This window comes from Symphalangus syndactylus, chromosome 13 (genome assembly GCF_028878055.3).
Source record: "Symphalangus syndactylus isolate Jambi chromosome 13, NHGRI_mSymSyn1-v2.1_pri, whole genome shotgun sequence".
Lineage (NCBI taxonomy): Eukaryota > Metazoa > Chordata > Mammalia > Primates > Hylobatidae > Symphalangus > Symphalangus syndactylus.
The window spans coordinates 87,788,137-87,860,225 of NC_072435.2; the positions used below are offsets into that span (position 1 = coordinate 87,788,137).

Here is a 72,089-nt window from a genome sequence, read left to right on the forward strand (position 1 = left end):
ATCTTAGTTTTGTTTCTCTTCCCATTAGTGGTTTCTAAGAATCATCAGCAGAAACCCCTCAAGGAATCAGGTAGCGGCACTAATTAGACTGAGTCATAATACTAAGGTGAAGCCACACAGGGCAGTTTCCGGCCCAGAATAAAAGCATCTCTGAGTTATAAGAATGTGACAAGTGATTCAGTTGTCATTCCTGTGTGCCTACCATGTTCCTAGAGTATAACATACTAATGCATCTTGCACAGGGCCTTGTTATATATCAGGTTCTTAATAAAGGCTGAATGAATGGATGAGTGAGGGAATGAATGAATGTAAAAAAAATCAGTACTACAATGTCTTCTATGTGGTGTCACACCAGCCCAGTGAACTTGCTGAATTAAAGTCTATACCTTAGCAATATTTACCTCAACTTCTGTGCTTTACATCAGCATCAGCATTTTGTGAGGAAAGTATAAATTGTGATGTCTGCTCCGTTCACAGGAATGCTTCCAATGGCTACCTCCAATTCATTTAGTAAATTTCAGTCTTCTTGGTCACAGAGTGGGCAAGACCAATCAGAATATCCCATTTTCCTGTCCACAGTGATGGATCCAAGAGGCAGTCAGATGACCCAAGGAGGGCCAGTAATAGTCTTCCCTGGGATATGTTACATTGAAATTTCTTTTTTCTTCTCTTTCTTTAAAAAAAAAAAAAAAAAAACACAGCAGGGTTTCACTCCTATCACCCAGGCTGGAGTGCAATGGCACAATATTGGCTTGCTGCACCCTCCTAGGCTCAAGCGATCCTCCTGCCGCAGCCTCCTGAGTAGCTGGGACTACAGGCGCCCACCACCACAGCCAGCTAATTTTTGTAATTTTAGTAGAGACAGGGTTTCACCATGTTGGCCAGGCTGGTCTTGAACTCCTGACCTCAAGTGATCCGACTGTCTCAGCTTCCCAAAGTGCTGGGATTACATGCATGAATTGCCGTGCCTGGCCTTACATTGAAATTTTAAAAGAGATATTGCTTTTTCTTTCTTGTCATATTGCTTTTAGGCTGTCACCTGGGCAGATGCCAACTGGGTAAATAGATATGTAAGTCAAGAGTTAAAAAGAGAGAGAAAGGTTGAGGCAAAAAGCAAAAATTTATGAGCATGCTGAGAGACTTATCCCTAAGCCTACTTGCTTCTTTTCGTGGGTTCACATCTAGGTTAAAGTTTCCAGCCACCCTTGCAATTTAAATCTGGTCATATGACCAAATTCTAGCCAGTATTTTTTTTTTTTTTTTTTTTTTTTTTTTTTGAGACGGAGTCTCACTCTGTTGCCCAGGCTGGAGTGCAATGGCGCTATCTCGGCTCACTGCAAGCTCCGCCTCCCGGGTTCACGCCATTCTCCTGCCTCAGCCTCTCCGAGTAGCTGGGACTACAGGCGCCCGCCACCACGCCCGGCTAATTTTTTGTATTTTTAGTAGAGACGGGGTTTCACCATGGTCTCGATCTCCTGACCTCGTGATCCGCCCGCCTCGGCCTCCCAAAGTGCTGGGATTACAAGCGTGAGCCACCGCGCCCGGCCTCTAGCCAGTATTATATGAGCGAAAATGATGGATGCCATTCTCTGGCCCATAAAAATATCTTGTGCCTGATCCTTTCACTTTTCGCTCACTTGTTACAATCAAATATGACAACCTTGAAAGCTATGAGTCGAAGACAGCAGAACTAAAAAATAGAAGGAGCCTACATCTCCCCATTGAGGGTGTTGTTGACTAATCAAGAAGATTCAGTTTGGACTTCATATCAGCTGGAAATGAGTCTATCATGCTTAATCATTATATATTTTTGATTTTGTTTGTTATATCAGGTAGCATTATTTTAACTAGTAAAGGAATTAGGGTATAAATGCCATTTAAAGCATGAGGTTATATGACATCTCCTAGGGAGAGGAGTTAGACAGAGAAGAGAAATGATATGAAGACTGAGCCCTGAGTCACTTCAACATTTAAAAATCAGGAAAAAGAAGGAAATTGGCAAAGGAATCTGAGAAGGACTATCTAAGTGGGTGGGAGAAAATCAAGGGGACTGTGATGTTCTTGTAATAATATGAAGAAAAATGTCAGAGAAGGAAGGGGTGATGTGCTATATTTAGTCCCTGAGATGCTTTGTTTCTGCACGTTTTTTCAATTTTATGAGCTGCTTCAGTATTCTTCCAATATATTTCCTGTTTTTTTGAGAAAGTAATTTGTGTTAGAGTTTTGTCAACCAAAAGTCGTTGACTGTGATAGGCACCCTCTAAGATGGCCCCCAGGAACTTCTGCCTACTGGTATTCATGTCCTTGATAATCTCCTCCTGCCCTTGAGTATGGACTGAACTGACCAACGTACTTCTAATCAATAGATTGTCACAGAAGCGATGGGATGTCACTTTTGAAATTAGGTGATAAGAAAATTGTGACTCCCACCATTGGTGCACTCTCACATGTACTCTCTTGGATCATTTCATCCTGGGGAAAGCCATTGATGGGTGCGAGATTGTTTAGAGGCCCATGTGGCAAGGGACTGAGAACTTCCAATACCATGTGAATGAGCTTGAAATGGATCTCCTATCCCGGCTGAACCTTTGGATGAGACATCCATCCCAGACTACATCTTATGAGTGAAACCTCATAAAAGATCTTGAGCCAAAACCACCAGTGAAGCCACATTCAGGTTTTTTTATCTACAGAAACAGTGAGATAAAGATTATTTTTAGCCATTAAATTTTGAGGGTAATTTGTTATGAAGCAATAGAAAACTAATGCATTCATTAACATGCTTGATGGGTACAGAAATAAACATTTTATTACTTATACTGAAGTAGTGAACAGCCTAAGAATATTTGCCTATTTGCTCTATTTGTTCAACCAATATTTTTAGATATTTACTCTAAACCAGCATTGTTTTAGATATTGGAGATATCAAAGTGAATGATACAGATCAAGTATGAGTAAGAAGATAATTTAAGATAAGGGTAGGTCTTATCAAGAAAATAAAAAGAATGGCATGATATAGAATTAGGCTTCTTTTTTGAGAGGTCAGGGGAAGCAGGGCTTCCTGAGAAAAGGTATTTGTGCTAAGAAGTAAATGAAGGAATGAACAGCCATGAAAACAGCAGTGGACAGAGATTTCCAAGAGAGAAAATGGTTAAGTGTGACACCCTGGGGTAGAAATGAAACTACCATGTTTGAGAAGCAGAAAAAAGCTAGTATTGCTACTGTGTGAGGAGCAAAGGGAAGAGTGATCAGAGATGTGGCTGGAGAGGGTAGACCTTGTAAGACAAGGATATGAAGTTTGGATTTTATTCTAAAAAACTTACTTTCAAATGGTGAACATTAGCACAGAGACAAGACAATTTTGGAGATGGGTTCTTAGAGAGAAATTAACTGAGAGTGTGTGATAGAGTAATGAAGAAGCTAGGGCTGCCAATCTGGATAGATTGGTTGACAGTTGGGGATTGCAGGGGGGGAGGCTATAGGAGAACATGGTCCTGATGGATTTTTTAAAAAACAGAAATATAAAGATCTTGGGGAATGAGGTATTCTTGGGAGGAACACATGCAAAACCTCTGAGGCAGGCATGAGTTTGGATTCTTTAAAAAACTGAAAGATGACCAATAGATCTGGAGCACAGTGAGCAAGACAGAGAGCTATAGGATGAGGCTGAAGAGGAATTCAGCCCACACTCTGCAGGTCTTGTAAAGCATGGTTAAGAGCTTGGATTTGGTTTGAAAAGCATCTGGAGTCTATTGAAGAATTAAAGTACAGAAATGATATTTTATTTTCCTTGTGCTCAAAACACAATGAAATTGAATCAAATACATAGTAATTTATTGAACAGCTCCTAAACTGTGTGCATGGGAATTAAAGAGGTGTGAGATGTGCCCTGGTGTTGAGTGGGCACATAGGCCAAGAGTGGAAATAGACAGGGGCTCAAAAATCCACATATGCGAGAGTCCAGAAGAGAAATGAATCCATTTATTCCATGAGAGTAATGGCAAGACTAGAGAAGAGAAGACTTTCAATCTGGATCTCACAGGATGAGTGGAGCTCCCCAGGTAGACAAAGAAAGAAGAACCTCATAGAGAGTAGAAATATATGTAAGAGCATGGAATATTTGGCAGGGCTTGCACTATCCAGGGAATGGGAAACAAATTAATATTACTGAGTCCATGGAGAAAAAGTGAGAGGAGAGAGATAAAGCTTCAGAGGTAGGTCAAGACTTTCAAATGTTTAGCTTGGAGAGGGTCTTTTAAGACTTAATGTCAAGAATTGCCACTCATTGTTCAATAATAAACTTTAATTGAGAAACTACTATGTTCCATGCATTCTTTATTGTGTGATCACATTTCTGCTTCACCTAAAAACCACATTTTAGATACAAAATTTGAAGCTTCTAAAGGCAAGTTACCATGCCTAAAAATGCACAGCTAGCAGGTGGCAAGCTGTGAAATCAAACTGGCTTAAGCATATGATGATAGGAGTCTAAACTGAGTGGTGACAACAAAAATGGAAAGAAAGAGAGGAATGAGAGTAATTCCTCCAGGAAGGAGTCATTAGGGCTTGGTGACTAGATTAATATAGGCATGGGGAAGGTGAGGTTATGAAGCATAAGTCTAAATAATTATAAGAATGGTGCTACAATATGGCCGGGTACAGTGGCTCATACCTGTAATCCCAGCACTTTGGGAGGCCGAGGTGGGTGGATCACAAGGTCAGGAGTTTGAGACCATCCTGGCCAACATGGTGAAACCCCATCTCTACTAAAAATACAAAAATTAGCTGGGCATGGTGGCGCGTGCCTGTAACCCAGCTACTCAGGAGACTGATGCAGGAGAATCGCTGGAACCTGGGAGGCAGAAGGGGCAGTGAGCTGATATCACGCCATTGCACTCCAGCCTGGCGACAGAGCGAGACTCCATCTCAAAAAAAAAAAAAAAAAAAAAAAAAAAAAAAAAATGGTGCTACTACAATAAACAGAATAGGGAAGTCAGCAGAAGGACCAAGTTTGAGTCAAGTGAGTAAGAAGAAAGAAGACGAATATCAATCATATAAGTTGGATTAGAGGTAACAACATTTAAAGTGAATGTGTAGGTAGAGAGCAGAAGGGGACTTGGCCAAAAATAATGATTTGGGGTTCATCTCCATAGACGCAATGGGCAATTAAAATCCTAAGAGCTGGCTGGGCACCATGGCTCATGCCTGGAATCCCACCATTTTGGGAGACTGAGGCAGGAGGATCACTTGAGCCCAGGAGTTCAAGACCAGCCTGGGCAACATAGTGAAACCCTGACTCTGCAAAAAATGCAAAAAGAAAAATTAGCCAGGTATGGTGGCATGTGCCTATAGTCCCAGCTACTTGGGGGACTAAGGCAGGAGGATTGTTTGAGTCCAGAAGGTCAAGGCTACAACAAGCTGTGATTGCACCACTGCATTCCAGCCTGAGTGACAGAGTAAGATCTTGTCTCAAAAAATAAAGTAAAAAAATTAATTAATTTAAAAAAAAAAATCTTGAGAGTTTGTAAGTTTCTAAAGAAGGACAAAAAAGAGCAGTGTTACAGATGCTACTGGTTTCCAACATCCATTCCCCATCTTGACCTTCCTAACCAAATTCCCATTTGGTTCAGCTATACCCCACCTCCCTTCAGCCATGTGCTTCCCTCAAAGGTGTTTCCAGATACAGAGAGTGGATCCTGAGCAATCTAAGCCAACAGTGGTCCATCCCATCTCTCTCAGGAATGTGCACAGGACACAAAACTAGGTAATGAGACAGAAGTAAAGAGCCTAAGGAGGCAGATGGCTCCCCTGTTCCCCTGGACATTGTCCTATCTCTGTCCTAACTCAAAACCTGGAACTGCTCTGCCATCCTCGGCCTCTGAGAGTCAGGCTTCATTGAGCAAAATCATCCCGTGATACAATCAGGAACCATGCCTCTGAAATTACTCAAGAGCAACCAAACCTCTGAAATCAGTTTCAAACATCTAAAAACCAATGAAACACAGAAAAGCCTTGGTCAGAAGCTAGGAAGACAAAAAAATTAAGTTAGGTTCTAAACTAGGTGTCAGGAAAGTGAAAAGAAGCTGGAGATTTTGACAGGGCTTAGGACAGGCTGGGGTGAAATACTCAAGCAGAGATAAAGTGAACGAGACCTAGGAGGCAACATTTGGAGGCAATAATCTTTTCTGACCAGCAAATTCAAAGAGCTGCTCTTCACGGGATTCCTGAGGTGATTCTAGGGACGGCAAAAGGTTATTTCTGAACTATTAAACACATTCTCTTTTTTAAGAGAAATACATCGACAGGGCAAGTCATTCCAAAACCAGCCTCAATACAGCTATTATTCAGATTCACCTTGTCAGTGTGAAAATATGGGTTGAAATGGACTTTGCTACTTGAAATTAAGTGTGATCACACTCAGTAGCCAAGGGTAGCACTCCAATCCAAACTGCAATTATGAGAGGCTGGGAGCCACAGGGAGTGGGGTGTAGCATTCAGAAAAAGAGAAGGGGTTCGTTCTCTGGGATTTTCCCCGTTTGCAGCCTGAATCCCACGTGAATGTTCTTTCTGTTCCGTCATTCTCTTTTCCTGCGTTCAGCATCCTCTTCTCACTTCTCCCTCACAGTTATCTCTCCCTTGGAGAGAGTAACCTGGACCCTTGGGTGACAGTCATATGTGGCTTTCACGAGCTGCTGGAATTAACTAAAACTCACTCTTTCCCAATAAATCTCCCCCGAGCCAACACACAGCAGCTGCGAATTCCCAGCATGGGCCTGGACAAAATACTAAGAAAAACTGGCTGTGTTCCTGAATCTTGCTCATCATTGGTCCCCAAGAATCCTGGACACTGACACCAACATATTCCAAAAAGAGTTGTGCTTTTCCAAGCTCGACTCTTTACTTAACCTGCCTTGAAGATTTGGCACTATAATTTCCCAGAAGTGCGGGCTGGGCTTGTTTTGAGAAAAGGTGAAATGGACAAGAGACAGAGTTCAGAAAATAGTGATTAAATACAAACAGCGCCAGCTATTAAGCAAGAGTCAAGGCCAGGAAATGCAAATAAAATTGCCGAGGGTTGTTTAGGCAATTTTTTACCACTCAGAAGGAGAGGTAATATTTGGTTGTAAAGTGAGGCCACAGACATCTTTTCTGATTTAATGAATTTGTGATAGTTTACTTCTTTTCCCAGCTTTCATTTCATTTGTGGGGCGATGGCTGGGGGATGGAGGGGATATGGAAAGTTGCGCACAAGTGCATGAAGTATTTACTGGCTAAAGATGCCTATGCTTCTGCCAAGATTGTGTTTATTTGTTAAAAATATACTTCATTTTGTTGTTACAAACTAAATCTGTCCCCAGCCCCCATGGAGACAGGGCGATTTGGTTTCAGGGTGAGGTGCCAGCTAGTGCTTTCAGGGGCATTAATGTGCCAGCTGCTCCTCCAGTATTCATTTTATTTCCAGTCCCTAGGCTGGTTTTACACTTTGTGTTTTTTTGTAAGGAAATCAGGATTAGAGAGCCTTTTGTCACTGATGGGGAGGGGGAGAGAAGTATCCCCTTTGAGCTCCATACACAGGGGCAGCCTAACGGGCAAGGCTCAAAGCTTTGATTTACTTCTCATTCGCTAACATTTTCAAAAAGAAAGGATCCACCGCGTCAAGCTGTTCTGTTGGAAGCTTATAAGGCAATAGATTTGGGGACTGGAGTTTCCAGACTGCAATCTGCCGCCACCAGGCCAGGGTTACCTTTAAGCTCCATGCAGATTAAACATTCCCAGCCTGGGCAAGAAGCACCTGTAGAAAGGAACCCCTCAATATCAAACAGCGAAAGGCATTATTGGGTGGTCCCTGTCTGAGGGCTGAACAGGGCGTGTGGATTCCCATTGATTTTTGTGAAGTTAATTCTTTTTACCCACTTAGAAATGCCAAACTGCTACTAGGGTCCAAAGTCCCTTCACTGGCCAGCTCGTCCCAGTGCAGTGACCAGTGACCTGCTGGAACCACTCCAGCCAGAGTCTCCTCTGCTGAACGAATCACCCAGCCTCCAAAAGAAAGAAGAGGCCGCTTTTAGTGAGCAACTTCTCTTAAAATGGAATTGCTAAACACACACACACGCATACACACACACGTACACACATCATCGTCATGCAATTTTTCGGTGGATGTTTGTGACAGGAAGAAATTACTAACAAAATTTCCCCAATGAACACTTCCCTCTTTATTTTATTTTATTTTATTTATTATTTTTTTTTTTTTGAGACAGAGTTCTGCTCTGTCACCTGGGCTGGAGTGCAGTGGCAGAATCACAGCTCACTGCAACCTCTGCCTCCCAAGCTCAAGTGATCCTGCCACCTCGGCCTCCCACGTAACTGGGACTACAAGCACACATCACCATGCCCAGCTAATTGTTGTGTTTTTTTGTAGAGGTGAGGTTTCAGTGTGTTGTGCAGACCGGTCTTGAACTCCTGCACTCAAGCGATCTGCCCACCTCAGCCTCCCATAGTGCTGGGATTATAGGCATGAGCTACCACACCCGGCCCCTCTCTTTTATTTTTAAGGGCAGAAAAAGACAAAGTGAGAAAGGAGCCTCCCTTATCCTCCTCCTCTTTCCCCTCGCAGCCCAGCATCAAAACACTCATTCTTAGGATGGAGCAGGGGTGGAAAAGTGCAGGAACATTAGGCCTTGTCTATGTATTGGCTCCATTAGGAGCTATTGTTGCTCAGCAGCTGTTCTCTTGCTTCCTAGGAAGCCCTGCCTGCAAGTGGGCTGGGGAACCAGTGTGACACTGGCAGCTGGGGGAAGTGGGGAGGAACATTGAATATTTTTTGCACCACGAGAAAGATGGGCTTTGTTTCTCAAAAGAGAACAGAGATCCTATTTCTGGGTAGCTGTTATCAGAAACTGGTTTTAATAAATACAGTTGGGGAGTGAGAGTAAGAGTGTGTGTGTGTGCGCATGTGTTTCGGAGGGGGGGGGATAGAAGAGAAAGAGAAGATAAAGTCACAATCTACTCAACCTTTAACCCTTTTTTTAAGGTAGAAAAAGCTGAAGAATTTCAGCCAAATGAAAAGCATAAAGTGGTTGAGAAAGGTTTTATGACTAAGAGAGGATTGCAATGGAAAATACGTAAAAAGAGAAGTTAAACCAGCTGGCTTATTTAATTTTGACTCCCCACTCCCCCTTTCACTTTTTTTTTTTTTACCTTCAGCTTAAACTAGGGGAAAATGTACTGTGTAAATATTCAGTGTTTTTCTTAGTTTTTATCCCTAACAAATTTTTTTACAGGACTTTTTAGTGAATCTCCAGAGACTGGGTGTGAACGTGACTTTTCACCCCTGGGTCACGGGTCACTTCCTGCTTCTTCTTGTAAGTAAAAGCTCTTTCTATTCCATGGGTCTGGCTGTACCCAGAAGTGGGGGTAGGGGTGAGGGATGGGAGGGTGGAGTGGGGGATGGGGGAAAACTCAATGCCTATTCATTTCTCACATTATTTTATTGTTAGGGACATTTCTCCTCCCATACTAAAGAGCTAAATGTCAAACTTCTATTCCAAAGTACATGAATAAATTAATACATTCCTAGTGTATGAATTTATTCATGCATTCAATAAACATCATCGAAGCACTGTCAATGTACTAGGCATTGTGTTAAGTGCAGGGAAAACAAAGATAACTAAAATATATTCCCTATCTTGTACATCTTCAAACAAACAGGAGAGACAGATTCTAGAACAGTAATTACAGCAATTACAGTAAGTACTGTGAAAAAAAAAAATGGGCGAGAAACATATAACTCTGCCTAGGAAGGGCAACGAAGACTTCCAGGAGGTGGTGGTATTGGAATTGATTTTTGAGAGCTAAGTAGGAACAACCAGAAGGCCAGGAAGAGGAATGGCATTTCAGACAGAGGGAGTGGCCATGGAAAAACCTTGTTTTCACTTTGGGTAACGAGCAGTCTGCAGTGTTTTACTCTGACTAGGGTTCTGGGAACCTGGGACAAAAAAAAAAAAAAAAAAGGTGGGATAGGATAGAATTGGCCCATGAAGTTTAGAGTTGAAACCAAGGATCCCCAAAAGGCAACATCCAGGGATAAAAATATACTTAATCCCTAGTGGAAAATAAAACCTACACATCATCCGAAGGGCACCAAGTAAAAAGAAAAAAAATGCAGCAACTGGAAGCAGCATAAGTTTGGAGCTGTGAGGAGGGAAGTCTGGAGCTGTTAGGGAGAAGCCCTGGCACAGAGCTTTAAGGGACTTTTAGAGGTAGCGTAAGGCCTGTCTGGGGTGGGGCACTGCCGTGTCAAAGACACAGAACCTGTTCAGGCAAGAGTGGAAGCAAGAGGACGCATACCACAGTCTGGAATTGACAGTCATCCTGACAGATGCCCTGACAATTGAAAAAGATGGTAGAAAAGGGGGAGTCAGGGGTTACATCCTCAGGAGCCTTGAACATCATCTTCCCAGCTGGGATTTCCCAAGGGTAGCATGGGTACCACTGGTAAGAACCAATGTGTCATTACATGGTACACAAACAATGTTTTAAAGACTTGTAGTAGTTATGTACTGATTTTCTAGTTTTATACAAACTAGAAAAAATGTGTAACTAACACGAAATCTGCAATTACACAGATAGGAAGATTGCTTAAGAAGAAACTAATATAAAAGCACCATGGTGAGTTGATCTTTTTTAAAAAAATAAGAATATACCAAAAGAGGTGCTACACAAATATAGCAAAAATTGAGAAGGTGGTCTATAAATGACCGAAATTTGAAAATAGTGGCAGTAGGCAGTGGGGAATCTCTGAAAAGTGTAAGCATTGGACTCTATTTTGTAATGTTGTTCTTTTGGGGAAGGGGAGACTAAAGACACTGATTAAGGGAGGTTGTATTTATTGTCCAGAACCACAATGGACTCTGAATAGTTTTCAGGTTCATATTTCAAGATAAACTCCAATTTCAATCCTGAAGTACTTGGACAAGTCTTTAAGAACCTCTTTTTACTAATTTGAAATGTCCATAGCTTTATTTTCATCTTAAGTAACTTAGTGTGTATATTTACATGAATAATTTTATTAGAAACGCGCAGTGCTCAAAATGACTTTTATGGTGTAGGGTGATAGGGGAAAAAGCTATTGAATGTTGGATAGATCTGTGTCTTTGTAACAATTTGGTCAATCTGATTTACATAGACCCTAGTGTCTCATTTTGTGCTTAGGTCTGGTACACTATCTATTAACCATGTTTTTTTTATTTTCTATAGTTCATGATGCTTTGATATCTTGGGGCATCTTGCAGACCAGGGATGGACTGCCCCTCCCAGGTTTGGCTAATTCCTGGAGATACTAAACAACTTGGCTTAGAACACACCTTTTACATGCAAGACAACACATCCAGGCTCCATACCCTCATCTCATCCTTTTCTCAGGCTCCTCCAGCACAGAACATTATCCTCCTGCTCTAAGTCACCCAGAGCCAGGTACTGGACAATTAGAGACCACTCTTGTAGCTCAGAGCCTGTCCAAAGGGTCCAAACTCTTCAATCCGAAACCTCAGCTCAGCTGCTTACCCTGCCTCCCCCATTCCTTCCCATAAAACCCTAAATAAAGGCTGTTGCCCAAGCTTTCCCCTCAATCTTTCTGCCCTCAAGGCAATCCTGGTGCTTCCCCATGTGCTCCATTCTCTTGGCAACTGTAAATGACAAACTCTTCTTTCAAGGGAGTTGTCTATGTGTCTATCACCTTACCATACCTAGTTCAAACAAAAATCCTAGGTATAGTTTAAAACATATTAAGGGCTGGGCATGGTGGTTCATGCTTGTAATCCCAGCACTTTGGGAGGCTGAGGTGGGTGGATCACGAGGTCAGGAGTTTGAGACCAGCCTGGCCAATATGGCAAAACTCCATCTCTACTAAAAAAAAAAAATTATCTGGGCATGGTAGCAAGCACCTGTAGTCCCAGCTACTCGGGAGGCCGAGGCAGAAGGATCGCTTGAACCCGGGAGGCAGAAGTTGCAGTGAACTGAGATCGTGCCACTGCACTCCAGCCTTGGTGATGGAGCAAGACTCCATCTCAAAAAAAAAAAAAAAAAAAAAAGCACTATACTAAGGAAACTCAATTTTTAAAAATAGGTAGATAAATGAATGAATGAATATCTTCACTCACTTAAAACATGTCTCTCTACGACTTATTAAAAGTGTACTTATGTGATTAAAAGCTGTTTACATTAGCTATCTATGGTCATCATTCTCTCATGCAATCAAGCTCAGAATTTGTGAGAAATTTGGGCTCAGAGTAAATTACACATTGCAAAAACAATACAGAGAAACTATGGCCTGCAAGGCAGTGTTGTTCCTTGGTTTCAGGAAGACATCCAAAGAGGAATTTTCCCTGGCCAATACACCCATTTTGCTGTCTTCCTGTGTGAGGTATTATTTTTGTATGCCAGGGTGGTTAACTGCTCTAACAAATAACCATAAATTTCAAATTTCAATTGCGTAAGAGAATAAAATTTATTTCTTAATCACTAAAATCCAGTGCAGGTGTTCATAGTTGGACAGCTCTCCTGGCTGCCTGCATGACTCACGAATCAATAATTCTTTCATCTTGTGATGCTGCCATTTTTACAACGTGGTCTCCAAGGTCACTAGAGACGGTGGCAAAATTATGGAAAAAGTCATATCAGACACATACCCAACTTTACACGCAAGTGCCAATCAAAATATCTGCATACATTCTATTGGTCAGAAGTGGTCACATGACCTTCCATAGCTGCACAAGGACCAGGAAATACAGTCTGTGGCGGGGCTGCACTTACCAGCAACCACCCTTCCGGAGGAAACAGGAGCCCAAAGCTTTGGAAGTCAGCTATCGTTTTCCACCAATTCAAGAGGTATTACCCAGAACTGCATTCTGGTAATGGAGCAACTATAACCGGTCAAGTGATTATGTAAATTAGTGGTTCTTAACTTTTAAAGGATCATGAATCCGATAAAACTGTACAGATCTGCTTCCTAGAAAAATACATAAACATAAGCACTCACAATCTTCATGGAATTTCAAAGGCTTCAGGGATTCTCTGAAGCCCATCTGTTAGATATTAAAGAGTCACTGACCTATACTTTTGGTGTAGGTGAAATTATTTATTTCAGAAATTTGTTTTGAACAGTCTTATAAATCATAAACCATGGGCCAATTTAAATTTGATTTTTTAAAATCTGCTGCTAGATTGGGGTCTAATTTTTTTAAATTAATTGCTAGAATGAACGAGATCCAGAATATCAGTTGTGTGCCATCCAACTTTCAGATGCCAATTTTGCACTGAGCAGAAATCCTTATTGCTACTACTGCAAAAAAGACTTTTGTTGGTATCCTGCCATCCACTTGCTGCTCTCCAATCCATTTCACATGACAACTAGAGTGACATCTAAAAATTCAAATTTTTTCATGTCATTCTCTTCTAAAAATCTTTCAGAACATGAAGACCCAAACCCTTGACATGGCATACGAGACCTTGAGTACACTAACCCAACCTGCTTCTCACATTGTGTGCGCCTTTGCTTTTTATGCTTCTACCCAATTGGCCTTTCTTTCCCTTCCTCCCACCTAAGGGTCTCTGAACATGCCTTGTACCTCCTTTGAATTGTCTTCCCTTTATTCTTTTATATAGTTAGCTGCCACTCTTCCTTGAGATCTCGGCTCAACTGTCATTTTCCCAGAGAAGTCTTTACAGAGACACAGAAGAAGTCAGATCCCCTATATGGTCTTAGAGCACTGTAAGTTTTTCTCCTGGTGTTGATCATGGTTTGTACCAATATGCTTGTGTGATTATTTAATTTGCATGGGTCACTGTCACTAAAAGGTAAGCTCCATGAGGGCAGAAACTTTCAGCACCTAATGACACAGCTCAGCACCTGGCTTAGTGCATGGAACATAATGGCACTCAACATTTTGTTGAGTGAATGAATGAATGAATGAGTGAATGAATGAATGAATGAATGAGTGAATGAATGAATGAATGAATGAATTGCTTTCCACTATATCTTGGAGAGAGGGAAGATAAGTGATAAAGGGTCTTGAAACCAAATTATCTTCTCCTTCTGAGAAGTGAATAGAATAACCAAGTCAGTGTTTGGCATAATTTTAAAGAACTTCACAGTTAGGCAATGACTTTTACTCTACTCCATTGTAACCCCTGCTCTTAGATATCTTCCAAACCAATTAAAGAAAAAAAAACAGCCAAATCGGCACCAGATGAACAGCTCATTGATGGAGTAAGGGCAGTCGAGGGGAAGTGTCATAAAAAGACAATTCTTTTTATGGTAAGCCATATGCTATTTATTAGTAAGTAGTATACTATTGGGTCAATACAGGGAGGCTTCCTGGAAGAGATAGTCTTTGAGTTATATATAATCTGAAGATCGCTTCATGACACCTCTTTTTTGAACTATATTTGATACCCTGAGTGCCAACAAAATATTTTCCCACAAATCTTGCTCCTCAGCTTTTCTGGTTTGTTGTCACAAAGATAAAGCTATAAATTATGAGAAAGACTGGCAAGACTTGGGTCAAGCTGGCATTGTAGTCCTCCAGCAGAGAACAAGATATTAAACAATTGTGTTTTATATTTCCTCTAATAGATTGTATTATTTTTCAAAATATCCACTGTCTCTCCATTTAGGAGAATTTTACCCTCTTGTCAGTCTTGGCCATGTGATTTCATTTGGCAAATGACATGGGAGTGGAAGTGACATGCCCAGAAGATTTGAGAGCCGTGGTGAGATCCTATTATTTCCCTTCTGACACAAGACACACCACATCCCCAGATGGAGGTATTCTGTCAATCTGCATCCCAAAGTGAAAAGGATGAAGGACAAAGTTACAACTGATGGAGAGCCATCATGGAAGATGACGAAAATATTAGCTTTACTCTTGCAAAGCACTGAGATTTGAGGGTCACTTGTTCTTGCAGCATAGCCCAGCAAAGAATGACTGATACACTTTTCTTCACAAAACCTCTGTCTAATTGAACTGAAACTCTGAACTATACACTGAATGAAAGAATGGTCTGTTCCCATTTCGATAGGTCAACCCTCATTTTTATAAGTGTACAGCTTCAGGAAGTCACACATGCAGTCATGAAGGGAGAAAGTGGAGTTCTCAACTATTGAAGCCAGTGGGCTAACTTCTGCATTCACTGACATGAAACATGCTGAAGTCTGTTTGCCTTGCAGTTCTCTGCTGGATGTGCCAAGAGGGCTCTATTTTAGAGAAGGAAAACTAACAATAGATTCCCGCCAACTAAAAGGGGATTTCTTTTCCTGGGAAGGAAAAAATAAATGGAAAAAAAAGATCTTTATCTGGTGATTTGTACTGAAACAAGAATAGTCAGAGCTCATCATCATATCATTTTTAATAGTAATGTCTCACAGAGAAACATAAAAGAAACTTATTAAAGACAAAAATAGTTTATATGAACTTTTTGCTAAGCATATGAAGTTGAATTCATAACATTCCTTCCACCTCCAGTCTACCTTCTCCATTCCTGTTTCCTTTTTTTGTCTTTTTTCCTTGTCCTTACCCAAAATCTACTCAAGGCCATTTTGGAAGATGTAAGGATGATAGATATGGGTATAATAAATAAATATATCCTTTTATGTATATTTATAAATATATTTTTACATTTTCAAAGCAAAATACAAATTAAACGTACACGTGTTTCTAGGAGTTCATTCCATACCTCTACAATAGTAAAAGAACTTGCTTAACTGAAAATCTCTAAAGCTTTAAAAATTCTTTGAAAGCCCCTTGAAATTTGAGGGGCTTTGACGCTTACTTTTAAGAATACCAAAGTGCATTTCCATTTCCCCCAGGGTTAGCTGGCCATGAACAACTGCAATTCAGTTTCATAAGCTTTCCTTGATGCTTGCTAGGACCATAAATTCCACCTTCAAGTACAATTTGCAGTTTAAAGGTATGAATTATCTTACTAAAGAGCCTTTTTGTTATGAGTTTTCTATTCCAAGGTGAATCCCAGTTAAACGCCCCTTCCCGCCCTAACATTCTTGAATTTGAATTGTGGTGCACATTACCAAGGATTACTCCATATTTTCAGGCAATATTGCCATCCTCCTAAATGTGCTCAGTCTAAAATATTCAATGAAAAGTGTATATGCAAAGCTAGCTTTACTATTTAATCACTAAAGTTACCTTTGGGAAGCTGAGTATTGATACACAATGCAGAAACATCAGTGCTCAGTCCCTGAAACATATTTAAACTAGAAGTAGGAGCAGTTAGATTTATGTACCATGATGTCTGAATTTGCAAAGGTTTTCTGGTAATCTGAAGAGTTGTATTGAGTTACTCCCAGCAACTATTTTACTTTATTTTGTAGCTTTGTAATATAGTAAAAGAGCCCTGGGTGAGGAGTTAGGAACTTAGGGATTGCTAAAAGGGTTTTATATACAATATTTTTGAAATCTAACAAAAAATATAAACAGTTAACAATGTCATGACCATGAATCTAATGAACGACTCTTTGTTCTGAATTGCTCTAGTCCAGTATAAAATGTTTATAATTAGGTTGATCTGCACAGAAATTCAAAGTCAATTATGTGTACATACAGAAGAGAGCTGACTTTCCATAATGGCTCTGTAGTTTAAAATCATCAAAAAAGGGAGTATTGCAAAATGTACCACTCCATAAATACTACAGTTCATCAATTAAGCACTACACTAAGCATGTAATGATGATAATTTTCCTGTGTATGTCAACCAGGAAACACACAAGCTGGTTGTTAAGTTGCTTCATCATAAGAATAATGATTGTGTAAGTGCTTGGCTAGGTCATTCTCTCTCCCAGCTTAAACATTAATGGGAAAATAATGGAATTATGGAGCTGGCTCTTTTCTTGAAAGCTACATGTCAATGTCTTAGGATACCTGTGCTATTAAAAACCTCAAATACCCAATTTGTAACTTTAGATGACCAAGTCACTGAAGGTTAGAACTAAGTGGAATTTTAGACATCTTGTAGTTCATTACTTTCATTTTAATGATGTGAACACTGAGGACCAGATAGACAGAGGAACTTGTTCAACATCACAAATCTAGCAATAACAAACATATAGAAAGGACTTTGCCCTCATCTGTTAGTTCCTAGTCCAGAGCTTTCCTTTCTGCCATGTCACTTGGAAAATAAACACCATTTTCCAAAACCAAACACAGGAGTAACAAGCATAAAATGTGAAACTTTCAGTTAGGATTCAAAACTATAGAATAAACCTTTGAAGTTTCCAATCTAGTAGCAATTTAAAAAATGAAATCTTACTAGAAATACCTAAAATATGCTCTTTTTCCCCCCGTGCTATGGGGATAAAAGACTTGCTACTCATATAGTAAGCTTAATATTAAGAGAACTCCATAGTTTATTTCCTACTCAAAGTAACCTTGTATTACTCTCACTCATTCGAAATATCCTTAAAGCCAAAGGATTATACATGAGGTACAAAATAGAAAGACAGAACTTTATAGTAAAATTTTCTCTAAACCAGAGTTGCTGACTTCGTTTGACTTTTCTTTTATCAATTTTAATACATTCATTTTCCTATTACAAAATCTACATTATGCTGGAACTATTGCATATGTGTATATGATATATACACAAAACTGAGTCTTATAAACACCCTTGAAATAATTCAGACACATGAAAAATTGCTTTTTGGTCAAGCGACCACCTCAAGGAGCCACAGACTCAGTGCTGCCACAGTTCCACACAACGTTTGTTGTTCATGTATTATTCACTTTTTGGAAACTGCCTTTTGAGCAATGAGTTTACACAATTAAATTTGATTTAATTATAGCCACACCCAGTGTTTCACCAAAAGTCTTATCACTTTTGTCACCCATATTTTTGTTTAATCTCAACTCCTGATTATTTCTTCCTATTAAAGAAATAAAATTTATCTTAAAAGGGCAATGATCTGTTACCAATGAAGATCACTTGGAAATAATATTAATCAGGCTCTATAAAATATTTCAAAGAAGGCCAGGTGCACCTGTAATCCCAGCACTTTGGGAGGCTGAGGCGGGCAGATCACAAGATCAAGAGATCAAGACCATCCTGGCCAACATGGTGAAACCTCATCTCTACGAAAAATACAAAACTTAGCTGGGTGTGGTGGTGCACACCTGTAGTCCCAGCTACTTGGGAGGCTGAGGCAGGAGAATTAATTGAACCTGGGAGGCGGATATTGCAGTGAGCCAAGATTGCACCACTGCACTCCAGCCTGGCGACCTAGCAAGAGTCTCAAAAAAAAAAAAAGAAAATAAATAAAGTTTTTTTTAGATTTTTAAAATTGATACACAGTAATTGTACATATTTATGGAGCACGTGTGATGTTTTGATACATGCACACAATGTGTAATGATCAAATTAGGGTAATTAAGATATCCATCAGCTCAAACATTTATCATTTTTTTCTCTTATTTCAAAGAAAATTTGATTAGCTATGGGCAAAAACACTGGAAAAAGCACATGAACATTGGAAAAAGCCTTCCAATCTTTACTACAGGAAGAGACTATTTTCATCAGTATGAACACATCTGGCACACTTCTTACACATCAGTCTTTTTGACTTGAATAATCTACAACATACAACTTATGTTTCCACAGGTGTGTTTCTAAACATTTCTTATAGGGTGGTTTGACACCAAAGGTGAAAGAAGTCCTGCTACATGTCCTAGACTATTACTTCTCTTATTTCTTGTGCAAAAAGGGCAGAAATAATCAAGCTGTGTATTAGTCTGTTCTTGCACTGCTATAAAGAAATGCCTAAGACTGGGTAATTTATAAAGAAAAGAGGTTTAATTGGCTCACAGTTTCACAGGCTTCACTACAGGAAGCTTAGGGCTTCTGCTTCTGGGGAAGTTCAGGTTCGCTCCAGGAAACATAGCGGCTTCTGCTTCTGGAAATCCTCAGGGAGCTTTTACTCATGGCAGAAGGCAAAGTGGGGGTAGGCATCTTACATGGCAGGAGCAGGACCGAGAGAGAGAGGCAGAGAGGTGCCACACACTTTTAAATGACTAGACCTCACGAGAACTTACTCACTATCACCAAAGGTGAAATCCACCCCCGTGATCCAATCACCTCCAACCAGGCCCCACCTCCAACACTGGGGGGTTACCATTCGACACGAGATTTGGGTGGGGACACAGATCCAAACCATATCAAGCTGGAATAATTTTCATTTGCTCCATGCAACCACAATGCTAGCAAGTATCAATTTATTAATGCTGAAATATGAACATTCAAACACATATGACTATCATGTACTCTGTGTGTGTATGTGTGTGTGTGTGTGAGAGAGAGAGAGAGAGAGAGAGAGAGAACAGGGGGTGGACAGTAGTTATCTCTGTTTAATTATCCTCAATAAAAATGTTTCTTCAAGCTGCTCCAAGGCAATCATCCCAGCTAACCTGCCCTGAAGTCCTTTGGGGACATTTGAAGAGGAGAGAAGGCCCTTTGTTTCCCCTTCTGACACTGGGCTAGAGTCTCCTTACCTCTCTCAGACACTCTGACTCAGTGCAGGCTGCAGACACTGTAACCCCCTTGATAAGTAAGCTGTCGTTTCCACCTGGAGCTGGGGCTGCTATCTGAATAGGAGAGGAAAAGCTGTGAGTATTACATGAAAAAGGATAGTCCTTTCTTTTCTTAGATCTACACCCCCCAAAAAAATCAGGAAAATGAAAAGGGACCCAGGGAAGGGGACCCATATGCCAAGCTGGTGACAACAGAGTGTAAGAGAGGTTATCCAGAGTGGCATCCTGGAGCCATTCTGGATGGGTTTGAATTCTGGCTCTGAGCTTATTTTACAAACTTAGACAAAATCCATAAATCTCCTGTGCCTCAGTCTTCTCATCTATAAAATGGGGAGCATAGTGCCTATACTATAGGTATCATGTCATAGGGTTATTAAAACAGTGCCCAGGACATGGTGAACACTCAGTCATTACCAATGACTATCATTTACTGGGAGGCTATTGTGTTTCCAAGTGCCCAGTTCATGTAGCACCCACTTTCCTGGGAATTCTCCGGTGAATTTCTACTTTCCAAACCAAAATCAAATCTCAACTAGCTATTTAATGATGGTGTTCTCTTTCTTTGGTTAGCACAATCATTCTTTAATAGTACACATACATAATTTTCATTTTTTGTAATGGTTAATTTTACATTCTTAGATATACAAATTCCTTAAACATAAAGAAAACGAAAACTCGACAATGATAAAAACAAATTTACAGCCCTCACTAATTCTCACTACACCTGCATTCTATTCATTTTTTAGTGTCAGCCAAGATAACTCACGTCTTAAGAGAAAAGACAGGACAGAAACCAGAAGTCATAACAATTTCTAAGCCTGGTTATTGAGCTAAATATATACGTGCTCTATGGTATGGCAATAGGGAGGATCGTATACCCTCTAGGGAACCGGAGTTGTAACAGCAGTTCTGAAATGCTGATGACTTTGCTGGAGATTGAGTGGGACCAGCGCTAGATACTTCTGGAGCAGTCACGGAAGAAGTGGAGGGCCTATTTAAGGAATGTGGCTTGGGTTAAGATGTTTCATTCTTCTGAAGTGAAAGGGTAGTGTTGTTTTTTGTTTGTTTGTTTGTTTGTTTGTTTGTTTCCAGCCTTCTTTCTGGCTTTCTTCAAGTTGTCTCAGCCCAGGAGCCTAACTCTAATTCCAGATACTGAAATTTACACCACAAACCACCACAGGGACAACAGGAATTAATGCCCAGGAACGAATGCTAAATTGCATCAATCCCCAAATTATCTACTCTACTGGAAAGCCCACTTAAAACTAGACTTTTAAAGTAAGTAGAATTTTGGAAGGAACCCACAATCCCTTTTTGCATCACCAGGAAAACAGCTTGCCTATAATCCCTTAATAAAGAAAAAGTCTCGTAGATTAATCTCCCTTAGGCAAGCACCATTACTGGTATTTTAACTCCGTAAGCAAGTCAACTGCAACAAATAAACTAAAAGAATGATAATAAGAATATTATAATTACCACATGCTATTGCCTTATCAATGTCTTTCTTTCATGAAGTACTTTAAAACTGCTTTAATATATATAAGATCTTTACCTTCTCATCCTTACCCCTACTTCCCAGCAACTCTGATAAGAAATTACTCTCAATAACTCTGAGAAATGTCCAGTGGGATTATTTTGAAGGACATAATTGCAGCTACTGAGAAACAGACTCAGTGTAATTGAAACTAAATTAGGATAAAATTGTTTTGAGGAGATTGATAATTGTACCTTGGGCTTTAAAATAACTAAACACGCCAGTAACCTCACCCAGACCGAAGGCGGATGCATTCCCATACATCTGCTGTAGTGTTTTGATGTATCTTGGAGTATGGCCAATCAGTATTTTTCCTCCCACATTAGCATACACCTGTATTTATCTAAGACAGTTTATTATCTGCACACGACAACACTTACGAGTGCTGCAAAGTTCTATGGAGAAAATTAACCAGTAGGCCATTGTTGAAAGTCCTGCTTCCTCCCCCTGAGAAGCAAATAATTTGGTATGGCTTTCTCATACAGACTGCTTTAACCCTTCATTGCCTTCTTTTAAAGCAGCGCAAACTAAACTGCTAGTGCTTACCAATAGCCATATTCCCCTCTTCTTCCCAGGCACAAGCCAGAATATATTTTTCAGCCTTCCTTATGGTTGGGTGGTAACTGTGGCTGAGATCTTACCAACAGAATGTGAGCAAAAGTAATGGGTACCATATCCAGTCCTCGGCCATAAAAACCTTGCACCTGTGAACCTAGTTCTCTTTCCCTAGCTGAATGGAGAGGACTGAGGATTTAGAGTATGTGGTGAAGCCATTAGATGGAAGGCCCTGGGTTCCTGAATGACTGTGTGGAACAGACTCTATCATTTCACCTTGTCATTCACCATTGAACTATGATATGAGCAAAAAATAAATCTTTGTTGTGTTAAGACATGGAGGTTTGGGCTTTTATCTGTTATAGTCATTAGCATTATTTATTTTATCAAATACAGTAACTTTCTCACTTGCTTCTGTCTCTCCATTTCTACAGTTATCTTATATTTTCTTCCTTTCGTTTTTTTCTGCAAAGAATTATTGCATGCCCAATACATGTGCTAGAAACAGAGCAAAATGCACTGTAACTACGTTCAAAGTAGCCCAAATGAACAACCATATACCTAACAATGTCAAAAGCACAATAATTTAGGTCTACTAATTCTTTTGAAGAGAGATCAGCAAACTACAATCTGATCTGTTTTTCTAAATTAAGTGTTTATGGGAACATAGCCATGCTAATTAATTTACATCTTATATATGGCAGCGTTCACACTACACTGGCTCACAAAGCCTAAATTATTTACTATTTGGCCCTTTAAAGAAAAAGTTTGTTGACTCCTCTCTAAAAGGTGTTGGAAAGGATTCTCAAAGGAGATGATACATAAGGTAGGTTTTGGTGGTGTTCACTGTGGTAGAAAAAGAAGAAGGCGACATGCTGGAGAGGAAGAATAATAGCCAAGCAAAAATCATGTAATGTTAAAGGTTACTCAAGCAGTACTGAGAAAACATAGAGGGGACAGTGATTCTCTCTCTCTCAGATCACCAAGAATTACTGGGAATGAGCAACTGGAAGAACCAAAGAGAGATGTTTTGAAACGAGCAAACTTGTTGACCTCAGACCTTTAATTCTGTCTGGGTGACAAATTTTAATGAATAATAGTCTATTAACACTAAATAGCATCAAGTTCAACTATAGATAAATGTACAGTACAAACTCATCCATCATTTCATAGCATAGAGCAATAAGATTTCCTGCTGAATGAGGAGATGCATCAGCAGGTGCAGCTCTGAGATGGACTTCACTCATCAATTCTCTGAAAATCCCTTGAAAAATTAAAAGAGTAAGCTGTATCTTACAAAACAGAAGGAAGGAAGGAAAAGAAAGAAAGAAAGAAAGAAAGAAAGAAAGAAAGAAAGAAAGAAAGAAAGAAAGAAAGGGAAAGAAAGGGAGGAGAAAGAAGAAAAAGAAAAGAAAGAGAAAGAAAGAAAGAAAGAAAGAAAGAAAGAAAGAAAGAAAGAAAGAAAGGAAAGAAAGAAAGAAAGAGAAAGAGAGAAAGAAAGAGAGAAAAATCCCAAGAGCAAATGTGGAAAATGTATGTGCTTATATACTCCTTGTCTTAGTCTTCTTGGGCTGCCATAACAAAATATTACACACTGGGTGGCTTAAACAACAGACATTGATTTTCTCGCAGTCTTGGAGGCTGGAAGCCTGAGATCAGGGTCCCAACATGAAAAGTTTCTGGTGAGGGCTCTCATTTTGGCTTGTAGATGGCCGCCTTCTCATTATATCCTCACCTGGCAGGGAGAAAGAGAGCTCTGGTGTCTCTTTCTCTTCTTATGCGGGAACTAATCCCGTCATGAGGCCCACCCTTATGATCTTATCTAACATAATCATCTCCTAAAGGCCCCACCAAAAAATACGATCACACTGGGGGCTAGGGATTTAACCTATACATTTAGGAGACAAACAATTCAGTCCAAAGTGCTCCTCAAAGTATAAATACAAACTTTCAGTGAACATAAAAACACTTATTCATTCAACGTATTTTTTGAGTATCTCTTATGTGACAGGCACTCCTCTAAATTTGGGGGTGTAACAGTGGACAAAACACACAAGGTTCCTTCTCTCACTCGGCTTAATTCTCAGTGATAGGAGACAGAAAATTAACAGATAAATTATGGAGCAGTATACTATCAAATTTTGATCAATGGCATGAAGAAAGAGACCAGGCTTCTTTAGAACAGAAACTCAGGGAAAACCTCAGGAAGTGACATATGCAGTCATGCTAGAATCATAACAAGGATCTGGCTATGCAAAGGTTTTGGGATGGAGTGTTCTAGGCAGAGGGAAGAGCACAGGTAAAATTTTCAAAAAAGGGAAAGAGTTTGGCCGATTTGAGCACTGAAATAAGGCCCATGTGGCTGCAACTTTGAAAAGTCAGGGAAGAGTGGAGGATAAAGTTAAAGAAGTAGTGAGGGAAAAATCCTTTCACAGAAGGACTTGTGGACATCACGTTGATGCTCAGCCTCACTAGTTATAAAAAGAAATGTTCAAAGGAAGAAGTTTTTTAAACTATCAAACTTACCTTAAAAAGATTTTTTAATTGGGTGTGATTAGAGGAAAACACATCTGTGCCAGCACTGGTTAAGGTGAATATTGGTACAAATCTTCCAGAAGGTATGTTGGTCATGTATTTATCAAGGCTTTGAAATGCCTACAACCTTGACCCAGCAATCTCTGTTCTAAGAAATTATTCTGAGAAAATCATGACTTTCTTCATGTGATGATGTTCTTTGTAATGTTACCTACTGTAGATTTTGCAATAATATTTTTACAAATACAAAATAAATTTCCTAAAGAGTAGACTCTTGTCATCCTTTGAAGGCTTGCAACCTACTGAAAGTTTCATATGAACTAAAAAAAAAGTAGCCAAAGTTGAAGATGTAACACTGTTATAGACAATGTTTGTGTCACTCCAAAATTCTTATGTTGAAACCCTAATCCTCACTATGATGGTATCAGAAGGTGGAGTGTTTGGTAGGTAATTAGGTTATGAGAGGAGAACCCTCATGAGTGGGATTAGCACCCCTATAAAAGAAAATACACTCGGCAGAACTCCTTTACCCCTTCTGCCATGGGAGAAAACAGCAAAAAGACAGCCAACTATGATCCAAAAAGTGGACCTCATCAGACACTGAATCTGCTGGCAACTTGATTGTGGATGTCCCAGCCTCTAGAACTGTGAGAAACAAATTTCTGTTGTTTATAAGCCACCCAGTTTATGATCATCTGTTATAGCAGCCTGAACAAACAAAGATTATAACATAATGCTTTCCGTTGAGATTTGACAATAGGTATCAAACAGTAATAAATTTCTGCTTTTGAGTAAGAGATATAAAGATACAAAAGATCTTTACATCTATGGTACTAGTAAGAAAAGCCTGCATAAAATAAAAATTATATGTTTCTGTGAGAATAGCAAGGAGTGGCAGATGCAAGTAAGCCTTGATTAACTGAATTTCAGAGCCAAGCAATCAATCCCTTTTTAAATGAGGAAAGAGTACATAAGTACCCATTCCTAGCACCTAGTCTCTATCTAGATGGATGGAGAAACCAGCTTCTTGTAGTTCAGGAGATTTTCAGTGAAGGAGGTGATATTGTTTGGCTCTGTGTCCCCACCCAAATATCATCTTGAATTTTAGTTCCCATAATCCCCACATGTCATGGGAGGGACCCAGTAGGAAGTAATTGAATCATGGAGGCTGGTTTTCCTCATGCTGTTTTCATGATAGTAAATAAGTCTCATGAGATCTGAGGGTTTATAAAAGGCAGTTCCCCTAGACACACCCTCTTTGCCTGCCACCACATAAGACATGACTTTGCGGTGGAGCCAACATGGCCGAATAGGAACAGCTCCGGTCTACAGCTCCCAGCGTGAGCGGCACAGAAGACAGGTGATTTCTGCATTTCCGTTTGAGGTACCGGGTTCATCTCACTAGGGAGTGCCAAACAGCAGGTGCAGGATAGTCAGTGCAGCGCACTGTGCGTGAGCCGAAGCAGGGCGAGACATTGCCTCACTTGGGAAGCGCAAGGGGTCAGGGAGTTCCCTTTCCTAGTCAAAGAAAGGGGTAACAGACGGCACCTGGAAAATCGGGTCAGTCCCACCCTAATACTGTGCTTTTCCAGCGGGCTTGGAAAATGGCACACCAGGAGATTGTGTCCCACACCTGGCTCGGAGGGTTCTATGCCCACGGAATCTCGCTGATTGCTAGCACAGCAGTCTGAGATCAAACTGCAAGGTGGCAGCAAGGCTGGCGGAGGGGTGCCCGCCATTGCCCAGGCTTGCTTAGGTAAACAAAGCAGCCAGGAAGCTCGAACTGGGTGGAGCCCACCACAGCTCAAGGATGCCTGCCTGCCTCTGTAGGCTCCACCTCTGGGGGCAGGGCACAGACAAACAAAAATTCAGCAGGAACCTCCACCAACTTAAATGTCCCTGTCTGACTGACAGCTTTGAAGAGAGTAGTGGTTCTCCCAGCACGCAGCTGGAGATCTGAGAACAGACAGACTGCCTCCTAAAGTGGGTCCCTGACCGCCGAGCAGCCTAACTGGGAGGCACCCCCCAGTAGGGACAGACTGACACCTCACTTGGCCAGGTACTCCTCTGAGACAAAACTTCCAGAGGAACTATCAGACAGCTGAATTTGTGGTCTCACGAAAATCCACTGTTCTGCAGCCACCGCTGCTGACACTCAGCCAAACAGGGTCTGGAGTGGACCTCTAGCAAACTCCAACAGACCTGCAGCTGAGGGTCCTGTCTGGTACAAGGAAAACTAACAAACAGAAAGGACATCCACACCAAAAACCCATCTGTACATCACCATCATCAAAGACCAAAAGTAGATAAAACCACAACAATGGGGAAAAAACAGAGCAGAAAAACTGGAAACTCTAAAAAGCAGAGCACCTATCCTCCGCCAAAGGAATGCAGTTCCTCACCAGCAACGGAACAAAGCTGGATGGAGAATGACTTTGACGAGTTGAGAGAAGAAGGCTTCAGACGATCAAACTACTCCGAGCTACAGGAGGAAATTCAAAACGATAGCAAAGAAGTTAAAAACTTTGAAAAAAAATTAGACGAATGGAAAACTAGAATAACCAATGGAGAGAAGGGCTTAAAGGAGCTGATGGAGCTGAAAGCCAAATTTCGAGAACTACGCGAAGATTGCAGAAGCCTCGTGAGCCGATGCGATCAACTGGAAGAAAGGGTATCAGTGATGGAAGATGAAATGAATGAAATGAAGCGAGAAGGGAAGTTTAGAGAAAAAAGAATAAAAAGAAATGAACAAAGCCTCCAAGAAATTGGGGACTATGTGAAAAGACCAAACCTACGTCTGATTGGTGTACCTGAAAATGACAGGGAGAATGGAACCAAGTTGGAAAACACTCTGCAAGATATTATCCAGGAGAACTTCCCCAATCTAGCAAGGCAGGCCAACATTCAGATTCAGGAAATACAGAGAACGCCACAAAGATAATCCTCGAGAAGAGCAACTCCAAGACACATAATTGTCAGATTCACCAAAGTTGAAATGAAGGAAAAAATGTTAAGCGCGGCCAGAGAGAAAGGTCGGGTTACCCACAAAGGGAAGCCGATCAGACTAACAGCTGATCTCTCAGCAGAAACTCTACAAGCCAGAAGAGAGTGGGGGCCGATATTCAACATTCTTAAAGAAAAGAATTTTCAACCCAGAATTTCATATCCAGCCAAACTAAGCTTCATAAGTGAAGGAGAAATAAAATACTTTACAGACAAGCAAACGCTGAGTGATTTTGTCACCACCAGGCCTGCCCTAAAAGAGCTCCTGAAGGGAGCACTAAACATGGAAAGGAACAACCAGTACCAGCCACTGCAAAAACATGCCAAATTGTAAAGACCATCGAGGCTAGGAAGAAACTGCATCAACTAATGAGCGAAACAACCAACTAACATCATAATGACAGGATCAAATTCACACATAACGATATTAACTTTAAACGTAAATGGGGTAAATGCTCCAATTAAAAGACACAGACTGGCAAACTGGATAGAGTCAAGACCCATCAGTGTGCTGTATTCAGGAAACCCATCTCACGTGCAGAGACACACACAGACTCAAAATAAAGGGATGGAGGAAGATCTATCAAGCAAATGGAAAACAAAAAAAGGCAGGGGTTGCAATCCTAGTCTCTGAAAAAATAGACTTTAAACCAACAAAGATCAAAAGAGACAAAAAAGGCCATTACATAATGGTAAAGGGATCAATTCAACAAGAAGAGCTAACTATCCTAAATATATATGCACCCAACACAGGAACACCCAGATTCATAACGCAAGTCCTGAGTGACCTACAAAGGGACTTAAACTCCCACACAATAATAAGGGGAGATTTTAACACCCCACTGTCAACATTAGACAGATCAATGAGACAGAAAGTTAACAAGGATATCCAGGAATTGAACTCAGCTCTGCACAAAGTGGACCTAATAGACATCTACAGAACTCTCCACCCAAAATCAACAGAATATACATTTTTTTTCAGCACCACACCACACCTATTCCAAATTGACCACATAGTTGGAAGTAAAGCTCTCCTCAGCAAATGTAAAAGAACAGAAACTATAACAAACTGTCTCTCAGACCACAGTGCAATCAAACTAGAACTCAGGATTAAGAAACTCACTCAAAACCGCTCAACTACATGGAAACTGAACAACCTGCTCCTGAATGACTATTGGGTACATAATGAAATGAAGGCAGAAATAAAGATGTTCTTTGAAACCAACGAGAACAAAGACACAACATACCGGAATCTCTGGGACACATTCAAAGCAGTGTGTAGAGGGAAATTTATAGCACTAAATGCCCACAAGAGAAAGCAGGAAAGATCCAAAATTGACACCCTAACATCACAATTAAAAGAACTAGAAAAGCAAGAGCAAACACATTCAAAAGCTAGCAGAAGGCTAGAAATAACTAAAATCAGAGCAGAACTGAAGGAAATAGAGACACAAAAAACCCTTCAAAAAATTAATGAATCCAGGAGCTGGTTTTTTGAAAAGATCAACAAAATTGATAGACCGCTAGCAAGACTAATAAAGAAGAAAAGAGAGAAGAATCAAATAGATGCAATAAAAAATGAAAAAGGGGATATCACCACCAATCCCACAGAAATACAATCTACCATCAGAGAATACTAGAAACATCTCTACGCAAATAAACTAGAAAATCTAGAAGAAATGGATAAATTCCTCGACAAATACACCCTCCCAAGACTAAACCAGGAAGAAGTTGAATCTCTGAATAGACCAATAGCAGGCTCTGAAATTGTGGAATAATCAATAGCCTACCAACCAAAAAGAGTCCAGGACCTGATGGATTCACAGCCGAATTCTACCAGAGGTACAAGGAGGAACTGGTACCATTCCTTCTGAAACTATTCCAATCGATAGAAAAAGAGGGAATCCCCCTAACACATTTTATGAGGCCAGCATCGTCCTGATACCAAAGCCTGGCAGAGACATAACCAAAAAAGAGAATTTCAGACCAATATCCTTGATGAACATTGATGCAAAAATCCTCAATAAAACACTGGCAAACCGAATCCAGCAGCACATCAAAAAGCTTATCCACCATGATCAAGTGGGCTTCATCCCTGGGATGCAAGGCTGGTTCAACATACGCAAATCAATAAATGTAATCCAGCATATAAACAGACCCAAAGACAAAAACCACATGATTATCTCAATAGATGCAGAAAAGGCCTTTGACAAAATTCAACAACCCTTCATGCTAAAAACTCTCAATAAATTAGGTATTGACGGGACGTATCTCGAAATAATAAGAGCTATCCATGACAAACCCACAGCCAATATCATACTGAATGGGCAAAAACTGGAAGCATTCCCTTTGAAAACTGGCACAAGACAGGGATGCCCTCTCTCACCACTCCTATTCAACATAGTGCTGGAAGTTCTGGCCAGGGCAATCAGGCAGGAGAAGGAAATAAAGGGTATTCAATTAGGAAGAGAGGAAGTCAAAATGTCCCTGTTTGCAGATGACATGATTGTATATCTAGAAAACCCCATGGTCTCAGCCCAAAATCTCCTTAAGCTGATTAGCAACTTCAGCAAAGTCTCAGGATACAAAATCAATGTACAAAAATCACAAGCATTCTTGTACACCAATCACAGACAAACAGAGAGCCAAATCATGAGTGAACTCCCATTCACAATTGCTTCAAAAAGAATAAAATACCTAGGAATCCAACTTACAAGGGATGTGAAGGACCTCTTCAAGGAGAACTACAAACCACTGCTCCATGAAATAAAAGAGGATACAAACAAATGGAAGAACATTCCATGCTCATGGGTTGGAAGAATCAATATCGTGAAAATGGCCATACTGCCCAAGGTAATTTATAGATTCAATGCCATCCCCATCAAGCTACCAATTACTTTCTTCACAGAATTGGAAAAAACTACTTTCAAGTTCATATGGAACCAAAAAAGAGCCCGCATCGCCAAGTCAATCCTAAGCCAAAAGAACAAAGCTGGAGGCATCATGCTACCTGACTTCAAACTATACTACAAGGCTACAGTAACCAAAACAGCATGGTACTGGTACCACAACAGAGACATAGATCAATGGAACAGAACAGAGCCTTCAGAAATAATGCCGCATATCTACAACTATCTGATCTTTGACAAACCTGACAAAAACAAGCAATGGGGAAAGGATTCCCTATTTAATAAATGGTGCTGGGAAAACTGGCTAGCCATATGTAGAAAGCTGAAACTGGATCCCTTCCTTACACCTTATACAAAAATTAATTCAAGATGGATTAAAGGCTTACATGTTAGACCTAAAACCATAAAAACCCTAGAAGAAAGCCTAGGCAATACCATTCAGGACATAGGCATGGGCAAGGACTTCATGTCTAAAACACCAAAAGCAATGGCAACAAAAGCCAAAATTGACAAATGGGATCTAATTAAACTAAAGGGCTTCTGCACAGAAAAAGAAACTACCAGCAGAGTGAACAGGCAATCTACAGAATGGGAGAAAATTTTTGCAACCTACTCATCTGACAAAGGGCTAATATCCAGAATCTACAATGAACTCAAACAAATTTACAAGAAAAAAACAAACAACCCCATCAAAAAGTGGGCGAAGGACATGAACAGATGCTTCTCAAAAGAAGACATTTATGCAGCCAAAAAACACATGAAAAAATGCTCATCATCACTGGCCAAAAGAGAAATGCAAATCAAAACCGCAATGAGATACCATCTCACACCAGTTAGAATGGCTATCATTAAAAAGTCAGGAAACAACAGGTGCTGGAGAGGATGTGGAGAAATAGGAACACTTTTACACTGTTGGTCAGACTGTAAACTAGTTCAACCATTGTGGAAGTCAGTGTGGTGATTCCTCAGGGATCTAGAACTAGAAATACCATTTGACCCAGCCATCCCATTACTGGGTATATACCCAAAGGTCTGTAAATCATGCTGTTATAAAGACACATGCCCACGTATGTTTATTGTGGCACTATTCACAATAGCAAAGACTTGGAACCAACCCAATTGTCCAACAACGATAGACTGGATTAAGAAAATGTGGCACATATATACCATGGAATACTATGCAGCCATAAAAAATGATGAGTTCATGTCCTTTGTAGGGACATGGATGAAACTGGAAAACATCATTCTCAGTAAACTATCACAAGGACAAAAAACCAAACACCACATGTTCTCACTCATAGGTGGGAATTGAACAATGAGTACTCATGGACACAGGAAGGGGAACATCACACTCCGGGGACTGTTGTGGGTTGGGGGGAGGGGGGAGGGACAGCATTAGGAGATATACCTAATGCTAAATGACGAGTTAATGGGTGCAGCAAACCAACACGGCACATGGATACATATGTAACAAACCTGCACATTGTGCACATGTACCCTAAAACCTAAAGTATAATAACAAAATTAAAAAACTAAAAATAAAAAAATAAAAATAAATAAATAAATAAAGACATGACTTTGCTCCTCATTTACCTTCCATCATAATTGTGAAGCCTCCCTATCCATGTGGAACTGTGAGTCAATTAAACCTCTTCCCTTTATAAATCACCCAGTGTTGGGTATGTCTTTATTAGCAACATTAGAACAGACTGATACAGGAGGAGAAATAAACCAGCCCTTATTCAACAGTGAATCCTGGCAGAGAAGACTAGAGTCTGATAGAGTCCCAGATGAGAAGCAAATTGCTCAGCCCAACAGTACTCTCCTTTTCCCCAACCTCCAAATTATAGTGAGAAGGAGATAGTAGAGGACCGGCTGGAAAAATAACATAATCACATCATCTCTCACATTCTCATGATACTTGGATTCCAGATGTATGTCAGATTGAATTCTGAGGTGAAGCTACAGCCCAGCCTCCTTCCAGTTTAAATATTGACATGGTTAAAAAGTCTGCAAAGGAGGTTGGGAGTGTGGTTAATCACAGGTGAATTCAATTTAATTAAAGCTATAATTTAGTACCAGCTCAACCCCCTTCTAGGAGATAGCTAAACAATTAGTTCCTTCAGCAGAAGTTACACTTTCTGGATAATAAACAAAACAAAAAATAATGTACTTCAGTCTCTGTTGTTCTTTTATATACAATATCCAGAATACCATTAAATTAGTATAAGACATGCAAAGAAACAGGAAAATGTGATCTTATATTTAAGAGAAAATATAGTCAATAGAATCAAACCAATAGATAATCCAACTGTTGGAATTAGAAGAGGAAGATGTTAAAACAATTTTTATAAATATCTTTTTAAAATGTATAGGAAAAGTAGATGCAATGAATGAAGACGTAGAGTTTTCTTAGGGGGAAAAAATAGAAACACTAAAAAAGAGCCAAATGGAAAATTATAGGACTACAGGAATACAATATCTAATAAATTATTTATTAAAGAAACTTAAGAACAGTAGGTTAGCCATAAATATGTACTGTTCAGATCTCCTACTCTGGGAAGAAAAATTGACTGACAGCTCAGCTATTATTTCTATATATCTACTGTAGCATTCACGCCAAGACAAGCCTCTATAGGCTGATCCAGACAGTAGCTAAGAATGATAGAGCGATTAACGCAAGCCCATTCCTGTGAGCTGTTGGATGTCTCCAGTGGGTGACTTTGATTAAGAAATTCCCATCAGTCTGGCAAAACTGTTTTTAGATCTTTGCAGCATTCCTAGACTTTATCAACACAATCCTCCTTCCTTTCCCTTCTCTCCCATAGGTATGAAACTTTAATCATGGCCTGAAGGTTCTCTCTACTTTCTTCTGTTTCCTCATCTTTATCCTTCACTGACATTTCCCAAATATATCTTTTGGAAGTCTAACCCCATCTTTGCATCTGATTCTCAGTGGATCCACACTAATAGAAGAAGATTGTACACTTCAGAAGGCAGTAAAATGAACTTGAAAATAGATTAGTAGAGACTTTATAGCCTGAATCTCAGAGATGAAGATGATTGAAAGGAAAAAAGGGGCCAGGTGCAGTGGCTCATTCCCATAATCCCAACACATTTGTAGGCCAAGGTGGGAGGATCACTTGAGGCCAGGAGTTCAAGACCTGCCTGGGCAACATAGCAAGACCACATTTCTACCAAAAAAAAAAAAAAAAAGTTTGAAAATTAGCCAGGCTTGGTGGTGCACACCTGTAGTCATAGCTACTCAAGAGACTGAGGCAGGAGGATCGCTTGAATCCTGGAGTTTAGGGCTGAAGTGGGCTATAAACATGCCACTGCACTCCAGCCTGGGCAACAGAGCAAGACCCTGTCTGGAAGGAAGGAAGGAAAGAAGAAAGGAAGGAGGGAGGGAGGACCAATGTCCCGAGGGATCAAATTAACTAGTCTAGTGCATTTGAAGTGTTAGAAGGAAAGGAGAAAGAGAAATGTTTGAAGAGGTAATGGCTGAGCAACTTTCAAATTTGATTAGAAATAGCCACCCCAGGATGGAAAAACCTCAATAAAAATCAAGCAGAATGAACACAAGCCAAACAACAATGAAGTATATTATGGTCAAACTGCTGAAAACCCAGTATAAAGATAAAATCTTAGGTTCAACAAGAGAAGAGGCAATGTTACATAGAGGGAACAACGATGGGGAGGTTCACTGACTTTTCATCAAAAGCAAAGTAAGCCAGACTGCAATGGAGCAACAGCTTTGATGGGCTGAAGAAGGGAAATTGTCAATCTGGAGTTTTATAACCAGAAAAGCTGCCCTTTGTTTTTGGGGATGAGACAGAGATGTTCTCTGATTATCAAGGCTGAGATAGTTTATTGCCAGAAGACCCATACTACAGAGGATGTTGAAGGGGGACTTTAGATTGTGTAAAGATGGTGGAAGATAAAGGATCAGATCTAGAAGAAATACTGATGAACACCAGAGATCGTAAATGTGAATGTTTTCTTTTTCTTTTTTCTCAACTTATTTGGTGCAAGTGAACTGTTAAAAGCAAAAGTGATGACAAAATTTGGTAGAAACAGGAAAATGTATGCAGAAGTGAAATGTATGCAGAAGTAAAACGTATGCAGATCATGGCACCCAAGGCCAGAGAAGATGGTTGGAGACATATTGTTGTAGGATTGTTGCCTTTTTTGTGAGGTACTGTTATGTTATTTCAGACTAGACAGTGGAGGGGTGGAATGTATATTATGATCCTACAGCAACCACTAGGGAAATAAAACAAAGGGTTAGGACAAAAAACACAAAAATAATAAACTGTAATAACTATAAGCTTTTTTTACCATGATCCTCAAGAAATATTTTATTTAGTTAGTTATTGTTTGATTGATTGATTGGAGAGGAAGTCTTGCTCTGTCACCCAGGCTGGACTTAGGTGATGTGATCATAGATCACTGTAGCCTTGGACTCCAGGGCTCAAGCAATCCTCCCACCACAACCTCTCCTGAGTAGCTGGCACTACAGGCACAAGCCATCATGCTTGCTCAGCTGATTTTTAATTGTTCTGTAGGGACAGGGGTCTCATTACACTGCCCAGGCTGGTCTTGAACTCCTGGCCTCAAGCAATTATCCCGCCTTGGCCTCCCAAAGTGTTGGCATTATACACACGACCCATTATGCCCAGCCAGAAATATTTTATATTGCTTCCAAGTACACAAGTGTTCCACAACTCTCTCATACAAACAAACATATCATACAGAATACATTATTCCAAGCAATATTTATGATTACTAAGTGCAATGAATATTTTCTATTCTATTTCAGTTTTTAACATCAATTATGACCTATTGAATCAATTTTTACTACCAAACTCCTGCACGGGATCACAACTTGCAATTGGAAAAAACACTTTTGTGTAGCCTCTGCTATGTGTCAGGTCATTTACTTCTTAATTTCTTTAAATTTTTATCTTGTCACTTGATTTTCACCAAGAAAAATCTCATGCATAAGATAAGCTATCCCCATTTTAGAAATGAGTAAACAGACTTGGAGAATTTAACTAACATTCTTAAGACCACAGGCTAGTAAGTAGAAAAGGGAGGATTTCAGTGTAGATCTATATATAAGAAATCCAATTGCAGAGCTCTTAAGAACTCTACCACGCTGACTCCACCTTGATCACTAAATTTGGGCATCTAGGTATCATGAATGGTTGCACGTACTCATACACATTTTTCTTGGGATAAAAGATTAGTTTTCATCTGTAACCTGAAAAAAGCAACTGAAGAACAACAATACTACACTGTTCTGCCCTAGTTTACTGCCCTAGTTTGTTTTTTCATGCCATACAACTAAGATCTGTTCACATTATTTGAGCAGACACTTTTAAAAGCTCCAGTCACTTAACTATGATAGAACTCTAACCTGCAAAGCTTCACATCTTATACTTTCCTTTGTATATGCTATTGGTGGGTGGGTGGCAACGGAAATCTACAAACATATAAAAGAGAAACTTTAATCTACTGAGGCTATTTTTCAGCTCTAAGATTCTGTAAACCTATAATTGTAATCAAGGGCCCAGACACCTGCTATTCTATAATGAAGCCACAAGATAGGCAGTTGTCTAAATTGCTCACAAAGATACACAAAGACAGGGATTCCTTTGTTTCTTTGTTAGTCTTCCCTGGAGTTTTGCAAGACCTAATGTTAATTAGAGTCCCTTAGTGCAATTTAACCATATTCCTCTTAGTTTATTGTCTATCATAGAGACAGAATAATTTAGCTTTCCTTAGGATAATCTTTTTTCACATACTTATATACTTAAAGGTAACTTTATTTATTCATGATTTAGCTTTTTCCTGTCTAGACTAAATAAATATAATCTCTTTAATTTTCCCCCACTGGTTTGATTTTCTTCGTAATTATTTTTGTAGTGCTCCTTAGGAAACCCTCTTTAATTTCTACATGTGCATTTTAAAGGGTGGATTCCCATATTGATCACATTACTCTACTAAGGGCCTGACCAGTACCAAGTATGTCTGGATGTTCTGCAGCTCTTGCCAGCTGCGCTTTCTAACAGAAAGGTGAGTGCAGGTTGAGCATCCCTAATCTGAAAATTCGAAATCTGAAATGCTCCAAAATCTGAAGCTTTTTGAGGGTCAACATGATGCCACAAGTAGAAAATTCCACATCTAACCTCATGTCAAAACTTTGTTTCGTGCATAATATTATCAAAAAATATTGTATGAAGTTACCTTCAGGTTATGTGTATAAGGTGTGTAATAAATTTCATGTTTAGACTTGGGTCCCATCCCCAAGATATCTCATTATGCATATGCAAATATTCCCAAAACCTGAAAAAATATCCAGTGTCTGAAACAATTCTGGTCCCACGCATTTTGGATGAGGGCTACTGATCTGTATTATGTTAACATTTCCGAAAGCATTATTGCCAGTTTTCTGGACTGTCAACAGCTAAGATTGAATCTCACTCACACAAACTGCCATGAGCCAGCTGAACTAATACCCTATATTCTCTTTTTAAAGGTATCTGCTCACATGCTTTTAAGACATTTAGATTTCTTCTTTCATTACTGAATTGTCTTCCTTGTGGTTTGGGGGTTTTATTTTAATATTTCTGTATTGTGACATTATTATTTTTATTGATTTCAAGAGTTCCCTTTATAATAAGGATTTTAACTCTTTGATGGTTATGTATTTTTTTAAGTTTGTATGCAATCAAATATATTGCCAATTTTTTCTTTGCTTTTTCTTCCATTGTTTTTTTACAAAGTCCTGATTTCAAGCCCAAGATCAATGAATAATTATCTAATTTGTTTTAACTTTTTCAGGATTTCACACTTATTTGCAATCAACATTTTAATCATATAGCATTAACTTTGGTATTTATCTTAGTGTGCGATATGGTAAAAAAAAAAAAAAACTCACATATTTGTGTGTGAAAGAGAATTTGCCAGATTTTCCAATTCATCCCTTTTCCATTGGTTTGCATGCTTTCTTTATCATATTTGAAATTCTTACATAAAGATACATGCTTCAGGGTTACCTGTTGATCAATCGAAGTATGAGTATACTTTATATATATATATATATGGCTCTTAAGAAATAAACCCTCCAGTTGAAACATAGGCAAAGACTTCACAAAAGAAGAAAGAAAATTCCCAACAAATGTGAAAAGATTCAATTTCATAAGAAATCAAAAAATTATGTACAACTTTTTCTATTAAATCAGCAAAAGTTTTTTTAAAATTATTACAATGTTAGTGTTGTTGAGATTGTTTAAAATTGTACAACTTCAAACACTGCTGTTGATGTTCTTTTTACTAAGATTTTCTTTTGATAATTTTTAAACCAGTAGAAAATCTAAAAATACAGGAAAATGAACACCCACATATCCCTCACCTATTCTGTGTCAACTTCCCTGGGCCAAGTGGAGCCCAGATTAAACAGTATTTCTGAGTTTGTCCGTGAGCAGGCTTCCAGATGAGATTGATATTTGAATCAGTGACCTCAGTAAAGAAGACCTGCCCCCGTCCTAGTGGCGGTGGGCCTCATCCAGTCAGTTGAGGACCTTTGCCTTTCTTCTGAATAGAACCAAGAGTGAAGGAGGATTTCATTCTTTTTGCTTCCTACCTGCCTGCTTGATTTGCACACTGATCTTCTGCCCTTGGGCTTATATTGACACCATCAGCTCTTCTGGTTCTCAAGCCTTCAGGCTTGGATTGGAATTACACCGTGGGCTTTCCTGGGTCTCCAGGTTGTAGATGGCAGATTATGAGACCTCTTAGCCCCCATAATTGCATGAGCCAATTCCTCATAATAAATATAAATATAAATAAATATAAATACACACACATATAAACGCACACACATATATATACGTATTCTATTGGTTCTATTTCTCTGACAAATCCTAATATGTCTATACTGTAAATATTTGTCATATTTGCTTTCTCTTTCTTTCTGTCTCTTTTCTTTCTCTTTCTCTCTCTTACTCCATGTGTGCATGTGTGTGTATCTGTGGGTTTATGTATATACAAATATGTGTGTTTATATGTATAATCTATATAACATTTTTGCTGTACCACCTGAAAGTTAGTTGCAGACATCATGATACTTCACCTTCAAAGATTTTAACCTGCAGTGGTTGGTGTTTTAAACAAGAACCATATCTTTTAAAACAATTTGGAAACATGCATCACAACCTTCAAGATGTAAAACTGGCATAATAATTTCACTTGTAAGCATTTGTTTAAAATATATTTTATTTTCATTTCTCAATTTTGAGCCTACTTCTCATGACATCCAGTATAACATTAGTTTCTTATTTATGATTCAATAGAAAAGTACTCACATAATTATAAAGGAGACATATAAAATTAATTTTAGCTTTTGACACTAAGGAAATACATGTATGTGATAGCTTTTTCTCCAGAAATTTGTTCTTTCATTTATTTATGTATCCCACTAATATGTACTGAGCACTGTACTATAGCAAAATAAATAAGATGTGGACTAACTCTCCACAGGTTGTCATCATGAATGGCTTTTTAGGCCACATCTAGAAATTTTGCCTTTTCTTAGACAAGGAAAAAGACTGAAGGATTTTAGATATAGATCTAACTTGATTTGCATTTTGGAAAGATCATTATAAATACAACTTATAAGATAGATTGAATGGGAAAAAGATTTGTTAAGAAAAGTAGTTGGGAGGCTGCCGTAGTAATACAGGTGGTTGGATTGAGAACAGAGATAAGCAGGTAGATTTAAGAGAAATGAACAAGAAAGAAATAACAGGATATGAAGATTTGTTGAACATCTGATTAAATTGAAAGGAAGACTGAAGAGTCCCCACCAGGTTTCTGGATGTGGGCTGCTGGGTTGGTGGTCGTGCCATCCCTGGCTAGGGAAATAGAAACACATAGTTTAGGGAGGAAGGGCAGTCCACTCATGAGTTCAGTTTGGCATATGTGAGATGTTCAATAGGCAGGAGATTGTGTGAGTTTTGATATGGACTTAGAAGACATCAATGTATATTCAGAAGTTAATGTCATAGGAGTAAACAAAATCATCTAAGAACAGTTTGGAAGGTAAGAAGAAAATTGAGGCTGGATCTCTAAAAAAACAGTTATATTCAAAATTTAGACAAATAAGGATGATGAACAGGAACAGTCAGAGAAGTAAGAGGGTACCCAGAAAAAATCGGTGATAGAGAAGCCAGAGGAGAATATGGTTTTAAGAAGGCAGAGTCACAATGGTGCCCCACACTTCACAGAGGTCAAGAAGATAAGAGCTGGAACAGTCCTTTGGCTTTAGCCACGAGGAATTCCATGGTGACTTTTTGTCTAGAGCAAGTTTCTCAACCTTGGCACCATTGACACATAAGGCTGAATAACTTTATGATGGGGGGCTGTCCTGTGCATGATGGAATGATTAGCAAAATCCTTAGCCTCTACACATTAGATGACAGGACCAACCCCATTTCCCCTGTCCATCCCCCATTTGTGCCAACCTAAAATATCTCCAGACATTGCCAAATGTCCCTTGGGATGCAAATCACCCCAAGTTGAGAACCACCGGCCAGAGTAATTTCAGTAGAAAGATTAAAAATAAAGCCAGACTGCAGCAGGTGCCATCATGGCAGACACAACCAGTCAAGTCCTCCTTGGTTCTGGTCTCACCATCCTGTCCCAGCTGCTCATGCAGGATATAAGCCTCTTCCTCCAAAAATAGGATGCAATATTTTTGGATGGCAAGTATTTCTGCTTCCTGGTCTCTTTTGTTACACTCAACACATTGCCAGTACTGATGAGAAGTATGGGTTGTTCAGAGGCTTAACTCCAAGACTGTGTTCAGGAGGCCTTCAAACTGTGGCCCGTGGAAAAGTTTTACAGCATTCCCAGGAGTGTGATGAGGACCTGGAAATGTACATAAAGAAGTCTCATCTTCCTTTGACTGAGTTATCAAGGAGACAGCTTGAGAGATGATGGCTCGTTCTGCTGCTATCCTCATCACATATCCCTTCCATGTGATCACTCTGAGACCTGTGATACAATTCACTGGCAGAGGACCTAAGTACTGTGGACTTTGCAACTTCATAACCGTCTATCAGAAAGAGGGCATCCTGGGGTTTTTCCCAGGACTGGTTCCTCACCTCCTAGGTGACATCATTTCTTTGCGGCTGTGTAGCTCACTGGCCTACCTCATCAATACCTATGCACTGGACAGCAGGGTTTCTACCATGAATGAAGTAGAGTTATTCTCAAGCTGTCACAAGATTTTTGCTGGCATGTTGACCTGTCCCTTTGTGCTTGTCTCTAATCTTATGGCTGTCAACAACTATGGTTTTGCTGGTGGATGCCCTCCTTACTCCCCAATATATACTGCATGGATAGGTTGTTGATGCATGCTACAAAAGCAGGGAAATATAAGCCCAGGAAATAGCTTGTTTTTCCAGAAGGTCCTCTTAAGGAAGACTTATTCATGTGATTTGAAGATGTGGGGCAGAGACAGTGACATTTCTATAGTCCTAGATGCACAAAATTATGGCAGAAAATGTTGATTTCCATACAGTGTGATGCACTTTTATAATAATCATTTAATCTTGGGGAAAAACACAGACCGCAAAGGGTTATGAGTAAGCAGGTAGTGCGAAGTGAAGTCAGCAGCTTAGCTGGAAAAATAGAGAGAGAGAGAGAGAGAGAGAGAGAGTAACTAGAAGAGAATGTATGATTAATGGAGGATCTGGGTTTGTTTTTTTTTTTTTTTTAAAGATGAAAGAGGCTAGAACATGCTTAAATGATGACAAGAAGATCCAACAAAGAACCGATATTTGAAAGTGGCTAACAGATGGAGCAAAGTCTCTAGGGAAACAGGAGAGAATGGGGTGCAGAGAATCTCCTGAAAAGGTTTTCCTTAGGGATAGCTTTATAATGTTGGGAGGGACTCAGGACTTTCAAAGATTTTCCCTCTGTTTGCCTTTATTGTTTCTGTGAAATAGAGAACAATCTGGAGAGTGAGAAGAAAGTAGAAAGGCAAAGGCCCTATGACAGTGAAAGTTTTTAAGTGTCCCTGATTGGAGCCCAGATAATTCTTTTCAGGAGACATAGACAACATGGTTGAAGTTGGAGATCACGAATGGTGAGTGATAAAAATGCTCTTATGCCATTTTTCCCCCCAGCAGTTTTCAGCAACCCAGGAACAGATATGCAGGAGACTAATAGTCAGATTGATCAAGACATTGGTTTTTGCCAGGTGAGTGTGATGGGCAGTCAATGTAGCAGGAAAGTTAAGGATTTGGGAAAGTTGGATCTTTTTTTTTTCTTGTTTTTTTTTTTTTTGTTGTTGTTGTTTTGTTTTTTTCTTTTGAGACAGGATCTCACTCTGTTGCCCGGGCTGGAGTGCAGTGGCACAATCATAGCTTACTGCAGCCTTGACCTCCCAGACTCAAGCAATCCTCCTACCTCAGCCTCCCAAGTAACTGGTACGACAACCTTGTACCACCAAGAAAAGCTGAATCTTTAGGAAATGGATTGCTCCAAATGCTCATCTGGAAGAACAAACCTGCAATATGACCTCATATCACATATAAAATGTATATAACATATTATATTACATGCATTATGTTATTATTCCACAGTTTAAAGACTTAAGACAAAAAAAATTGAAAATGTATAAAATAATTTACATAGAGAAGAAAGGTCTTCCTAAAAGTAAAACAGGATGCCCAGAAGTCATACATAAAAAGAGTTATATTTAACTATGTGCATTTTGAAAAAATTTTCAAAGCAAATAAATGACACCATTAAACAAAGTTAAAAGGTAAAACACAGGCTGCAGTGCATATGATAAAGAGTTCCCACAAATCAATAAGCAAAGTGTTAACATCCCAGTGGAAAATGGGCAAATATATAAACAATGTTATCACAAAGGGAAATTCAAAGGATAATAAATATATGAAAATATACACAACCTAACAAGTAGCTAGAGAAATGCCAGTTAAAATATTGATGAGATTCCATTTTTTGCCTATCAAATTGGCAAAAATTAAAGGATATGTTCAATTTCAGTGACAAGGTGAGGAACACATGGCTGATGGGGTTGAAAATTGCTATTCTCTTTTGGGTAATCAATAGCAACATATACTAAAGGGTAAAACACATATGGGGAAACATTGCCAATATCATACTTGAGAGAAACAAAAGCACCAACATTTATGTGTGTATGTGTAAATATAAGTGTGTATGTATACACTTATAAATGCACATATATAAGAATCTTTATTGTAGCATTCTTAAAGAAATCACAAAAATAGGCTGATTGTCCAAAAATGGGAAATAATTGAATTAGCTGCAAGACAGTTATACAACAGAATATTATTATGACCACCCAATGGATTCACCTTGCCCACTGCCTAGACAGAGCCAATTTATCAAGGCAGAAAAATTGCAATAGAGAAAGCATTTAATCAACGCAGAGCCACTGAACAGGAGACCAGAGTTTTACTGTTACTCAAATCAGTCTCCCTGAAAATTCGGGGATCAAAGTTTTTAAGGATAGTTTGGCGAGTAGGGTGCCAGGGGGTGGGAGTACTGATTAGTTGGGTCAGAGATGAAATCATAGGGAGTCAAAGCTGTCCTCTTGCTCTGAGTCAGTTTCTGGGTGGGAGCCACACTTAACGATCTGGGTGGTGCCAGCTGACCCATCGAGTGCAGGGTCTGCAAAATATCTCAAGCACAGATTTTAGGTTTTACAATAGTGATGTTTTCCCGAGGAGCCATTTGGAGGAGTTTAGAATCTTGCAGCCTCCAGCTGCATAACTCCTAAACCATAATTTCTCATCTTGTGGCTAATTCATTAGTCCTGCAAAGGCAGTCTAGTCCCCAGGGAGGAAGGAGGTTTGTTTTGGCAAAGGGTTGTTATTATCTTTGTCTCAAAGTTGAACTATAAACTAAGTTCCTCCCAAAGTTAGTTCAGCCTATGCCCAAGAATGAACAAGGATAGCTTGGAGGTTAGAAGCAAGATGGGGACGGTTAAGTCAAATTTCTTTTACCATCATAATTTTCTCAGTTACAGTTTTTGCAAAGGCAGTTTCATTATGCTACTATAAGTATAATTGGTAGGCTCTATATTAGGTGACCTGGAGAGACATCCAGATGAAATATTAAGTGAAAGAAAACAAGTTTCAAATTTTTGTATGTTGGGTGATTTCATCAACATACATATATGGAGCATGCATTTATGTTTCTTTGTATGAGCATGAAGAAAAATAGACATAGGACCATAGATCAAACCATGGCTGATGGGACTGTATATTGCCATCTTCTTTCAGGAAATTTGTTTTTGAAAGGAGTAAAAATGGATTGGATGGGATAAGAGAAGATTGTCAACTTTTTCTCTATAAATTTTAGGTTGGTTTCAAAGCATGCTTCATGTTAATAACTTTTAAAAATTGAATTAAAAAATACAAGACTAAAGCATGAAATGATAACTCACAAACTGTCAAGAAAGCAGCAGATATTGGCGATGATCCATTCTCATTTTTCTATACAAGTATAATATGTAGAAACATTGTTAAAATGAAAGCACATATCACATCTCACCACTTAACGAAAGAATTACTTTCATGTCAGAGGTCTCAATTTGCGCCTGAGTAGTTTCTGCCACCATAGGATTCAGACATGTCTGGGCACGTGTAGAGGCTAAGGGTTCAGGCCCACTGGGGGTTGATTTGCATGAGGGAAGACTAAGGAGCCTCCTAAGAAAATCTCATCTTAAACTAGAGTTGGACATATGTTTTTGGTCAAACAGTATTGAAAGGGGTGGCATGATTTCAAGCACAGCATAAAGACAAAAGATAAACATCCTTACTATTTAATGTTTTCCCACCCAATCCCTATGCCTGAGTTCTAGGACCAGGCACAGTTGTATTAATTGAATTGATAGACTCCACACAAAAACATCTCTGAGATGTTCAGGAGGCAAGAAAGCAATTCAGGGACCTGCGTAGTGTGGCACTAAAGAGGCTGCCAGCGTGGTGGGATTTCAGGGGCATTCAGCGGGGGAATGGGCCTCAGCAAAGCATGTTGGAGGCAGAGGGAAGCCCCTCTACATTCTGCTTTATTCACTTGACATTAAAACTACACATTTCTCTCCATTTCTATGGTCTTACCTGTCATTTTTAATGAATAAATACTATTTTATTGATATATGTATAGATATTTATTAACCTCTTATCTGCTTTTTTTTAAATTGAGTTAATTTGGACTGCTATAACAGAATACCGTACACTGAGTGGTTTATAAACAGCAGAAATTTATCTCTCATAGTTCTGGAGACTGGGAGAGCCAACATCAAGGTACTGGCAGATTCAGTGTCTGGTGAGGGCATCCTTCTCGGTTCATAGACAGCTGTCTTCTCTCTGTGTCCTCACATGGTGGAAGAGGCAAGGAACCCTCTGAGACTTCTCTTCTGAGAGCACTAATCCCATTCATGAGGATTCCTCCCTCATCACCTAATCACCTCCCAAAGACCTCACTTCCTAATATCATCACCTTGGGGGTTAGGATCTCAACAGATGAATTTCAGAGGGCAGGGCCTAAACATTCAGGCCATAGCATCTACTATTATAGAACTTCATATGTATGGCTTTGTTTTGATGCTCAATTATTTTCTTAAATTCCCAAGAGCATACACTGACAAGCTCAAAAGATTTGAACATTTGCTTGTGTATAGTGATACACTAGACACAGTCATGTTATTTTTCCAAAGCATTGAAGCAATTTAGCATGCCATCAGCAAAGCTAAAGTTATCAAGATTTTGTCACAGATTGGACAGCTAGGTTTTATCTTTTGCATTTAAAAAATATTTATTGAGTATCTACTATCTACTACGACCAGACACTCCTCTGCATATTTCCCTCAAGTTCCCATGTGGCTTCCTGAGTCCTAGGATGATGGTCCTAGGCACCATGTTCTGTAAGCACCATACAAAAAATGTACTCACAGCCAAGAAAAATCCACCTGCTGTGGGATCCTGTTTTCCCTATGAGGAGAACTTCTCTTTTCCAATGGCTCTTTGGGAGACACGGTCTCCATCTTCTCTATTACCTGCAGAAGCAGTTTCCCTCCTTGCCACTAAGGTTGATTTTCTAGGACAACTCTTCCAATTCTTTCTATATCCAGAGGTGTTTCCTCCCTCAGTGTTTCCTTCCTTTCTACCTCCTGGAGTAGAGGACCTTCCTAGAGAGAGACGGAAGTCCTGGGTAACCACATCCTGCCATATCCTAGGATCAACGTGATTCTCCAGTCCCCAGAGACCCACCCAACCTTGGTGGGAGTGAAGTCAGCCCCGCCTTTCCCTGTGCCCAAGCAGGTCCCCAAGACGCCAGCCCTGTTACCTCCTAGAAGCTGGTCTTCTTCTGTCTTTCCGACAGCCTGCCCTTTGGGAAGAACTGGTCCACTACTTTCAGCTCTCCAGTGGGAGCTTTCACCATAGATGATAGCCTCTGTTTGTCATGTTTGATGTCATTCTTTCCCATCTGCTGACCTAAGTTATTTTGTTCTTTTTGTTGTTGCTCATATGTTTGCAATCCTTTATGTAGCTACATTTGTCAGTCTTTTTCTTTGTGATTTCTTCTGGCACTTCAAAGTACAATTTTTGTAAAGAAAAGACAGTGTTTTCTCCAAAGATCTAACAATCAATAACTCATATTTCCTGCAATATTTTCTATTATCTAATACTTTAGCCATATAAAATTTATTTTAATCATAAGGTATTAAATTGCTGTATTAAGTTGATTTTTTCAGAGATCTAGATGAGAATACTAAACAATGTGTATTAAATAATTCTTTATTGTTTTGTGAAGATGCCTCTTGTTATCTGTTATATTCTTATATACAATACGTTTACTTCTGAACTGTGCTGTTCCACTTAACTATATGCTTATTGGGGGAAGATATACCTCCATTTACTGTTCTCTTTACAAAATACTAGTTAATGCTCTTAGGTGAGCATGGGGGTGGTAAGTGCTAAATAAATGATATCTATTATTGCAAATAAAAATTACAAGTATGTTAAGTTCAAATATCCTATGGAGATTTTTGAGGTGGACTATAGTCAACCTATAAATTTGTTGAATGAGATAGAAGGCTTTCTGATTGATCATTATTTTCAAGGACAATAGTACACCTTTCCATTCATCTTCTCTAATATTATTCAGTGAAGTTTTATACTTTTGTTTCTATTAGATAAGACATGCAACTGTTTCATAAGAATTCTTATTGTTAAATAATTTAGATAATATTATATTATTCTGGTATAAATAAAAGGACTCCTGGTATATATTTTTATATATATTGCATTCATCTGTCTATTTTATTGATGTCTATAGTTATTTTATTTTTTAGATTATTTCTTTTAGTTTTTAAAAGTATACAATCATAACATCTAAAAATGATATTTTTAATTTTGTTTTCCAGTATTAATTCTTCCGAGTTTTTTAAATATTTTCTTGCATTGACCACAACTTCCAAAGTTGTGGTCATATATATAGGCACTGATCAAACCCATATGAGAATGGTTGCCTTGGTTTTCTTACTGATTTGAAAGGGAAACTTTCTAACAGGAAGAAGAAAAGGAGGCTTTGGATTAAGACTTGAAGGTTGCTTAATGCTGATGGTGTCTCTTACAAGCTAGAAATCCAGAACAAATTCCACAACCTCCCTGAATCCCAGTTTCTTCACCAGGAAGATGAGGATATGAATACACCTCACAGTGTCATAGGAATAACTGAGATATTATTTGCAAAGGGCCTGGCACTCAAGGCAGACACAATACATTTTACTTTTATCTAGTAAAAGAGTTGAGATTTAAAGCCCACACACATAACCCTGTGCTCTGCAGCCTCTTCAGGAGGAATTCCATTTATGCGTAGGCCATGCCCACGTATGGAAACAAACACAACCACAGATGTCTAGGTCTATTAGCCACAACAAAATAAACCCTGAAAACTAAGCTACCTCTCTGTGTATATACCAGCTTCCCTTCATGCACAGCATCATGTGCAGATTTGAAATCCGTACATGTCTAGCCAGCCTGGCCAACACAGTGAAATCCTGTCTCTACTAAAAATACAAAAAAAAAAAAAAAAAAAAAAACATAGCCAGGCATACTGGTGGGCGCCTGTAATCCCAGCTGCTCAGGAGGCTGAGGCAGGAGAATCACTTGAACCTGGGAGGCGGAGGTTGCAGTGAGCCGAGATCACACCATTGCACCCTAGCCTGGGTGACACAGCGAGACTCAAAAAAAAAAAAAAAAAAAAAAAAGAAATGTCTAAACTCTATCCAACAATAAGTGCAAATTCTAAGGTAGTGGCTATCTTTAAGGAGGGGAGGCCAGAGATGGGGTGGGAGGACAGAGGAAGAATATGAAAAGAAATGCAAGTCATTGATACCATTATGGTACTTAGGTTGGGTGGTGGTTTCACAGGTGATCATTATATTATCAGACTTTATAATGTACATGTATTTTAGTGTCATGTTTAGTATGCATCAAGTTTTATACAAAATATTAAACAAAGCCAAAAAAAGAATCCTCTGGCCAAGGTTAAAAGACCATGAGTATTTAATTAACAATTCCTGACCAGGCACAGTGGCTCACACCTGTAATCTCAGCACTTTGGGAGACCGAGGTGGGTGGATCATGAGATCAGGAGTTCAAGACCAGCCTGGCCAAGATGGTGAAACCCCGTCTCTACTAAAAGTACAAAAATTAGCCAGGCATGGTGGTGGGCGCCTGTAATCCCAGCTACTCAGGAGGCTGAGGCAGAGAATTGCCTGAACCTGAGAAAGAGAGGTTGCAGTGAGCCGAGATCACACCACCGCACTCCATCCTGGGCGACAGAGCAAGACTCCATCTCCAAAAAAAAAATTCCTATTCCCTCTACCCTGTATTCACTGTTCACTGTACTCTACCCTACAGTGAACAAAAGGTGCCTAAGCCAGGACATGCCCCTGAATCTTTTATCCTGATAATCATATTTTCCTAAGTACAAGGCCTGAGAGTTACCAAACCTGATTTTTTGATAGTATTTGTCCTGGAAAATAAAACAAAATGTCTCTCTTTAAGGGATAGTCTTCCTTTTGCCAAAGTGTCAAGGGGAGAAAAAAGGGAAATTTAAAAAGCAGCCTATTTCATTGTCACCAGTTCATAAACACTGCATTAAAGGGCAAAAGCCATGCTTTATTCCTCTTGCAAAATCCCAAAGCACCCAGTGCAAGGCCCTGCACTTAGTAGGCGGACAATTGACGTTTGTTAATCAAATGTATGAATGATGAGCCAAGTCTCATAGCTTCCATGGAGAATCTTAAATGTCACTCCTTTTGAAATGCGACCATGCTTCTCAACCTACTAAAAATTTCATAATGAACCACCCACAGACACAGGCTTGTATGAATATCTCCTGTGTTCCCCAAATCCTTTGTGACCTATGGACACAATTGCTAAACGTGAGTCATGCTTCTATCACTCCCACACAACGGGTATTTTTAATGCTACAGCATTTCCTGAAGTCAAGCGCTCAGGAAATGGTTTTTGCAATAATGACCTCAGCCTCCCCATATTCCCCCCACCCCCACCACAGAATCCAAGAATAACTGAACAGGTGTCCAAATACCCAGAATTACCCAAGAAACCTCACAACCTGTCTTCTGTTTCCTATCAAAGTCTTGAGGTTAACCCCTCGTCCTTTGGAGTTCGAAAGGAATGTGTCCAAGAACTGAATACAACCATATCTGTGCTTTATTTATATTGAGACACAGTTTATTTCCAAGACTGTCAATGGTCTCCAGACCCCAGAACTAAATCTGTATACCATCGTGGCTAAAAGCATGAGTTCTGGAATTCAAAAGCCTTAGAGACTGAATTCTGAGTCTGCCACTAAGTATGTGGCTTCAGCCAAGTCACTTAGCCTTTCAGAGCCTCAATATTCTCACCTGTAAAATGGAAATAATGAAAGAAACTATTTCTTGGAATGTGTGAAAATCGCTCATGTAAACTGCTGATCTCCAGGCCTGATACATAGCAAAATGCCTAGTACTTGCTAATAGTTATTGCGTCAAGTTTCCCCAGACTGAACCTTGGGTCTGGTCAGTTTCTCCTGGACAGCAGTCATTTTGACAACTTAGGATCTTTAGGTGCCCACATACCTTCAGAACCTCCACCCATTCTTGGGAGCACTGTCTGATCACCCTCTGAGGACCAGAAGCAGGAAGAGAGATCAGATGGTGAGAGGATAAAGACTGTTGATACCCAAGGGAGGTTGTAAAACCACTTGGGCACACCCAGGTTCAAAACAAAGAAGCCATCACATGAGGGTGAGAGAAGAGGTGTTTACTCAGTGGGGCCCCTTCCAGCCCTCATGGTAAAAGTCTACACTTGTTTAGAAAAGAGTATGTCTGTTTAATGATTTTATTTTTTAAAAAGGGAAACTCAACAACAAAAATGATGATGAAAATGACAATCTGACTATGGAAAACAGGCTCCTGCTATTCTCATCAGACCATCTGACAAACTTCCCAAGGGAGTTTCCGAGGCCTCCCAAACAGTAACAGCAGAGCAGCCGCTCAAGAGGATGCCCTGGGGAGCCGCCAAACTGCAATTGCCCTGGAAATCAGATTCGAACAGCTGAGGCATGAGGGCAAAGGGCGGGATGCATGCATCCCTAAGCACCAGCCCTTCAGCCCAGCAGAGGAGCACAGACAAAGCTGCCCCGGAAGCATTGCTTGGGAGGTGCAGATACGAAGAATAAGATCCCGCTGGCAGCGCTGGGAAACACAGCAGCAGTCGGCACACGCTGGCCCTGGCAGTCAGCAACCGCCTGGCTCAGGCTGAGCAAAACCTTTCTGTGAATATGGCATGAAAGCAGATCTCTCAGAGGCTCATGCTCCCTGAAGGTGAAAGATCAACAACAAAAAAGGCATTAACCCCTCTCCTAAATGATATTTCATGGCCATCAAATGGCCATCAAAGTCCCATCAAAGGAGCAGCTCATGTTCATAGGCCTGGGGGAGATGCTCCCAGCAATTTAGACACATTGGCAGCCCCAGGGAGGAGGACATAGCCTATGGGGCCTCTCTATGTGTGAAGGGCAGCAGTTTGCATAACAAATGTTCCATGCACAATCTTGGAATATTGGCATAATTCTTTCTGGACCCAATAATGATAATTACTCTCTGTCCTAATTAAGGAGAAAATAAAGTAGCTAATACTTTTATAAATCAACAAGTAGGATTAGTATGATGTACAAAGCGCCCTTGAATTTGCTTCAGGAGACTTCCTCCTCTGTGTGACCATGAGTATATCATGTCGGCCACCTGGGCTTTTGTTTCCTCACCCATAAATCCTTTCTTTAGGGGGACATCTTATGGGTTCCTTTGAATGCTCCTAATTTATTCTTCTTTTCCTTTAAAAACGTTTGGTAAAGGCTTAGCATGCATGCAGTAAAATACACAGCGTGATATGTAGTATTCTTACTTAGAATTTTATGCCTTTCAAAGGGCGAAAGATGGTGGTCAGGTGATATTGATTCTCTCCTTGTATAGCTTCAAAGATCGTGTTATAGATGAGAAACTAGATATTCAAAGGCACAGAGAACATGTCATCCATATCACTCAGATTAGAACTTCCAAGTGTACACTCATGATATGTAGTCTGGTGAGCCAGGCCTCAGAGTGTCCCACTGTGGGCTCATGGAGCAGTTCTTCAGGATGTGGACAACATTGCTTGGACCAGGGACAGGAGAGAAAAAAAAGTGGTAGGCTGAGAAGAAATTTTCATGTGACATGCAAATACTAAGAAAAGGTGAATGCTAATACATTGGGAAATTTATAATTTCTTTTGACATTCAGGATTTGCCATAATTTAACAGTTCTTACCTATTGGATGCTTACTATGTGCCAAGCATTACACATTAACATGGATTATCTTGTTTAATCTTCAAAATAACCTATGAGGTGGACAATTTTATTACCCCATCTTATAGAAGAGGAACCAGAGTTTCAGGGAAATTAAGCTAATTTTCCCAAGTTACTGATAGAGCGCGGCAGAGCTAGGTCTTGAACCCAAGCCCACAAAATTGACCGTGCCATTATTCAGTTTCTCACAAGCACTTCCACCTTACTCTGCAATGAAGGCACCACCATGCCCCAGGAAAGGCACTACCCCAGCCAGATGGTACACTCGATTCCCGCTTCTGCTATTCAGGCTTGAACTTGGCATGGTCTTCACCTTTCACTCTGCCATCCAAGTCCATCCCTCAAGACCTAAGTCAAATACTGTCTTCTCCTCACCATTGCCTTCTACCCTGAAAGTTCCGTCCTCTGAATCAGTTTAAAAGGTGTTATCTGTTCCATCCATCTAGTGTCTTCATCATTTCCTTAAATATGTACGTTATCCGTTCCTTCAATAACATACATATTCATTGTCCTTTCTCCTCAAATAATTGCCAAATACTAGAAGGCAGAAACCACGTTGTCTATTTCTTTTGTATCTCTGAAAGAATCGTAGTACAAAATTTATAAATGAAATCATGTAGCTCTGTGCTATATGAAAATTATATCATATGACATTATAGCCACCCTGTATTTGTTGACTAAATTGTCCTTTCTGTTTATTTCCCAAGCATTTGAGCTACTCTCCCCAAGACTGAATTGCCTTGCCTTTTTTTTTTTTTTTTTTTGAGACAGAGTCTCACTGTGTCACCCAGGCTGGTGTGCTTACTGCAACCTCTGCCTCCTGGGTTCAAGTGATTCTTCTGAGACTTAGCCTCCCAAGTAGCTGGGACTACAGGCAAGCACCACCACACCCGGCTAATTTTTTGTATTTTTAGTAGAGGTGGGGTTTCACCATGTTAGCCAGGATGGTCTCGATCTCCTGACCTTGTGATCTGCCCACCTCAGCCTCCCAAAGTGCTGGGATTACAGGCATGAGCCACCGTGCTCGGCCTGAATTTCTGTTTATTTACTTATTTTGAGACGGAGTCTCACTCTGTTGCCCAGGCTGGAGTGCACTGGCACAGTCTCTGCTCACTGCAAGCTCCGCCTCCTGGGTTCACGCTGTTCGCCTGCCTCAGCATCCTGAGTAGCTGGGACTACAGGCGCCCGCCACCACGCCCGGCTAATTCTGCCAACACGCCCAGCTAATTTTCGTATTTTTAGTAGAGACAGGGTTTCACGGTGTTAGCCAGGATGGTCTCAATCTCCTGACCTTGTGATCCGCCGGCCTCAGCCTCCCAAAGTGCTGGGATTACAGGCATGAGCCACCGCGCCCAGCCCTGAATTGCCCTTTAAAAGCTCTTTTTTCCCCTTGTAAGATCACAATATTCCACCTTCCACTATATCCAGACTGAGACAATAGCAACTGTGTATGTTTATAATGTGAATATGGAAGATGTGTGTGTGTGTGCGTGTGTGTGTGTGAGTGAGAGAGAGAGACAGAGACAGAGACACAGAGAGAAATGTGTGTTCTGATAAAGCAAGGTACATTAGATAATAGCCCATTGCACCTTGCATTAAACAAGCCTGCCTGAGAAATGAGCAACTTTCTCAGGCCACTGCTCAACCTACAGTGTTGACAACCTTGGGAGAGAAGACTTTAATTGCAGTCATTCCCTTATTCCCTCTGGATTGCTTGTTTATAGTCTGAAATTGCTGAACGAGTTCTGCAGGTTTTTCTTGTCCATTTGCTGAGCTTGAAGCAAGAAGGGAGAGACCCAGGTTCACTGAATTGTAAACAGTACTTCTCAAGGTCAAACTGGAGAGACTGCACAGAAGAGGGGGTTGGGGGGCAGGTTTCTGAATGTGACAGACAAGAGTAACATATTGATTGCCTATATATTTTCCTGCAAGCCTGCACAGAAGAAAAGTGAAGAGAAAATAATATTGCAAAGAATCCTGTTCAAACTCGATTTCTTACAGTTCTTTTTTTTTTTTTTTTGGCCAAACTTGAAGGTCAACTTTTTAAAAGTAATTAGACATCTAATCTGTGCTTTATCCCACTGCCACAATCCCCAAACTTTTTTTGTCATTATATAAACATTATTTGAAGTTATAAAGAACACAAGCAAGTGGGCTAGATATTAACAAAAGATACTTCCGGAAATCGATGACCCAGTCAGCCCTGTTGTCTTGAAATAAACTCATGAAACTGAGCTCCACATGCTCAGGCTGCAATATATTCAGCACACTAACAGGTACGGCACTGCTTTGCCCTAGACTGGTGGGAATGTGGCACTGAAGAAAGCCCAGGCTCTACTATGGAAGAGCTTACAATCTGGAAAAAGTGGAAACGTGTACACAGCATATCATAGCACCATAAAGCCAAGGAAACACAAAAGGCAGAGATGAGAAGACCTTCCTTTTAATGGTTTAATTTTTAAGAACACTATTCACCAATTGTAGATTTAGGGGAGGAGAGGTTGTTTGTTTATTTAAGTCGAAATACCTGAACTTCAAGCCCATGTTTGCCCTTTCCTAGCCTTGAGATCTGAGTCAAATCACATCGCCCAGTGGACAGCAGTTTCCTCATGGATGAGATCAGAGTGCTGGTGTAGACCATGGGTTAGCAAGTAACAACAGCTAGGGGTAAAAATCCAGCTCACAACCGGTTTTGTAAATAACATTGCTGGAACACACCACACTCATTCATCTACATATTGTCTATGGCTGCTCTCACTCTACGGCCGCCGGGTAGTTATGACATATGGTCCACAAAGCCTAAAATATTTACTATCTAGCCCTTTCCAGGGTTCCTGACTCCTGGTGTAGCCAGTCTCTAAGGTCTCTTCCAGGGGCTTGCAAGATGTTATGTAGACACATAACAGCACTTTGAAAATTTGAAATAACCACACAAATGGAAGAAATGGTCAAAAAGCACATGCTGGGTCCCAGAAGACAGCAGCTCCCCTTGCTTTATGTCATCAACAGCAAACACTTGCTCCAAGGGGGTCTCAACTCAACTCATATTAGAATCACCTCGGGAGAATTTTATTTGTCATAACAAGGTTTGAGGGAGGCACATTTCACACATTAGCATGAAAACCCAATCATCATGCTTTGGAGAATTTTTTTTTTTTTAATGTCAATGCCCAGGACCGAACGTCTACAGTTTCTGATTTAATTTCTATGGAGTGGAGACCTGGCATCAGCTATTTTTAAATACTGGCCAGAGGCTGGGCATGATGGCTTACACCTGTAATCCCAGCACTTTAGGAGGCCAAGGCAGGTGGATCACTTGAGGCCAGGAGTTCAAGACCAGCCTGGTCAACATGGTGAAACCCCATCTCTATCAAAAATACAAAAACAATTAGCCAGGCATGGTGGTAGATGCCTGTAGTCCCAGCTACTCAGGAGGCTGAGGCCGGAGAATCACTTGAACCCAGGAGGCGGACGTTGCAATGAGCTGAGATCTGCACTCCAGCCTGGGCAAAAGAGTGGGACTATGTCCCAAAAAGAAAAAAAAAAATTAGCCAGGGGTGGTGGCACACGCCTGCAGTCCCAGCTACTCAGGAGGCTGAAGCAGGAGAATTGCTTGAACCTGGGAGGCAGAGGTTGCAGTGAGCCAAGATCGCGCCACTGCACTCCAGCCTAGGTGATAGAGTGAGAGTCTGTCTTAGGAAAAAAAAAAACTGTCCAAAGAATTCTACCTTGCATTCAGCATTAATTTAGCAAAAGCCTACACATAATATCAAGATATGGAATCAACCTAAGTGTCCATCAGCAGATGAATGGATAAAGAAATGTGATCAAAATGCACAATGGAATACTGTTCAGCCTTTAAAAATAAGAAAATCCTGTCACTTACAACAACATGGATGAGCCTGAAGGACATTACGTTAAGTGAAATAAGCTAGGCACAAAAAGACAAATACCGTATGTTCTCACTTATATGTGGAATCTAAAAAAGTTGAGCTCATAGAAGTAGAGAGTAAAATGTTGATTACCAAAGGCTCGGGAAAGTGGGGATGGGGTTGTGGAGATGTTGGTCAAAAGATACAAATTTTTATCTACACAGAGTACGTTCAAGATATCTATTTTATGTCATGGTAACTATATTTAATAATAGTATATTATATACTTGAAAATTGCAAAAAAATATTAAAAATACATGTGAAGCAAAAGCTATTTAAAAAATAAGGAAATTGAACAAAACTATAATATTAGAAGAGTATTTAAGTACAACTCTTATGACCTTGGATAGTTCAAGCTGACCAAGGAGATGAAATAAAGATGCAAATAAATACATTTTTAAAAAATACCACTAAACCTTTCTTTAAAAAACATATTGATGCCTCCAGGTATGTTACACCAGAATATTTGGGATTGTGGCTCCCAAACCTGTATATTTAATGAGTTGTTAAGATAATTCTTATGCAGACAACTCTGCAATAGCCTGCATTGAGTAGCCAGGTATGTGAATCATGCTCACAGCCAACTACAATGCAGGAATTCAGAATCCGATAGAGAAGTGTTAAGGTCCATTTCATACCTCTTTATCTTTGACTCTCAAAAGTGTAACGCAACACCTGGAACTTAGCAGATATTTGGTAAATGTTTAATAAAGAAAACTTAATTTAACCTGACCATTGAGTGTTTTGGTGGAGAGAGACACACACAGGAGGTTTATGCTTAATCTTGAAAGAGATAAGGCTAAGACTCATGTTCCATACACTTAATTAAATAGCCATCAACTGCAACCTTCCTCCACCTATCTACACTCAAACATTAACTACAAAACCTAATCAAAGAATCATTCTTTTAAAATCACCAACCCACTGAAGCTCCTTTAGTTAGACTGAAGTTCACGTGATTGCTTAAACCTTTTTTCTGGGAATGGATCTTTTATGCCAAGTAGGCAGGGTTACTGCCCCATAAACCTACCTTCTGTCATTAGCTTTGACTGTTGACACTTGCAATGATTAGACAGGATTGAGCAAAGGGTATTTTTGCAGTCTGTGGGGAAGAGTACAGAAAATAAACATTGCATCTCATTACAAAGCCCTGAATGTGCAAAATATACTGGTCCAAATGCCATGATTAGATAAGCACCTGCAACACTCATTAACTTTGAAGGGAAATTGAAGCCAAATTTGGGCCCATATGCCACCTGTTCTTACACTTCAGCAATCAGGTGACCTCTATTCTCACATTAAGTTAATTTCTGAAACACCCTATGTGATAGCTATTGCTCCAGACTTTTAATAATTACCCCAGGGTGGCCTCTCTCAAACATCCTGTGAGATAGTCTCCACCTACAATTTCTAGGGTTTCAGACGAGCCTTTGCCCATAACCTGAACGTGTCCTTTTTAAAGACAGGTCATTGTAAATGACTCTGAATGACAGCCTAATGCTACCCCACAAAATAGAATGAAGTGTAATATTGATTCACTCATCCACAAACACAAAAATGCATGTGTTTGGTATGAGGGCAAATAATTACTAAAGTAGCCAGAATAAAAACTAAGGTTGACACAGGAGGACTGAGATGATGGGCAAGGGATCTCTAAAGAAGAGTGCACCAAAGGCCTCTCTGTCTCACTCCGTAATAGTCTATTTGCAAACTGCCCTACATGCTGTATCACATGTAGCTCTGAAGGTCTGTGGCTCCAGGTGAGAGCCTCTAAGTAACCTGAGGAAAAACTACATTTGGCAATGTTGTTTCTACATGAGGCTACTCTGACAAAGTAGCTCCCAAAGTTATGATTCATTCAATCAGATGGCCTCATCTGGTCTGGGTGCAACTTAGGCATAGGTGTAGGGAACACTTGGCCACATGGAGTAAGCTGAAGAGCCTGGGAAGACTCCTCCTCTGTTCAAATATATCTTTACTGCTTAAGTGTTAAGATCCCAGAATCCCATCATGAGAGTCCAGTTCCTTCGTATCTTTAGACTGTAACAGAGCCATGTGCCACAGAGAGGAGTACAGGCTGGAGAGCTGAGTGGTCAGAAAGATAATTGGATGAAAGAGGTCCCCAATGTGCCAGAAAGATCTCTCCAGCAAGCCTTAGTTCAGATGATAAAGAAAATTAAAATCGGTGACCTTCTGTGGAAAGTGAACTGATTCATCCCTCTCTTCCCAGCAATATCAGAATTAACTGACATAGAGCCACGGATAGAGAGCTGGTTGTGCAATGACTACAAGGTCTCAAAAGCAGCAACTGCAGCAGAACACAGCACAAGCCTCATGAGAAGCACAGAGAGGACAGAGATGGCAATTCCACCAAGAAGGATTAGGAAGGATTTTTTTTTCCCCTTTCCAAGACTGAACACATCATGTGATGCTATGTGCAACATGGAGATGATTAAAATCAGCATGCCCACTGAAGTTCCAGGACAAGCAGGAAATTGTGAAGCCTGTACTGCAAAGTAATACCACCTCCAGGTTACCAGATGGGGTGAGGGGTTACTCAGAAGCCAAGGCAGCTAAAGAATTATAAATCTCTATATAATTCTGATATCCAGATAGTAAAGAATTTTTAGTCTATGAGACTTCTAAACAGCACTCTGTGGCAGGAGCACATCTCCCCTGGCTCAGATACACCCAGGAGAGCTATGCCTCTCAGCAAGATGCTATGAAATTAATTACCTAGGGGAACAAGAGAAGCATTGCAAAGACTGTGGTGTATCATATGTGTGAATACTGACTTCTCAGGTGATCTTTTTTTCTATGCAAATATTATTGATACGGGAAACGCTTCAAATCATTAACATTTTAATCTGAAGGAGAATCCTAGTGACAGATGGGGTCCAGGGTTGAGGTGAGAGGTAAGGGAAAAGACAAGTTCTGTCTATAAGCCCACTCTGATACGAAACAGAACGTTTAAGCATTTATTGCAAATTCCTCAAATATTTACTGAGCACCAGCAATATGGGAGAAGATGTGCCAGGCATTTGGGAGGATATAAACATGTATATATGTACTAATGCCACCATCAACTAGCTCAAGACATAATTGGAGAAATGGCATAGGGATAACTGTGATATAGGATCAATTTAGGAAAGTCGTGGGATCGGCACAAGGACCCATAGCATCAACACCAGCTGGGAGTGATACAAAAGGTAGATTGTCGGGCCCTATACAGGACCCCCAGAATCGTAATGTGTATTTGACCATGATTCCGTAGGTGATTTGTGTGCACATTTGAGAAACACTGGTCTAAACAACAACAAAAATGGCATGTTCATGGAGGCCCTCTAACATATTACGAAAAAGCTTCAGAGATAGTTAAGGTCTCACTATGAGATATGTGAGAGCAGAGGAAGAGGAATGGCCAAAAGTTCAGGAGAGAAACATTCCACGGTTTTCTTTTTTTTTTTTTTTGAGATCGAGTCTTGCTGTCACCCAGGCTGGAGTGCAGTGGCGCGATCTCGGCTCACTGCAAGCTCCGCCTCCCAGGTTCACGCCATTCTCCTGCCTCAGCCTCCCAAGTAGCTGGGACTACAGGCGCCTGCCACCACGCCTGGCTAATTTTTTGTATTTTTAGTACAGACGGGGTTTCACCGTGTTAGCCATGATTGTCTCGATCTCCTGACCTCGTGATCCGCCTGCGTGAGCCACCATGCCCAGCCCACAGTTTTCTTAAGTATGCTTGGGGGATGGCAAATAGACTGGTTTTAGACACATTTAAGGTACTGGTAGAATGGTCATGGGAAAAAAATTCTAGAAAGGTAGGTTTGGGCTGAGTTCCAGAATAACCCTAATTTCTGATTTCCTAATTACACAAAGATGTGCAATCAAAAGGACATGAGAAAATTTTAAATGGCAAAAAAAAATGTTTAACTTCCCCATAGAATTGTTCAGACTTCAGTCCCAACTCAAGTTCCTTCGTTACCCTGTCAAAGCCCTTAGGAGGCTCATGTGTTATCCTTATGTGTATGATCTGGATGAAAAAAGATGTAGACAGCCAACGGGATGAGGAATCCAACAAGGGCTCCAACCCTGAGGGAGAATGAAAGAGAATGCACATCAGAAACGAGGTGGAGGCTGGGCACAGTGGCTCACGCCTGTAAACCTAACACTTTGAGAGGCCGAGGCGGGCAGATCACTTGAGGTCAGGAGTTTGAAACCAGCCTGACCAACATGCTGAAACACTATCTCTGCTTTAAAAAAAAAAACAAAAACAAAACAAAATTGGCCGGGTGTGGTGGCGGGCACCTGCAATTCCAGCTACTCAGGAGGCTGAGACAGGAGAATGGCTTGAACCCAGGAGGCAGAGGTTGCAGAGAGCCAAGATTGTGCCACTGCAGTCCAGCCTGGGTAAAAGAGCAAGACTCTCTCTCAAAAAAAAAAGAAGAAGAAGAAGAAGAAGAAACTAAGTGGAAACTCATGAATACACCCAGGGAATGCAAGCAAAGATTAGTGGGAACCTTAGCTCTAAGAATATACATATGTTCAGGGCCTTGACCCTGTACTCCAGACAACTAGCTCTGGGTGTGTCAATTTCAGACACTCTTCTTCACAGAGCCCCAGTCTCCTGCCCCATGTGCAACACTATCTGGAGCTCAGAGCCTTTGTACCCAGTTTCACTTTTGCCAGTCCTCTGCTTTATGATTGGACTCTGCCTCCATAACTAACAGATCAGTTATGATAGCACTTACAATCTGCCAGGGACATATCTACATGCTTTGTATCCTAAATCATTAAGAACAACAACCACCCTATTATTTAAGTACGATTATTACCACCAGTTCACAGACAAGAAAACTAAGCTACGGAGAGATCAAATGCCTTAATTGAGGTCACTCCACTCATTCCACTAGTATGGGGTGATATTGGGATTTGAATCCAAGCAGTTGGCTCCAGAGTCCACACTATTAAGCAGATGTTTCTCTAGGAAGCTTTTTTATCCGCTTACTGAGAGGCTGGGAGAAAGAGTCCCGGAAAGCAACCACCTGACTCATGAGCAGTGACCATTCTCTGCGATATGACCCACCCACTTCACTGATACCTAGTGCTCATCACTTCGACAAATACAACTAAGATTGTTTCCTGCCTTGGGTTTCATGATTGCAATTTTCAGAGCTGGCCTCTGGATAAGGTCCTTTTTCTAGACTTTATTATGCGCCATATTTGTGTTTGTCAGGAAACTGGAGAGTTTATTCCAGGAACTAATTTGAAATTATAAGAATTTTTTTCATCCGTCAGAATAACCATTCATGAAGAGATAATACATGCATCAGTGAAGGAAGGTTCTTAAAATGGGTCAGCCAGAAAAAGGAAGAATTAAATTGGATGGCGTGATTACATAGGACAACCAAGGACACCAGAGGGGCCCAAAGGAAAGAGAGCCCATGAAGAAACAGAACTGACCAGCATGAAGGTTGTACTTGGGTGTTTAATGTGAAGCTGTGTTAGGTTGTCTTTTTCAGATGGAAAGAAGACGATCCCAGTCTTCTAGGTCTGGGAAGCCAGGTCGACTATGGAGGCCTTAGATACTGTGTGGAAAAGGCTGAGGTAGCACATTTCACTGTAGGAGGAAGAAGAGACACCAGTGAAGGATACACAGCAACAAGATATATGGGAAAAGAACAAGGGTAATGAATGGTAATGAATTCATTTATTTGCCCATTCACTCATTCTACAATTATATATGGAGCACCTAGTGTGTGCTACCCTCTGGGGCAGATTTTGGCTTCAGGGAGCTTACATGACAGTTGGGACCCAGAAAATGAGCAAAGCAATTGCCTCTTTCTTCCTGTTTACATATCAGAGGGGTAGACGGGTTGAATGCTGTGAGAACATAGGACAGGAATGAACCTTCTGTTAGGGTCTCGTGAAAGCCTGGGTTGGTGACTTTTAAAATGAGACCTGCAAAATGAGAAGGAATCTGTCACACAAAATGTAGGGAGAGAGGGTAAGGAAGAAGAACATTTCAAAAAGAAGCGTTGTTGTTTATTCCCCAGAGATGGCCAGAAAAGCAACTAAGAAAAGATCACAGGCCTCCAGGTTGCCTGGGCAACCTCTGAGAGCCCTGTCTAGGGCGAAGTGGGAGTGAGACCGACAGAAGAGTGTTAAGGAGACAGCTTATGGCAGAAAGTGGGGATAAGCAATGCAGGTGATTTGTCTGAGCTGGAGTGGGGGAAGATGAGCTTGGTTTTGCTATGTCAGGCCATTAGTTGGGGCGACTTTCAGTTTCCATTTGAGCCTGAGCCTGGAGTAGGTGCATTCCAGATATGCAGAAATCACGACCATGGAGTGATTCATCTCCAGTTAGCTCCCTCAAAAATTCCCCACAGTCACTCTCTGACACCTTTTCCTCAGGCCTCCACCTCGCACCTCCCCTGCCCCCTCCAGAATGACTTTGTGTCATTCTTCACCGCGAATGAGGCCATCAGAGAAATCCTTCCTCATTTCTCCCTTTTCCACCTCTTTCTCTAGATCTTCACCCTCCCTTTTTGGGAGAGGAACACTTCCTTCCTCCTGCAACCTTCCTCCGCCTAGCTATACTCAAACATTAACTACCAGCCTGATCAAATAATCATTATTCCTTCATTCCATAAATAACTCCACACCAGCACTTGATCCCTGTCTTCCTTTCTCTTCTGTAACTTGTACCACAAATCATGCTTGTTTATTTAATTTCTCCCTCACTACCACCATCTATTTCTAAACCAACAGTCTACTCAAGTCTGCCTGCTTCCCAAGAGTCCTCACTCAATCCTGCTATCTTTTTGGCCAACCTCCAACTCTCTGGAATTTGACCTCAGGACTTCTTGGAGGTGATTGGATGGCTGTTTTTACCTTCTAGTGACCCACTCACTCTTCAGCCTTTATCATCTGACTTCTCAGCCTGCCTATGTGTTTTTTTCCCTGTTGCAGCCCCTGCCACCACCCCAGAATGCTGTTCTGTCACACCCCTACCCCCTGTGGGACTGTGTCCCTGCTAGGCCTCTAGATGCTGCATCCCTCTCCTTGATCCTCATCTGAAGCCCAACTCTATGCCAATCTATAGAATGAACCCCAATTCAGACAAAAGAGATGTCAAGGTAACCAACTCCACCCTCTGAGATCCACGACTAGCCAAGGCTTGCCATTGCTCCACGTTACATCTCTGTTGTGAGAGCCATCTTGATTCTCATGTATGAGCCCAGTATTGGCTCTAAGACTGGTCTCTTAGTTTCATTCCTATTCATCCTATTTGTTGAGCATGTATTATGGGCCAGGCTCTGGCACACACCTCCTACACGTGATTTCCCCTCCCGCTCACAGCACGGCGATGCCGGAGACCCCTACATAGTCAGCAGACCCATGCTACAGAGGGTTTGAAGAACTCTTCCAAGGACACACGGCCATTCCATGGTGGAACCAGAACTCAAACAGGCATTCTGATTTTAGAGCCTTTGCTCAATAAATAGTTGCAACAGAAGAGAGAGTGGAGACGTGTGTGTGTGTGCGCGCGCGTGTGTATGTAGGGGTAGAAGATAGTGGTGGGGGAGCTTTCTGAGACCCCGCTACTCATGCCAGATTTTCTGGTCCTGATTAGCTACTGCCTGGCTGCCAGAAGCTGTTATTATCACTCACTCCCGTGCTCCTGTCACTGGGCTTGTGGAAACTTGCCCTTCCTTCTGCTCTCGGTCTCCAATGCTGACAGCTATGCTGGAAAATCCCATGCTGGCCACTGCCGCACTTACCAGAGGCATATTGTACGTGCTGGTCTGGACTTCCTGCCAGACCCCTAAGTGTCCTGTGCCTGCCCCTTCACAGGGGGTCAGTCTACTTCCTGGCCAGGGCCTTTCCAGCCTGTCTCTCCCCTGTGCAGGTAACAGAGCTCTTTTCTCTGCCACCACTTCCCCATGGAGTCTTTTCCATGGCTGTCCCTGACAGAATTCATGCTATATACTCTTTGTTAACTCATGGCATGCACTCTCTTTCTGCTTCTTTCCTCAATCTATGTGAGACTAAGTTAATACCAACCTATCTTGTTAACCCCTTCTAATATGTCATCTTTATTTTAAAATTTAAATATTTGTTATATTGAATTCAGTAACTAGAACATTCTCCTCCAAAATGAGAAGGGTACAAAAACCTCAAATAAGTAAGTCTGTTGGGGAAAACAAGTCCCCCAAAGAATAAATCTACCAGGAGAGTAAAAACAATGATAATCAGAACAATGATCAATAATCACTATTGTCAAAGTGCCTGGCAATCACCAAACACCAGATTCATCGGCTCTTCACCGTCCTGTAGGATGACTTCTGTGACTTGCTAAAACCTACACAATAAGTATAATGGTGACAAGACTCAACTCCCAGGCTCTGACACTAAGTCCTATTGTCTTCCTAAAATGCTCTTTAAAGAGAGGATTTCTGTCTCACATGGTCATCTGGATCATTTGAAAACTTCAAGCAGAAAGTCCCAAGGTCACCATTAAATGTTTTCCAAGATTATACATCTTCAAACAGAAACCCAAAATAACGAAAACCAGGAACCAAGACTTCCAGCCTCTCCAATGAGAGTAAGTCTTAGTTCTTTTTCCTTACTCCACAAGAAAAATTATATCTCCCAAGGGGAGTTATGGGCTTTCCAAAAGAGGAGCAAAGGGATATGAGCTTAGGAAATGAAACGTTGCTCAGCACTCTTCAGGAATGACGTTCTCCTTCCTCCCCTGTAACAATGCAAGTGCACATTCATTTTCTTACATTTCGAATCACTGAACAAAAAGGCCTAGTTTTATTTATCCTGCTGCTGCCACTGTGGCAAAACTAAATGTGTGGTGCATAAACTGTTTATAAATCTTGTCTCCAACAAGAGAACTGAGTGTGCACTTTTTGAGGACCTTAGTTCATTCAGAATAATGAGAAAATTTGGGACAAATTTTTCTCTTGATATAAGAGCTGTATAGGCCAAGTGGACTTCCTTTTCTGGCCTAAATGCTGTGTTTATAAAAACGGTGTGCTGTAAATAGCAAAGTATAGAAGTGAGAAATTATGCCTCTGCTGAATAAACCACACTCCCGGCTGACTGACTCCCTGCTTCTTCAAAGTGAAGAAACATTTGTTCCTATATCTTGTGAACAACAAGCTGGATCCATTGAAAATGCCAGATAACATTGATCTTGGGGAATAAGAAAACAACCTTTTTAAAGGTCAGAACTGTCTTAGTTTTTATGGATTATTGGTTGATGAATTCTTTCAAGAAATATTTCTCTAATGCCTTCTTTGTGTCGAGAACCATTCCAGGATCCAAATATACCCTTGCTTCCATTTTCTGCATCAGGGTCAGTGATCCTGCTGAAAGGTTAATTTCATTATACCACATCAGTCTCCTGCTCCAAACCTCTCACTGGTTTCCCTCTGCACTTAGAACAACTTCCAACTCCTTCCTGCCATGTACAAGGCCCTGTCTTCTCAGGTGGCCTCATCACTCACCTCCTTCACACTGTACCCCACCCCAGCCACACCGGCCTTCCCACCAGGCTCATTTTCAACTCAGTGTTCTCCCACATGCTGCGGCCACTGCAAGGGCACTCTCCCCGAGGCTCCTCCCTCATGGGACTGGCATCTCCTCACTTCTCAGGTCTCCACTCAAATATCACCTCCTGGACCTGGCGCAGTGGCTCATGCCTGTAATCCCAGCACTTTGGGGGGCCGAAGTGAGTGGATCACCTGAGGTCAGGGGTTTGAGACCAGACTGGCCAACATGGTGAAACTCCGTCTTTACTTAAAATACAAAAATTAGCCAGGCATGGTGACACGTGCCTGTAATCCCAGCTACTCGAGAGGCTGAGGCACGAGAATCTCTTGAACCCAGGAAGCAGAGGTTGCAGTGAGCCAAGATCACACCACTGCACTCCAGCCTGGGTGACAGAGCAAGACTCCATCTCAAAAAATAAAAATTAAAAAATCACTTCCTAGGAGGTGATTCTTTTTCTAAATTTGCTCCTCCTTCTCTATTTTCTATCCCCTTACCCTGCCCCCTTTATTTTACAAATAGTAATTATCACTGTCATACACCTTTTTTATTTTCCTGTTTACTAATGTATTATCTATTTACTCCAACTAGAAGATAAGACCTCTATGAAATTTGCCTTAGTTATAGTTGCATTCCCAACATGCTGAATTCAGTTCCCTGAATAAACTTCAGGATGCCACTCACAAGACAATTCTGTTATATTTTTCCCTCATATGTTGAAAAAGCCATAGGATTTGAGGATACCATCAATTATTTTTCATTGCTAAGGATTTTTGACTTTAGAAACTACAGAGAAGGGTCTCTTCACTCAGAGTATTTTTTATTTTCTCTGTGTTGCAAGCATACCCCTAGTATTTGGGTCAGAAAGAAAAGTTCTTTGAGTCTGCATCTTATTGCAAATGTTGAAGAAAGAAAGTGAAACAGAAAGATTTGTTTCTTATGCCTTGTGAAGGTTCTAATAAACTCAGTGTCCCACCTGTTCTGTGGAATCCTTTGAATGGTTTGATCTGGTTGTTAAACCTTTTCTCTCCAGAGCTGCAGAAGAGAGAAGGATTCATTTATTTATGCAACAAACAGCTCAAATGTCACTTTTCTGAGAGTTTTCCCTCACCATGATGTCTACAAGAGTCTTCCCAGCCTCCTATCACTTTTTAGTTCATTACATTCTACTATTTTCTTCATAGTATTTATCTCTATCTAAATGTGTATTTCTGTGAATGTTTCCCATATTCTATGTCTGATTCTTCCTGGTAGAATATAAGCTCGTGGGAGCAAGACCCATGCCTTTCATCCACTGATGGTTCTCCAGAACCCAGAGTTCCTGGCACGTGGAAAGCCCCAACAAGCAGCGGTTGAGTAGATGAAGAAATGAAGTGGCATCGGCTCTGTGAAGGTTTTTTTGACAACTCCTTTCTAACTTTGATGTTCTTGCCTTTCTGAACACTCTGCACCTGTCAGCTCTGCTCCATCGCAAGACTTTCTTCTCTAAAGTTCTGTTCTTGGACATTTATGTAGCACCATTGAGCCCTTGGCTGCTTCATGACACCAAACAGACCCAAACAACACAAGCTTGTTTGTGATTATTTTATGCATTGGTATTTTGTTTCCCCAGACAACACTGTAAGCTTCCCACAGGGAAGGCATGTGTCTTAAGCCAGGAAATAGAAAAGGAAGAGAAGGTTTTGCAGGGGTGGGGTGGGGGATGATAACAAAGTGAGTTTTTAAGATGCTGAATTTTATGTCCATAGGATATGCAGGTGGAAGTGTCCAGTAAGCAGTTCATGTACATACTTCTGAATGTCGGCAAAGAGGTCTAAGCTAAAATCATTCATTTGTAACTCATCAACATGTGCTCACTATGAGTAACAAGTTGAGAAAATGCGCTCACTCGGGGAAAGTAGGAAGAAAGCTTGAGGAGATGAGCGAAGAAGGGCAGATGAGTGAAGAAGGGTCAGATAGAAGATGCAGGCAGGGAAGGAAGCTTGTCAGTGGTCGGAGGAGGACCAGGTGAGTGTGTCACTGAAGATGCCAAGAAAGTTGAAATTTTCAAGATGACAGAGAATGGTCAATGGCGGCCAGCGTCACAAAGAATCCAAGTAAGGGAAGACCAGAAACATGTCCACAGGATTTGGCAGGTGAGCCTTGCCATAGCAATTTCAGCTAAGTAATGAGAACAGAAGCCTGGCTGAGAGGGATTAAGAACGGACTGTACTGGAAGGTGAGTAATTAAACAAAGCAAATTAAGACAATGCCCTTAAGAAGCTTAGCTTTGAAGACAAGAAGAAAGATACACTGGTACCTAAATAAGAGTTGCTGAAGAAAATGAATTGGGTTTATTACTCAAAAGTAGATTTTAAATTGTACACTTGAAATATGTGTGGTTTATTGTGTGCCAATTCTATCTCAACAAATGTTTTCAAAAAGCATGGCTTAGAATTTCACAAAATATCAGTAACTTTTCATTTCAAATGTATTATAACACATTAAGGTGTTACCTGATATCTGAATGAGAAAAATCCAGATTAAAAAAAACAGAAATATGTAAAGTCATATTCCTGGTTTATAAAAAATGAAAAGAATATGAATAGTATCAAATGGGCTCTTTTTCCTGTGGTAGAAAGCAGGAAGGCATGATCATCTGGAATATGGGCCAGCATAGGGAAAGGGCAGAATTATGGAATTCTGGTTATCATTTGTAGATTACTGACTATTTATCTAAGAGGCTCCACATTGGTCTAGGTTAGGACCCAAACTAAGGTGAACTGAAACCAAATTAAAGCCTCCAGTTAAACCCAAAGAGTTTCCTGAAAAGATGATGTCACAAAAACTTCATTTAGGGCCATAATGGGAAAAATGTGTAGTGAGACAATTCATAGAGAAGGGAGATGAACATCTAAATGAAATATTTATCCTCTTTAAAAATACTTGTCCTTTTTCCAAAGGTTCAGCTATTGTCTTACCAGTGTTCTCAAAATTGAAGTGAATAAAATGCCAAGGTTTCAACATTTACTCAATAGTCAGTAGATTCAAAGATAAGATAAGCAGACAAAACTAAGAGAAATATTAACTTGGTGAAAGCTGTTTATTCAGAAAGCAGCCATCTAGAATTTTTTCTCCAGTGTTTTCACATGGAATTTTTTAAAGGACAAATAGAAAGAAAGCCAGTAGACTAAATACTGATGTGTGCAGTGCTAGACATTTCCTCAAAGCACACTTTCCATCAGTGGATCCTTAAAATAATTCAGAGAAGGAGGCAGTGTGCTAGGGCCTTTCCCCACCTCACCCAGAGTGATATTTATCTTTGTGTTTTCACACAAAGAGACCCCGAGAGGTAATAAGTTTTTCCTTTGACTCCTCTTGTTTTCCATAACATCATTCAGACAAGCAGACTTAGCAGTGACTGAAAATGCAATAGAGTTAAGTAAAGTAAAGAGGACAGGAGGCATTTTACATCTGCTGAAATGTGTACAGTCACCTTATTAATTACAAAAGAAATCTAAGCGCTAAAGATAAGTAGCACGGTTACCAACGTACTCATTAAAGAGCTATACAGAGAGGCTAAGGATGTGACCATCTCATTCCAGATTGGAATTCACGACTAGAAAGGCAACATCCAGTATCTGTCATAGAATTAGTAGAGTCATCATAATGTTCTATACCGTGTGACCTCAGGGCATAGAGATGGTCAAAAGTATGACGACTGATGACTCACAAGGCCCCTCAAGATATTCAGCATCAATTTGGTGTCCACTGTATTACCATCTTCAGTTATTCATCACTCTTCCCATTTCCCCCCACCCAATGCTGTTTATGCCCCCCAAAACAGTAGCTAATATTTATAGAGACCTTACTATATACCAAGCATTGTTCTAAGCACTTCTCATGTCCTAAATCACTTAATTATCACAACAACCTGTTAGGTAGGTGACATTCTGCTCATAGCCATTTACAGATGAAATGGCCATGACAAAAAGAGGCTAAGTAATGTTTCCAATTGGCACACGGATGGTGAGAGTAAGAGCAGAAATTCAAGCCCAAGCAGTCTGCAATCAGAGCCTTTTGTTCCCGGTCACTAGGCTATACTGCCTCCATGCTTATTTTAGGTCAGGACCATCTCTCTCCTGGAATACTACAATAGACTCCTAGCTGGTCTCCATTCATCTTACTTCTTCTCACATTATTTTTTATTATAAAAATAATATATGAATACATTCTCCCTGTAAAATACAATAATAGTATAAATTAGATAAAATCCCATTTGGCCACCAGCTGCAATTCCAGGTTCCTCCCCAGGATCACGTATGTCTACTCCTAGATCTTTTTCTGTGTATCTATGTACCTTTAAAACATACACAGTATTGTTTGATAGTTTTTTAAACTTTTATTTTAAGTTCAGGGGTACATGTGCAAGTTTGTTATATAGGTAGAATTGCATCATGGAGGTTTGTTGTACAGATTATTTCATCACCCAAATATTAAGCCTCAGACCCATTAGTTACTTTTCCTGACCCTCTTCCTCCTCCTACGCTCTGTTCTCTGAAAGGCCTCAGTGTGTGTTGTTCCCCTCTATGTATCCATGTGTTCTCATCATTTAGCTCCCACTTATAAGTGAGAGCATGTGGCATTTGTTTTTCTGTCCCTGAGTTACTTTACTAAGGATAATGGCCTCTAGCTCCACCCAGGTTCCTGAAAAGGACATGATCTCATTTTTATGGCTGCATAGTATTCCATTGTGTATAGGTACCACATTTTCTTTAGCCAAGTTTGACAGATTTTTTAAAAAATAAATGTTATCATAGTACTTATGTTCAAATTTCATTTTTTAAATTTATCTATATGTCTTTGAGAGCATTCTAAATCAGAACTGTGTGACCTTTAAAAGAAGAAAAACCCAGTCCCATTTTTTAAAAGCAGCCTCACTCCAAAACAGAGATGGCATAACCCTATTGAAGTGGTCTACTACTTCCCTTTTAGTAACAGTGAAACCTAGCAAAGTCTTCCAAAGGAGAAAAACTAGAAAAAAATTAAAGGAGTAACAGTTTGAGTGGCATATACACAGAAGAATGAGGGGCACTGTGTTTTGGAAACTAATCTGTAGGTGAAACAATATGGGCATCGTCACCTGGAGATTTGCCATGAAGTGAGTCCAGATCCACCTCTTGTGAAAGTCTACATAAATAACCAGACTATTCAGTTTACCAGTACATCTCATCTCATTCCTATAGCAATCTGGAGTATTGGATTGCATTAGGGTTCTACTCACTGAAGTAATCCCTGCACAGACTTCCACATGTTAATCTCTTTACTTGCTTACTGTTTCCATAATGAAAGCTCACAAAGACAGGAATTGCATCTCTCTTATTCCCTGCTGTAGTGCAATTACCTTACTCAGTAGCTGTCAAATAATTGCGGCTCAACAAGTCATTGTTTATTGAGTGAATAAACCCAAAGACACATGATTAATTAGTGGTTCAATCACCCATGACCATTGTACAATAGAGATGACCTGAACAGTTATAGATCTACAGCAGTCACTAATAACAAGTCATCAAAGTAAAACTCAACTATGACAGATTAAAAAGAGCATAAATTCTAGAGTCAGTTACCTGGGTTAACAAAACATATTCACCACATGCTTGCTGTGTGACTCTGGTCAATTTTATTAACCTCTCTGGTATAATTTGAATATTTGTTCCTGCCCAGATCTCATGATGAATTGTAATCCCCAATGCTGGGGATGGGGCCTGGTGGGAGGTATTCGGATCATGGGGGCCGGTCCCTCATGAATGGGTTGGGCCATCTCTTTGGTGTTAAGTGAGCTCACGCTCTAAGTTCACAGGAGATCTGGTCATTTAAAAGTGTGTGGTGCCTCTCACCCCTACTCTCTCTCTCTCTTGCTCCTGCTCTGGCCATGTGACTTACCTGTTCCCCTTCACCTTCCACCATCATTATAAGCTTCCTGAGGCCTCCTCAGAAGCCAAGCAGATGCCTGCACCATGCTTCCCATAAAGCCTGTAGAGCCGTGAGCCAGTTAAATATGTTTTCTTTATAAATTACCCAGTCTCAGATATTTCTTTATACAAATGCAAGAATGGCCTAATACACTCTCTCTTCAGTTTCTTTATCTGTAATAATGACGATAATCAAACCTTTAGAATTTTGCCAGGACTAAATGAAATAATGAATTAAGGCATCTAATAATGTGTGAGACAATGAGTAGGTGCTTAGTAAATGTCAGTGCTGTGCCTATTTTCCCTCCACCCACTTGCCACCTCTTTTCTAATAATAAGACCGAGTTTATTTACCCTGATAGGCACGTCCCTTCTCTCATTTCCATTTGTGGCAATGTAGGCAACCACTTCTTTCTCTTTCAGTGCTGACCTACTGTTTTGTTGGAAACAGTCCCAGGGCTCTGGGCTTTACAGATGGCTGTTGGATTGTGAAGCATTATGTGGACCAAATCCAAGTGCTGCAGCACATAATGGCTCTGGTCATTTAAAAAATCTAAACTGTTGTAGCTATTTTATGGGGTGCAATATATATCCAAAATTTTATAATAGGGTTACCAAATGTAGTGCTCTAAAAATCAAGAGTCATTAAAAATTTTCTCATCTCCCCACAGAAATAAATGCTGTGTTGGTTATTAAAACAGACACCTTGCTCAGGAGTCTGAGGTTTTCTCTAAGATGTTCCACAATTATCATTTAAAGCCAGTGAATGTTATTCAGACAAGAAAAGGTAGAATTCTTAATTTAATTTCACCAGAATTAGACTTTCATTCTGTGACATTATTTATCCAATTCCCAGCATTTCTGCTACCTCGAACTCTCTTAGGTCTACCCTCAATCCCCTTATTTACAGAGTCTTCAAGTCTCAGAAACACTTGCATTTATCCTGTCATGTACACACCCTAAAAGTCATCCTAGGTCTTTAAAAAGACTTACAGATAACTGAGCCAAACACAATCCTTTCCCTATTCTAAATCTTACTCTTCTCAACATTTGAGAATGCCTTTGCTTAGACCACTGGGGCAAATCTATTGTGTTGCCACCTGAGTGCTCTCCTAGCAATTAGACGTATCTTTAAAACAGGACATGTGTTACTTCTTCTTTATCTTGCATTATAAACTTGAGCAATGTCTGGCTTGATGAAGGCAGTGTTTCTACTATCTTGGTTGGGTACCAACCATAACCTTTGAGTAGAGAACAGTTTAGGCAACTTATAAATCTTGTTTTAAAAAATAAATCAACTTCTTGCTTTGAGATCTGGGTCGTTTCAAGAATAGCTGGAGTACTCCAAGCACCCTTGGCCTGAAGACTACATCTTTTCCCCAAAGTTCTAGCAAGAGCCACCCAGTTAGAATTATAGTCAATAGGATTAGCTAAATGTACTACACCCAGAACACAAGCAGCAGCTGGATTACCGTCCTACAGCTCACCTGTTGGTAAATGTTGATCTTAGAGTTCCCACTCA

The 72,089-nt window shown here is 40.3% G+C and overlaps 2 long non-coding RNA genes and 2 pseudogenes across 2 annotated transcripts; 2 read left to right on the forward strand and 2 right to left on the reverse strand.

Annotated features, from left to right (window-relative positions):
• The first annotated feature begins 10,562 nt into the window (after nt 1-10,562).
• LOC129460300 (uncharacterized) lies at nt 10,563-15,631 on the forward strand. The gene is made up of 4 exons (XR_008650196.2): nt 10,563-10,671; nt 11,260-11,475; nt 13,666-13,771; nt 14,677-15,631. It is a non-coding gene; the product is annotated as an uncharacterized lncRNA (long non-coding RNA).
• A 3,243-nt stretch (nt 15,632-18,874) lies between these two features.
• On the reverse strand, nt 18,875-49,410 carry LOC134732035 (uncharacterized). The gene is made up of 3 exons (XR_010114899.1): nt 49,357-49,410; nt 19,557-19,649; nt 18,875-19,017 (listed from the first exon to the last, which is right to left on the reverse strand). It is a non-coding gene; the product is annotated as an uncharacterized lncRNA (long non-coding RNA).
• On the forward strand, nt 40,069-40,751 carry LOC129460295 (mitochondrial carrier homolog 2-like; annotated as a pseudogene).
• A 4,764-nt stretch (nt 49,411-54,174) lies between the features above and the next one.
• Nucleotides 54,175-54,270, reverse strand: LOC129461380 (uncharacterized; annotated as a pseudogene).
• Between the last annotated feature and the right edge of the window lie 17,819 nt (nt 54,271-72,089).